The 72,089-nt window shown below is 34.4% G+C and overlaps 2 long non-coding RNA genes and 1 pseudogene across 2 annotated transcripts in view; all 3 read left to right on the top strand.

The window, feature by feature from the left end:
- The window catches only part of LOC119874030, a 2,821-nt gene extending 223 nt beyond the window's left edge, over positions 1–2,598 (top strand). Inside the window, exons 1-3 of the long non-coding RNA XR_005366358.1 lie at positions 1–497; positions 1,024–1,101; positions 2,325–2,598. The exon at positions 1–497 is cut by the window's left edge and continues 223 nt beyond it. This is a non-coding gene — a long non-coding RNA (uncharacterized LOC119874030). The remainder of the gene's footprint in view (positions 498–1,023; positions 1,102–2,324) is intronic.
- A 38,844-nt stretch (positions 2,599–41,442) lies between these two features.
- LOC111097926 lies at positions 41,443–61,127 on the top strand. Its single transcript, XR_005366357.1, has 3 exons — positions 41,443–41,610; positions 53,671–53,845; positions 61,062–61,127. It is a non-coding gene; the product is annotated as an uncharacterized LOC111097926 (long non-coding RNA).
- On the top strand, positions 61,924–63,072 carry LOC609022 (prothymosin alpha pseudogene; annotated as a pseudogene).

The following is a 72,089-nucleotide window of genomic DNA, read 5'->3' as shown; positions in this document are numbered from 1 at the left end:
ACACCTATTAGGCTCCAATGCCTACCTGTGAGGATAATCCTAATCATTAACTGCTTTACTAGAACATCCTAATCTTCCCCTATCTTTTGACAAACTCATATCCTTCTCACAAGACCCAGTTCACACATCATCTCTGGTTATTCCCTCTTCCATTCTTCCTTAGCACTTTGAACTCACTTCTATAGCATTTAGACCATTGCACTATGGTCCTGTGAAAGTTTTGTCAATGGTTAAACTGTGAGCTTATAATTAGTAAGAACCATAGTTTATTTGTATTTGTATCCTTAGTACCTGTATGTATGAAGTGAATCAATAAGTGAATTCTTGAATCCATGAAGGGCCTCATAGTGATTGTTATTTCTGTTATATTCTCCAGGAAACAAAATTCAGTGATAGAACACTACTTGGTGTATCTATCAGAGTAGAGGTGACATACATCTGGCAAGAAAAGGCAGAGCGGAGTAAACTTGGAAAGCTAACAAGCACTGTGGCCACTGGTCTGTAGCTGATTTCTTATTAACAGCTCTAGCAATAATACTGGATTTGTATTATAAAAATGGAATATTTATACATAATTTTGGACTGGATTTTTATGGGAGTTCTCTTCTATAGTCTTTTAAGATTAAACAATCATTTTTATGCAATGAATCATTTATATATTTGTATAACTTTTTTTTTCTGTAAACCAGGCATTCTGTTAGGTGCTACAGATACAAAAATGAACGAGACATAACACCAGTCTTTTGAAAAGCATAGTTTAGTCTTAGATTTTAAGGGAACAATAACGAAGTCAATCACAATATATAATATAAAGTGGGGCAAGAGTAGAACTGTAGGTTAAGTGTAATTTCATTCTCTTTTTTTTAGTAATGCCTATCAGACAGTCACATCTAGCCACATGCAAAAGCAGTAGCTCTGATGCCTAGAAGAGAAGCATTTTAATCTTTCTAATCTGGCTCTTTTCTTCCAGTTAAATTCAATTGAACTAATTTGGGCTTGAATTGTGGCCCCTTTTTTTTCCAGTTGTGATTGTGGACAAGTGTTCTGAGCCTTATTTGCCCAATTTATGAAATAAAGATAATGTGTCTACCTCAAATAAAGGTAAGGAAGAATAATTTTGAAAACATATATGTAAATCTCCTAGAATAAATCTAACAGACTCCAAACTAAGTACTATTTATTATACTTCATGTTATCTATAATGTCAAAATGTTAAAATTTAGAAATTGCAGAGTGATTGTGAAAAATATATTTCATCTTTTAAAATATATTTCATTTTTAAAATACCCAAATTTCCCAAGTTTCTACTCTATAAGAAAAGTGGCTGTTCTTTGAGTGAGTAGGAATATCAGGGTTCTTGTATTAAAAGTAAATACAGTTATATAATCCTGTGTTTAAAAGAACCCCTTTCTATTACTGTATTGCCATGGTTCTGACAATATGGAAAATAAGATTTTTGCTTTTCTGTCATCAGAATATTGTGCAAGGAGATGTTACTTACAAGTAATGCTTTATACCTTTCAGAGATCAGATGTCTATATAAACTTATCATATTTCACCTATTTAATTAGAGTACAAAGGTCTTGCTGTATAATTGAATTTATTTTAAAAAGTAGTCCTGCTTCATTTATGAACTAAAAGAAAACAGATACATCAGTTTTGTAGAGGTCAAAGAAAAAAAATGCCACATTAATGGAGATAGCTCAGTGAAAGCATATTTTAAATCCTCCATAACATGCATTTTACTGTTGGTACAGTTTACACAAGCAATATATCCTTAAAGGGAACTATATATGCATCCTATATTAAAACATTCAAAAAGCCTGGTTTTATGAAAAGTTTCTGTCATTGGTTTTTTAACCTAGTGAAATCCCAAGAATATTGGCTTTCCCAAGCCCAAGTTCCCATAATTATATAGTTATATAATATACTTTTCCATATTTATATATTCATTTTTGCAAGTAGAATAATATAATTTATATTTTAAATCAAATTAAATATTGCCTTAAAAGATACTGTGTTCTCTAATGCCAAAAAATCAAACATTGAATTCAATTAAGCAGACCCATTGTTTCAAGAATAGATACAATTTATTTGGAAGCCTTCCAAATAAATTTATTATTTTTGTTAAAATGTTCTAGCTGTACTTTTTATGAGTGCTAAAATACAATTCTGATGTTCACTGAGCTTAGTGGCATATGTCGTGACTAGTATTGTTTTTCAATGTGTGTTGCATAACATAAAGCTCTAGTTGATCCTTGCGTGCAGTGTGGTTTGTCTCTTTTGAGCTCACAGGCAACAATAACCTCTCATCATGATTACAGTCTCTTGCAGAAAGATGGGCCTAATCCCGGTGCTCCATCAACTCAGTAATCTATTCCAATCAGTAGGTGATGGATTTGACAAGGCATCTCTAGCCAAGTGAGACACACTCAAGCAGGTCAAGCAACTTAGCGGTCTGCTGCAAAACCTTGGAGAAAATCCTTGTGTTACATAAAAAATTATACATGCTAAAATCACTTCTGGTTTCTGTTGATAGAGAACAGATAGAAAAAAAATGTCCAGATCTATGGTTCAAAATACTCCTGTTATTCTTGTCATTGGACACATTCATTCAACTTTAAAAATTAGATAACCCCCCCAAAAAATTATAGATGAATAACTTTGTATTATATTGATAACAATAGCAATAGTTCAAGATTATTGAATAAGCTTAATGTTTCAATGTATGAGGTTTGCTTAAGATTTTGTATTTTTCTTACAAATCCCTGACTTCTGAAGATCATGAATCAGTTCTTAGAATTCAATTTTGAAAGGCATAAATAAATAAATAAATAAATAAATAAATAAATAAAGATACAATTTAATGTAAGATAGCAGGCATCATCTTTCTTCATATATTAAATGTAATAACAAGAAAAGAGTCATTTAGAAAAGAAATCATGGTAGACTTGAGATCTCACTCTTGCATAGTCATTTCCAATTCTGGAGTCTGAGAAGCATGGAAAGTAGCCCTTCTATGTAACATTTCACACTTGACATTTCATTTGAACTAGAGAATACTAGTCCCACTTACGTAATTTTTTTCCTTTTTATATTAGCACTTAGAAGACAAGAAAAGTATTTAGAAAACTCTAGTCTCTCAATATATATTTATTGCTGTAGCTAATCATGATAATAAAATACAAAATTTCTTCTATAAGGGGTCAAAACTTAAAATCCACAGATAATAAATAGTGTTTCATGTTTTTGTCCTAGGGACAAAATTGAGCTGTGAATTTAAAGTGTTTCTTAAGATAAAGTAGAAGTGAGGTATACTAGTTCAACATTACTTATCTTATTCAGAAGCCTTTTTTCTTTTTCAAATATGCACCCTGGCAACTTACTTTAAGTATGTTTGATTCAACTGCCATTTGAAAGGCTTCAGTATAGTCCAAATACTAGAATAAAAACAACTTAGTAAATGTACTTCAACTACTTTTGATGTCTTATAAAAGCAGGTTTAGGGAAATTTTTAAAGGGATATCAATTTAAAGTGCTTACTTTTCTTGCTCTACTGTCTCCTGACTTTCCCCCCAGAGCTCAGTTGGCTTCCATGATTTAACAGCAAGATTTGAATAAAAAAGAAACCCTAATCTTTCCATCCTTCTTTGCCTTAGGGCTAGACTGTACACAGTAGCTGTTAATCTAAAAGTTTTATCTAAGATTTTGAAAAGCAGCTTTGCATGTGATATGAAAATAGCATAACCTCAAAGCACTAAAACGGATTTCCATTTTCTCTATGAGAATGTAGCACACAGAAGCAGAATTCTTGTACAAATGTATCTTGAGTCTTTAGTGGCCACGTAAGTGTAAGTGTGTGCATCTTAATACTAGCATCTGTTCCTACCCCACTCCCCAGCACCAGGTGTGTGGATTTGCTTGAAGTTGCTGGTGGGAGAGGATTCGGTTAAAAATATGTTGCAAACAAACTGTTTTGTGACAGTACTGAAGTCATTCTTTTGTTGTCAAATAACCTGCATAACCTTTTAATTTGCTAACGTCCTTTACTGTTGGATCTGCCCATTTTCAACCAGTGGCGATTGGACACTCTTCTTTGGATTTGGCGGTTTAATCACTGGCATGTATAACCAAATTCCCTGTTGCCTATAATAAAGGAAGTAACTGGTTTTAAATGAAAGAACTATTCATATAATAAAGGTAAAGCAAGGAAGACACAGTAATATGTCTACTTTGGAAAACACCAAGTAGATTTTTCTATGATTGGTAGAGTAAGAATATGTTTAGCTGCTATTTAGTAAGATGTATCTGAGGCAAGTCTGAAAAACAGATAAAATGCTACAATAAGTTTTCTCAAAAGATTATGGCACATCCTTGTCCTTATCCCAGAAAAGAAAGAGAAAATGGCTTTAAAAAGAATTTTATTTTTAAATGACAAAAACTGTAAACATCATGAAAAAAAAAAAAACTGTAAACATCTTCTGCCCTGGACATTTCATCGATGTTTAACATGTTTAACATTCACTAATTTTCATCAGGTTTCACTGATACAAACTATAGAATTGTTTTGGAGCGTTCGTATTGGGTTAAAGTTAGAGGTAGCTACTAACTTAAACTTAACCACTTAACAGATTCCTTCCAAAGACTGAGAATATGTATACCTTAAGAGGAAAAACACAGCAAGGAAGCTGGTTAAGGTCTCTGAGCTGTGTAATTCCATTCTTGACCACTCGTGTCATCGTAGCCACACAGAACCTTGAACTGTGCATTCCAGAAATCTGCATTAAGGCACTGCCCTGACTCCCACTGCTTTTCAAGAGTCTCTGTGAGGGAGCAAAACTGAGATTAATATGCGTTGAAAAATAAAATGCCCTTAGCACATTTTTGTCTGACCTTTGCACAGTTAAACGAAAATATTTCCTCACTGGGAGTTTTTGGCTTCATGTCAGGTTTGCAGAAAGAGAAAAAAAAAAGTCCTCACAGTATAAAGAGGAAGGGATGCTCGTAAGTGCACCTTGACAGATATGAGTAGAGAGATGATTCCAGGCAGGCTTGTCTTCCCTTTCTTTCCTCTGCACTTGGTGTTCTACCCTGGGGCGGAATAACTGATGGAAAATTACATGTATAGAAGAGTTGAATACTGCTTTAAAATGCCAATAAGGCAAGCTTGGGAGCAGACAATAGAAGCTTTATTTCATTTCATTTTATTTTGCTCTGGAATGCTTTATATTCCAAAGCCTATGGCAGAGTTAGGTGAGTGGGAGGAAATCAGACTTGTAAAAAGTTAACCTTGAACAAAGGAAACACCAAAAGCTTCATGTCTGCTATAAGGAAAGCTTTTTCAGGGACAAAGCCAAATCAATTGCCATGAAATATGTGGATAACACAGATGCAAAAGATTTTCCTCACTTCCTCCCTTCCACAATGATTTTTTCATAGTCTATTTATTATTTCTCCTTCTTCTTCTTCTTCTTCTTCTTCTTCTTCTTCTTCTTCTTCTTCTTCTTCTTCTTCTTCTTCTTCTTCTTCCTCCTCCTCCTCCTCCTCCTCCTCCTCCTCCTCCTCCTCCTCCTTCTTCTTCCTTCTTCTTTTTGCCAAAGTGCCTAAGGGAAGTGACGCCTGCTGGTAACAAGTGACTCGCATTCTCTTTGTCTTGTGAACACTGCATGGGCTGTAAGGGCTAAGCTGGATCCTGCCTGTTCCATTTTCTTCTGTCCAATCTCTCAGCCATGGAATCTGGGGGGACTGTACTGTCACTTTCTTCTGAGGATGGGAAAAGAATAAGCAGTGAGTGAAGGTTGTTACTATGTGTCCAAATCAAGAGGAGAGACGAGTGAAGATATAAGAAAGAAAAGTCCTAGAAACAGGTTATGTTGATCTGGAAGAATGTAACTGGGAGAGGGGCCAGTTAGGGTGGTCTGGGGTTGTATGAAGCAATGGGGAATCCCATTGTATGGTTTGGTAGGAGTTTAGCCTCTGTCCAGCCTGGATTTGTTTGGGTTATTGCTTAAGCACTGCAAGCAGAAGCTGAGAGGTGGCCTAGAGTCAGTGTCCTGTAAAGAGAGGAGGGAAAAAAGGAGCAAGAAAGTCCCTCTCAGTGTTAGGATCAAAAGAACCTGACTTTGAACAGAAAAGCTTTCAACTTGTTTCGACTGTTGGAAGAAAACTACATAAGGAAAATTAATTTTAGTTCAGTTTTCTCTCTTTTTTCTTTCTTCTGTTTTCCTTTTCAACTAATAAAACAAAGTGTTTGGAGTTTGTTTTGTTTTTTGGTAGTGAAGGTAGTTGAATATATATATTTTTGATGGAGAAGGAAGTTGAATATACTTGATCATGAGAAACCAACTCATCATCCACTTATAAAGGGAATATATTCTTTCAAAACATGGAAGTTGTGGTGATCCATTATAGTTGGTTCTATGATACTTGTGTGGCAGTTGTTTTTGTCTCCCCAGTCAGACTCATCCCAAGGTGCTTTATTTAAAAATCCTTTTCCTTTATAAAAAATCACTGGAACCATTTGGTGAGGTCGAGAATAAAAGGTAATGCGATAAGATGAGCACTTCCTTGGCATTGACGTACATAAACAGTTCAATTAGCTGTCCTCGTAGGAGAAAAATGGAAACTGTGGTCACAAAACATTATTCCAGCAGCAGCCTGGAGGGTCTTTTGGTATATTAACATCATTAATAATAACATGCCCTGTGTTGCTTTTTGGGGTTGTTAGATACAGTGAGGATTATTTGATTTGATAAAACTTGTTTTCTAAGAGTGGTTGTTTATTGAATTAGAAATGGTATGTTTTGTGGAAGTATTGCTCCTCATCATTAAAGTAATTCACATTGTCAACACACCTTGAAAAGATTAAATTGAACATACTTTGGGCTAATTAACAGGGAGGAATTACTTCATAGACTAGAGACAGAGATTCTGTTATTTTCTTTTTTCTTTTCAAGCCTGATTGTCTTCTCACGAGGAATGAATCTGCCACCTTGAGCAGCAGGCTTTCCTTGTCCCCCCCCCCCCGCCCCCCCGCCCCTGCCGAGAGGAAACATTAATCAGATTCTGATTACCGTCTTAAGCTTGTCAGGAGGTGAATGCAAGTTTCAAGAAGAATCTAAGAGAATTGGCAAGCTCTTGCTTAGGGAATTGAGTGTACACATTAAATGTGGAAAGTTAGTCACCAAGGTGATAGGTTAAAAAGGGCATTTAACTACATTTTGCTAAGAATAACACATTTTTTTAGGGGCTCAAAGAAATGGTAGTGCTTTAACTAAACTACTTACACTTCTCTTTTCATCCAAATTTGGGTTTTTGATGTGTTCTGAGTACTACTGGTTTTACATAAAGTTCAGGAAAAAGCAAATTTTATCATAATTAAATAAAATAAAATGTAATCTTTAACAGTAATAAATCATTAAGAGGGATGAAATTATACGAAGCTTTCCCTGATGTATGTTTCTGCTTGATGATGGATTGCTTGATTCAGTCCCAAATCCAGATGTTGTTTTTTTCTTAAGTTATTCCTTTTTAGCTTAGAAAATTATAATTCATTTTCATAGGCCATTGAGATTGTCAGCAAATGCATCGTGACTCTGTAAAGGCATTTGTGCATATTTTTAGATTAAGCATTAATCTGAAATTATGAAGAGATTTCTCACTAAAGATATTAAGTTCAGCGTTCATACCACATTAAAAACATGGAAGGTTGAATATTATTAACTTGAGAAATAGCAGCAAATGGATTCTCAATTTACTTCTCAGTTATAGACCACTTAGAAACACATTCCTTCATGTGCTGACTATAGTTAGTATATTGCCCAAAACTATTATTGATTTCCATCACTGATAAGTGGAGAAAATTGTTCATATTGGGATTCAAACCTAGATGACTGAAACATATACATCACAGATTAATCTTCTTAAGAAACCTTATTATCTTACATATTAAATTAAAAGTTTTGCTCTTCTTATGCTTAACTTACAACTTGAAATCATGTGAGATACCTGCGTATTGCTGACGCATATCACTTGATCAAGCCAACTGGAATTATGGAAATGATGCTTACCAGAATGATCATGATCGTGAAGAAATGCTTTCATCTTCTATTGCTCATTTCCAATGGTCTTCAGTATCAACATCTTTGTTGTTATCCCACTGCTGTTTTGCATAGTCCTTAAGAAAAGGAACTTGAATGGCTTTGGTTTTATCACCTTCTTAATTTCATGATTGTTCAATACTGAACTAAATAATTAATGTCAGAAGGTATATATTGTTGCCTAAAACAATAAAATAGTGTAAGGATTGATGTTTGGACATAATCCTTTGTAATTCACCAGACAACACGAGGCTTTGTTAGCATGTCACCATTCCATTGGTACTGATTGCTGTGCACATTTCGTAGTCTGTATCATGACCCTCGATACAGGTACCTTAAAAAAAAGTCATCTTCCAGGGCATGGGCTTTTGGAGGTGTCTAAAATAATATTTACCAAATACTTCTTACCCATATCTATCACACTTAAAACAAGAGCTAATAATATGACTAATATGAACTAATATCCAGTTCCATCCAAATGTAATGTAGGGTATCTATTAGTATGATTTTCAATGTTCAAAAATAGTGATGTTATGTGACATCCCATAGTCATTTGTCATAGGAGTCTTTGCCAACATTACAATCTGCTTTCTCTCAGAGGAGGATATTTTTCATTTAATTAGTGGATGGATTTGCTTTTTTATATGCTTAAGAGCAGTACTTCACATGATGCCTCCATAGTCTTAATTTTTCTCTTTAGTGACAAAAGTCACATATTTCACATTAGAAAGCTATATTTAGGATTATTTTGTAAAAATTCAGTTGTTTACTAGACAGTATGCTTTGTTATGCTGGGAAAATTTGGAAGAAAGCCTACATGATTTCATTCCTTCGAATGGGTCTTAAAATGCTAAGTACTAATTGCTTGTGAGAGCAGTGAGGGATATTGATACAGTCCCTGTTCTTGGAGAAGATATAATAACAATAAACTCATTTATGATAAACCCATTTGCTGAAAAGTAAAATATACCAGAGGAGCCGGCATTGTTACTGTTTCCCTTTGCAGTTACTGACACATTGCATTTTTCTTAGTTTCTTCTGAGTGAGGCTGTCTGCAGTAACATGGCTGTTTTTCCCAGAATGGATGAAGGAGCTCCCAAATCTCTGTTTTAATTAAAACGAAGCAGCTGTTCTGACCTGGTCTGCAAGGAGTTTGGAACATGCCACCCCCAAAAGTGCCAGTCTGGCTTATTGATTATTTTGAGTTAAAGGCAGTGGAAAAAGAGCAAATAAAAGAAAAATAACTTCCTCCTTCTTCTTAAAAGCAGAAGATAAAGTTTCTATATGACAGATGTCTTCCATGTACCAGAAAGCAAATCATATTCTAATGATTAAGGACGAGAAGTTGAGACCGAGAGAATTTTATACAAACAGAACTTGTTAAAATAATTGTTATCTTCCTGTAGCTTATCCACATAGCTGAGTTGTGTTTCCATAACTGCCTCTCCCTGTTCAACCTAATAGAAAAGCAAATAAGTTTTGCTCTGTCTTTGGGTCTCAATTCCTTATGAAGGCTTTGATGTCAAGTAAAACTTCTATTAAATACATTTGTGTGCCTTTCTCCTGTTCACAGATGGTAAAGACCTAATGTCGATTTATTTTATTTTTTTGAAGATTTTATTTATTTATTCATGAGAGATACGCAGAGAGAGGCAGAGACACAGGCAAAGGGAAAAGCAGGTTCCTCGCAGGGATCCCGATGTGGGACTGGATCCCAGGACCCCAGGATCATGCCCTGAGCTGAAGACAGATGCTCAACCACTGAGCCACCCAGGCGTCCCTCTTATGTCAATTTAATTTCTCTCTAAAAGAATCCAGAGACAGTAAAGGTAAAAGTGTGGTTTCTCTGCAGCCCCAATTTTGTGGTAGAAAGGGTGTGTACAAAAATGACATCATCCAGGATTGACCTGAGTTAGTTCAAAACCCATTATGATTACTTACTAACTATGAACTTGGGTAAGTCTCATCTATCTTTAAAATGACTACAACCATACTTGTCTTGGAAGGTATTTGTAAGCATCAGCTACTGAAACACACTCCTGCCCCCCCCCCCAACCATCCCGACACATTCTAAGAGGCATGGTTTGCTGAGAAGAGCTAAATTGACATGGAATTGTAATTCATCCTGTGGATATATTTGCCTTTATGGTACCAAGAATTCCATGAGAAAGCTACAAAAATAAATTTTACACGATGGTTAATTTAGGTTTATGACGATGAAACATTAACAATGAAAAGATGTGGTGGCTTAAATAATTTGAACTCAGAGTAAAAACAAAGTTTTGAGGTTACAAGAGTGTTGTTTAAAGAAGGTTACATGGCTTTACCTCGATAGGATGTTTGAAAGAATAGTATTCACTCACTTACTTTATAAATAAGGAAACCAAAGCCAGAGATATTTATTGACTTCTCTTTTGGCATTATACCACAAGTTAGTGGGAGGCCAGTCCTAGAAAAGTCTCTCTTGCATGCCAGTTGAACTAACTTGGGTATTGTTCTTTGGAGCTGCTAAGGAAGGCCTATTTAGGGAAAAAGTTAGAGACGCTGTAACTTATATTCTCTTTGGGGATTAGAGAAATCAAAATTGCCAAGTGAACTCCTGAAGTGTACTTAGGAATTTAGTAAAATCTGTTTACTTTTCATGTAATTACACTCTTTGTGGAAGAGCTATTTAATTTAACTTTTATCACATATCCATGTGTTTTCTCATGCTTTCCTGCCCTCTTGCAGATGGGAAGGACCAAATAATTGGTTTGGCCAGGGCATTTGGAATGGAAGAGATGTGTATCACCTCTGGACAGAGGCAGTAAGAATCCCCAGAGAGCCCTCTAGCTTGCTTCCCGCACTGTGGTGCGCTGGAAGGCTCAGGAACCTTCATGATGTAGGTAGACTGTCATCATTGCTTGGCACATGCTTTTCTGGAAGGCCCTGTGATGCACGCAGACTCTGCAGAAATGAGAAATAAGCCCGTGGGCTTTGGGGGTTTGGATATTACTACTGCTATGCCTAGCCTGACCCGGCCTATGCAGTTTTATTTTGTTCTTATTATAAAGTTATGTTACTGAAGAAAAATCCAGGAATATACAAAATAACTATTTATAACCCCACTACTGAGAAACTGTCACTTGAAAAATTTTAATGGATGTTTCTCAATAAACATATTTGATTTACTGTATAAATATTGTATACATATAAATAGATAATATAAAATATGATAGAAAATGTACACATTATACAATAAGAATTATGATAATAAGTAACATTTACTGAATTCTTATAATACTCATAGATTGTGCTAAAAGCTTAATGTGGATTATCTCATGGAAGTCTTGCAAAAACCCTGCAAATTTGGATGTTTCTTACCTCCACTTTATATATGAGCAAACTGAATTTTAGAAAGGTTAAAATAACATCCCCCAAATTAGACAACTAGTAAATGTTCCAGCCAAAAGTGGAATTCATTTGTCTTATTCTAAAGTGGGGTTATAGCTACAAAAGCATATTCCTCCATACTAGTATCATATTATACAAAAACTTCAGTTTTCATTTTCACTTTACATACATATCATAAATGTTTCTAATGGCATTATTCTCTTACAACAGTTTTAAAATGGTTGTAATGCTATATTATTGGAAACTAATTGGAATGAAACTATTTGAACATAAAATTTTGCAAACATACAATTGTTTTCTTGGTATCAGTTCTAATATACAGCATTTCAGAATCAAAAAGGATACATGCTTTTATGTTTTTCTTTGAATTATTGTCAGACACCTCTGCATGAAAGTTCTTACCAATTTAAATTACATCAGTCTTGTGTAGGTTTGCATATATCCCTCAAATCTTAGCAACATGTTGGCCCTTTTATTTAGATTTGCATCTCTTTGATTATTTTGTGAGGTTGATGATTTTTCTAGTGCTAATAAGCTATTTGTATTTCTTCATTAATTGCTATATATATATATTCTTTACCCAAGTTTTAGTTTAGAGGTTAAAATATATTTTGAAAATAATTATTTATATGTTATGCGGTTATGGCATACTCTTGCAGGAAAAAAGAAAGATTTTGAAGTTATAATATGTATCAAGTTTCTTATGGTTGAATAACTTAGGTTTTGAATTTGTCGGATTATGATCTTTTAATTTATTTTAGTGTAAATTGCAAAACTAAGTTATATCTGACAATAGCTTACCCATGAAACACTCTCCAGTCTCATGACTTTGACCAAAAAATGTGTCTGCTGTAATTTACAGTATGCTCTGATTATAAAACACAGGTAATACCTTTGTGAAGTACCTTGAAGGGCTATTTAGAGCAATGGTAGAAATAACACCTATGAAAGTAGTACATACTGCTTGGACAATAAAATACAATTTAATCTATGATTTTCCTGTGGTATATTTCTCTTAGTTATAAGGAAAATGTCTAAACAATATAGTGAAATTGGACAATTTGTGATGGATGAAGCAAAAATCCAACTTTTGGGGAAAATTGAGTAGACAACATATATGACATTTACAGAGTTTTACCTTTCTCTCAATTGTACTGTTGTTTTTTTGCAGTCCTCCAATTATGTATGTCTGTGTGTTTACACAAACACACACACACACAAACACAAAGAACAGCAATAATTAATTAAAGAGTACCAAGCATGACTTCTCTTTTTGTGGCAAAAATACCTTTTTGTTATGATTATGTAAGAAGGACAGAGTTTTAAAATCAAGCATACCATTTTAAAGTCACCACAAATATATAAAAGAATGTAGGCTTTTAGCTATAATGAAATTTAGGTACGATTTTGAAAATGATGTTAATTTGTACTGATTAACTGCAGATCTGAGATCTACATAAAGAATGGCCTCACATAAAGAAAACAAAAATGTACACTTGGCTTTTAGAACACATTGATCTAAGTAAAATGCATGCTATTGCTATATCTCAAGGGAAAAATTATTCATTTTCTTTCCATCTTTATTGAGATATAACTGACATATAACAGTGTGTAAGTTTAAGGTATATAATATGATGATTTGGTATACTATTATATTGTAAAATGATTACTGCAGTAGGGTTAGTTAACACCTCCATCACCTTACATAATTACCATTTCTTTTGTGAAGTGAAAACATTTAAGATTGACTCTCTTAGCAGCTTTCAAGTACCTAATATAGTATGGTTAAACATAGTTACCATGCAGTACATTAGATCCCCAGAACTTATTTATCTTATAACTAGAAATTTGTACACCTTAACCAGCATCTCTCATTTCCCCTAACCACCAGTCTCTGGCAACCACCATTTTACTCTGTTTCTATGAGTTCAGTTTTTTTAGATTCCACATGTAAATGATATCTTAGAGTATTTGTCTTTCTTTGACTGGTTTATTACATTTAGAATAATGTCCTTAAGGTCTGCTCATGTTATTGCAAATGGCATTGAATCTGTGGATTGGTTAGTGTAGAAAGGACATTTTAACAATATTAATTCTCTGGATCCGTGAACACAGAATATATTTTTATTTGTTTCTTCTTCAGTATCTTTCATCCAAATCTTACAGTTTTCAGCATATAGATCTTTCAGTTCCTCGATTAAATTTATTCCTGAGTACTTTACTGATTTTTATGCTATTTGAATGGGATCATTTTCTTTATTTTTAAAAAATATTTTGTTGTTAGAATATATAAATGCAACTGATTTCTGTGTGTTGAGTTTATATCCTGCAATGTTACTGAATTTGTTGGTTAGTTCTAACAGTTTTTGGTGGAGTGTTTAGAATTTTCTGTATATAATATCGTATCAGCTGAAAACAAGAGCTTTCTTTCTGCTTTGAATGTCTTATATTCCTTTTTCTTGTGTGATTGCTTTGGCCAGGACTTCTGGTACCATGTTAAATGGTAGTGGTGAAAGGGGAATCCTTTCTTTGTTTCTCATCTTACAGGAAAAGCTTTCAGGGTTACAAAGTTGAGTATGAGCTAAGCTGTGAGTTAGTCCTGTTATTATTCTTTTATTATATTGATGTATGATTTTTCTTTACCTAATTTATTGAGAGTATCTATCATGAAAGAAAGGTAGTTTTTTTCTGCACTTACTGAGATGATACAATTTTTATATTTCATTCTATTAATATGGTATATTACACTTATTGATTGTATATGCTATAGTATTCTTGCATCACAGGGATAAATTTTGCTTGATCATGGTGTATATGAGACCAATTGATGTTCTTTTGTTGAATGAAAAAGAATTAATGATAGAATAATTAAAATGCAGAAACAGAAGAAGATCTCATGGATTTTAGTACGTAGCCAGAGAGGTAGGAAACTCAGTTTAGAAACTCAGAGGAGAACTTCCAGGAGGGGATGGATGATTAACATTTTCAAATGCTACAAATAAGGACTGTGAAGTGCTCCCTGGGCTTTTTAAATAAGAGTTCATTGTTAATCAGGGGAACAATGTTTTTAGTGACTGGTAGGGTCAAAAGCAAGGTTTTAGTACTTAATGAATGAATAAAATGAATAAGTAGGAAAAGCAGGGTGTTTACTTTCAAGACTCTTAGATATGAAATAAAAAAATAAAGGAAGTTTTGGGTTGAAGGAGGATTTTTTTTCTTATGATGATATACATTGAAACATAGACTGATGGAGATAAAAGACAATCTAGATAAAGGGAAAAGACAATTAGAGGTGTGAGATAACTTTAGAAGTGGAATATAGTAGGATCTGTAAGAAAGTTTGAGAAAGTTGTTATGGACCAAGGGAAGGGATACCTCCTCACTAGGGTAGGCAAGAATACATTTGAATGAAGTTATGTTAATAATTTGAAATGGGGCTAATGAAAATGGTAGAGGGTGGAAGTTGTTCTCTATTCAAGTGATTGATACCAGTCAAAGAGAAACAATGTCCCAGAAAGAGAAGGTCACTATTTCTTACTAAGAAGATGAAAAAAATAGAAACTTAACCTAATTGATAGAACTAGAGAGAAATAATAAGAACAGTTTCCCCCAAAATTAGAGCCCAGAGCTTGGCCTGAAAATTCAACATAGAAGTAACCAAAATTATTGTCTCATAAATGGAAAGGAGGCCATTTAACTAAACACTTTCTGTGTATCAGCCATTCTACTAAATGCTTTGCCAACATGGGTTTTTTTTTTTAGTCCTCTTAAAAACCCTACTTAATAGGTCTTTTTAACTATGTTTTCCTGATGAGAACATTGAGGCTCATTACATACAGTTAAATAAATGAGTTGCCCCAATTCACTATGAAGTATCATAGTCAACATTTCCAAAGCCTATACTTCTGATTAGTATTCTGTTTTATCTGGGAATGCCATGTTAGCATAAACTTTGTCCAAGCTAATTGGGTAGTATAACATCTATTTTAATTTTAAATTCTATAATTCTAATTTTTAAGATTTTTTTCATACTTCAGTAACAATGACCTGTGGCACTGAGTATGATAAACAGGTTGAGGAAAGAAGGCTAAGTGGAGGAAAAAATGTGAGGGAAAGCTATAAATCTGAGGATACATACTTAATAGAGAAATCTCCTCTTTTTTAAAACCCGAGGGAAGTCAGTGGAATTAAATACTGAGCCCAGGGGGGTTACTATTTGGCTGTTGCCCTTACATACTGCTCCAGTTTCTTAATGGGACTCTTTACTTGGAAGTCTTACAATTCTGACTTCTTTTTCCAGCAACATCTCTGTGTAATTTCCCAGAATATTTCATTTAGTTCGACACTGAGCTGTAATTTTTCCACACTTACTTTCTTTGCAAGCAAAGAATGATGTTCTTCAGTTAGTTGTCCAGGAGTCTTCTTGCAGTGACATATTTACAGAAAATAAGTGATAATTAAAAATTAGACAATAAGAATACATACATCCACATCTTTATAGATGTGCTACTGCTTGGGAGACTAGAGACAGTTTTCAAGTAAATTTCAATACTTATAAAATTAGATAAGCAAAATCACCCAATTACCTCAGAATTAGAATTCCTGATTGATCTTTGCTATCAGATTTAGTTAACATTTTTTCTTAATGGAGCCAGAAATTAGTTAAGTGGATGGCTATTATGAGGCTTACTAGTTTTTAACTTCTGAACAAAAAGGGTGTCTGATACTAGTTCCCCTTAAATTAAGCCTCAAAAATAAACCTCAAACACAAATTATTTTTAAAGGTAAAATAGGCAGATGGTTAAATAAATATGAGAAATATTAGAGCCCATATATTTCCCCCTTTTCATGACTCAACGGGAAATACAGTCAAAGCCTAGCATCTCACTTTCCAATCCAGAAGCTCAAAGACAACATGATTATTTTAATGACATTTTTAAGAACCACAATAAAAATGACAAATCCTCACATTATTTGATCATGTTTGCAAGTGATTGGGACATTCCTTGTTAACACCGGGAGGACACCATGTGTTCTAGGCATTGTTTGTGAAACTGTCCACCTGATTAGTTCATGTTCTCTGTAATAACCCTGATAGCACTGAACATATGTTGTGGGCAAAAGCTGTCAAGCAAAAAAAGGAGTTAATCCCATCTATCTCTGTCACCTTTAATACGCACACTTACTTAGTTACTGAATAAGGCGGTGAAAGATTTGGATTATTATACTTTTAGTATTTTCACATGTAATAAAAATAGTCTGATGAATTTGAAATGACGAGAAGGAAATCATAAAAAATGACCACTCATTTTACTCTATTTAAATTCATAGCCTAGAACACTATGGCTAATAATTAGCTGTAGCTAATGAAACAAGGCACATGTAATTGACAAGACTGTACCAGAGAGGCACATTCTATCATTTTCAGATACAGTACACTGCATATGCCAGAGTTTTCTAAAAAGGAGAAAGCTTGAATGAGGCAGAATCTATAACCTATAAGATGAAAGAGAGAAAAAAAACACCTTCTTCCTTTTTAGAAACACACAGTAGCTTTATACATCTCTGTGATTTTTAAATGTGTCTGACATTTTTATTAATGTATTTAAGTAAATGTTTACCTAAGCAAGGTCATTCTCCAGTAGTTTTTGCTGAAAGTTCTCCGTTAACCACATGTTTTATCTTTGGATTTTACAATCTGACAAATAAAAAGTTCCAGAATAGCATGTTGTACACACAGGTTTACCCAAGCACAACTGCTATAATCACTTGGGGTTACTGAGTTCTCAGTACAGCTGGTTTGTTGTAAATCAATTATAGTCATTTCCTAAGGATTATGACTCACACTTTAAGAATGTGCTCTTATGTGTCTTAATTTGACTTTGGTAAAATTCCCCTGAATTATAGAAACAACGTACGGTTTTATTATGAGCCTGAGATGAACCTTATTAAAGGGCTAGGATGTTTATTATTCAAGTCACGGCCACACTTCATTAGAAGCCATATTATGAATAACTTACTCGTACTCAACACTTATTTTTATAACATTTGAAACCAAACATCAATACCAAGCACAAGATGGGAGAAATAAATTTGTCTAATTCTGCAGAAACAAAACTATATAAATGGTGGATATGTTATTTTAAAGATGAGCTTGGATAGTAATGCAACAATACTTAACAACCCAAAATATAACTGTGCATTAATTGTGTTGATTTCCTTAAAGATATATTTTAAAATAACAAAGCTATATCTTGGCTATGGTATGTTTTAAAAAATTGGTATAATGTGGCTCATAATATTTCAGAAAGTATGAAAATGATAGCACAGATTTTTTCCTCTCAATCTTTAATATTGCAATACGTTAAGTAAACAGAAAAAGACAAGTTAAAACTGGATAGATTACAAAGAAATACTGGCACAGTATCCATGTATGAATAAGCATAGAAACTTATGTTCAGTGCAACCCTGGAGAACCTTTTGATTTTACAACCTGTCAAGGCTATAAGGGGCAGAATGTTGAACAAGGAAATTACAGAGTACTCTGGGTCAGTAGTCCTCTCCCGCCCAGAGTTAAGCACCAATATTTACAAAGAATCTTTGTTTCCCCTTTTCTTCTTTCATCTATTGTCTTTTTGTAGGAAATAATGTCTGAAAAGGATGCAAGTAGCCTTCTTGACCTGAATTTCTTTTTTTTTTTTTGGTTGACCTGAATTTCTTATCAAACCATCTTCATAAAGATGTCATTACTGTTCAGTGGTAATTTTAATCGCATATCTTATTCTAGTGCAAGATACAGCAGAACAATTCTTTTTTTAAGGCTTTGTTAGGATGTCTTTTAAAAATAACAACAGAAATGGATTATTTATTTATATACTTAATGATTACAGTAAATGAATACCACCACATGCCAAGAGAATTTCATAGGTCAACACTTATGAGGAATCATTTTGATGTGATTACATTTGTAAAAATAAAATGCCGTACACTTAGATTTTTTTATTCTAAGTGTGAAAAATAATATATTTAAACCAAATGCTGCATCTTTAAATGATTTTAAAGCATTTAAAATGACAGGCTCTGTAGATACATTTATGTCCTTTATCTAAGCTAAACTCTGTTCATATTCTGAGTTCATATATGAACTCTGTTCATATTCTGAATATATTTTAACCATAACAATGAGCATGTGATAATGACCTCAGGAGCCTGTTCAATCTCCTTTGACCCAAGGATAAAGGGTTTGAGAAACTTTAGTTCATGATTTTCCATGATCCATGGGAAGCCAAGGATCGCAGTTGAGCAATTTCATCATCTTTAGAAGCATGATATATCTATGGAAGCTATTCTCTAAGAGTAATTTAGGGACTTTTGTTAGGTCCATTTAATCTTTTGGATTATTAAGAAATCAATTGGTAAGTAGCCACTGTGGTATAATAAAATTTTCTTTTACAGCATTTTGTTAAATGTCAACATTTATATTAGTCTTCATCATTATGATCTTTCTCTTTCAGTATAAAACTGTCAGAGAATTAATTATCATGGAGCTCACTTTCATTCTTAGACCACAAATTCAGGAAAAGAGGGACATGGTAACAAGAATCCTTAGAAATGGGATATTTTCTAGGTCTTTCAGTATTGCTAAGATTTTTAAATTCTGGCCTAAACTGTTTAGCATTCTACGTAGTCTCGTGTATTGAAGACTATAATAAACATGTTCTAAATGTCAAGGCATTAAATGGCATACTATAACAAAGAAATTTTATTTTTCCATAATTAAGATTAAAATTATGCATATATAATTAAATCTATTAATGCATTTAGATTTGATAAACAATATTGAGTTTGTGTTTAGTGTTACCTATAATTCCTTGACTTATTGGATTGCCCTTTGCTAAAATCTACTCAAACCTGTCTTTGGCATCAGCACGTAAATCTTTCTATTACTATTGATTCCTCATCCCCAAATCCACATTTCTTTTTCCTTTGTAATAGTATTAACTTCTATTTCTGAATTTTAGACTTAATTTATACTTTAGTATTTATTACTGATTTTGTTTCTTTCTTTTTATGATTCTTTCTTTTGACTTGTCAAATCGTGCTCATTAGTTTTAGCCCATTATTTCATCATTGTCAGTGCTTGTCTTAACTCTTCTGTCCAGTTTGACCCCCTCTTGGCTTTACTTTTGTTATCTGTGAAGATAACATCATCCAACTCTGCAGACCTCTTTTTTTTTTTTTTAAATGCTTGTGGTTGTCAAGCCTTCTGTGTGTGTTTGTTTTTGCTCTGCCTCTTATTCTTTATAAGTTTGAGTGCTTTTCTTTCTCAGTTTTTTTCAAGTATTGCACTTAGGTGCTGAGCTTCTGAAGCTTCTTTCTAGAAGTCTGTGCGTTTCTGTTTGGCATTTCAATTTTCTTGTAAAATTACATACATAAAAAAATAAGAACAAACCTCAGTAGAATGCAAAAAGTAAGCCTATAAGGGCTGCAAGTGTCCTCTTCAAATAAATGCCATGGTTTAAAATGCACTTATTCAAGGACATTTATCATAACATTTTCAACCATCTCCCTCAAGTATCAGCTTCAGAGACAGTGCTATTGAGGAATGAGCTTTGGGAAATTACTAAAAAAGTTGATTATCTAGGAACTTATATTTGCTGTTAAGTAAATGCCTGTTTATGGCAAAACTGATGGTGACAACTGGAATCTGTCCCATTACTATTCATACAAAGCAGAGTTGCGGTTTTTCTTTTTCCAAAATATGTACTTCATGGATTCGTTTTTAATTCTATAAATCAATATATGTAGCAAAAAATATTTTAAAGAAAATAAAACAAAATGAAAAATAGTATATTCCCTGTTTCTGAAAACACTTCCCTTTAGGCAAATAGCACAACAGTTTCTCTTTTTAGTTGTCTGTACTTACCATTTTGTACTTTATGTAATTTGTGTATTCATTATGTATTATATATATTATAATGTTATAATTGTGGTATAATTATAGTATATATAATTTGTTCTACTTATATTATTTACATATTTTCTCTTTTTCTTGATTTATATACTCTGGAAAATATACATGACCTATTCTTTGGAAAACATGAGGAACTTAATACATGCAGCTTCCTGTATCTGCCCTCCTCCCATTCTCAAATTCTGGCTGGCTTATGATTTAAATTTTTACTTTCTTCTAGTGATTTATATTCCATTAAGTCACATACTAATACTTGATTTATTGACATTGTGCTTTCAGCCATGTAGAGCGTAAAATAATTCTATCCTATTTAAGTTTTGCCAGATGTCATCTACCAAGCATTCAATCCATTGGATATTCCTCTAGTTAATTCTAGCTTTCTTTACATTTTCTGAATTTTCCATTGTAGTCATAATTTGTATTCCATATTATCTCTTTTTTTTTATATTTTCATTTGCAGGAATATCTTCATTCTGGAAAGCAGATGACTGCAAACAAGAAAACAAATATCAAATTGTAGTTTAATGACATTAAGATATACTTATATTAAAAATTTTATAGCTGGGAGTGTCTGGCTGGCTCATCTGGGGGAGTATGCAACTCTTGGAGTTATAAGTTCAAGCTCTTCATTGGGTATAGGAATTACTTAAAAACAAAAAATCTTAGAAAATATTTTTACAGCTATAAACACTAGCCAGTACCTCAAGAATCTAGCCTTGCCTTGTCTTCCCATCCTGTCATCTTTACTATGTAGCATCTATGCTTATGCCACTAGGCTTTGTGTCTGTACTCCAAGAAGAGGGAGAGAAAGAGACTTCCACCTGAGTTTCATTGGTCACAATTGTGTAACATGATGCATTTTAGCTATAGGGGAAGCCAAAAAAAAAAAAATCGAGATTTCACAGCTTTTAGTACAGGAAAGATACTAAGGTGATTTCCATATCTTCTTCTAACAACATATTTTTCTCATAGAGTAAATGGATGATATGCTGTCCTAGTTTTCACATGTCTGAAAACTTCTCACTTTCGTTCTTTCTCTTGAACTTGGATTTTGCTGCAACTGAACTTCTACATTCCAAATAACTTCTCCTTAGCACTTAGTTTATATTGCTTAATTATATCCAAACATCTTATAATGAGAAGTCTGCTACTGAAGAAGCAGATCCTTATTGTGTTGTGGGAAACTGGTGGTGGTTGTAGCTGTTTATTTTTTCATCTCAATTCGATAATTTTTTAATCCTTCTAACATTTTGTTTCACCATATTGTGTCTAACTTACAATCATTTTTTCACTGATATAGCTTGTCATTAAGGATTGTTTTTTTAATACAAATTCTCTCATTTTTAACATTTATTGAGACATAATACATCTACAAAAAGCTCACCCATTTAATATGTCCAATTCAATCATTTTAAATAGAGTTGGACAACAATCATCATTATCTAAGTTTAGAATATTTTCATCTTCCCTTGTGCCTGTTAGTAATCACTCTTCATTTATACCCATGCCTGGACCCCAGCCTTAGGCAACTAATAACCTACTTTCTGTACCTATAGATTTGCCTATCTTGCACATTTCATATAAAAAAATGTCATGTACTACTTGATTTTTTGTAGCTGGTTGATTTCATTTATCACAATGTTTTTGAAGTTCATCCATGCTGTGGCTTTATTGGTACCTCATTTATTTTTATTGCTGAATAATATTCCATTGTAGGGATATACTACATTTTGTCTATTCATCTATACATCGATAGACATTTTGATTTTTTATACCTTTTGGCTGTCATGAATAGTGCTGCTATGAACATTTGTGTATAAGGTTGCATGGATATGTTTTCAGATCTCTTGGGTATTTACCTAGGATTACATTGCTATATTACACGGTAACTTTTTATTTAACTTCTCGAGGAACTTCAAACTGTTTTCCAAAGTGGATGAACAATACTACATATCACTAACAGTGTACGCGGGTTCAAATTTCCCCGCATCTTTGCCAACACTGTTTTTTATCTCTCTTTGATTATAGCCATCCTATAGACCCACCCATAAAGTGGTGGTCATTTATATGATTTTGACTTTAGTTTCTTTAATGACTGAATATCTTTTCATAAGTTTATTAATAATTCACATATCTTCTTGGAGAAGTATCTATTGAAATCTCTTGCCCATTTTATTGGATTATTTGTTTTCGTTTTGGAATTACAAGAATTCTTTATATATCTTGGAAGTAACTCCCTTATCAAATATATGGTTTGCAGTTATTTTCTCCTGTTCTGTGAACTGTCTTTCCACTTTTTAATGGTATCTTGACAAAATTTTTAATTTTGGTGAAATCTACTTTTTTAGTTTTCTTGTTTGTTACTTTTGCTTTTGGTGTTGTATATAAGAAATTGTTACGTAACTCAAGATCATAGAAGTACTCCTGTTTTTCATCTTAAACGCTGTATACATTTTGTGTGTGTGTGTGTGTGTGTGTGTATGTGTGTGATAAAATACACATAATATAAAATTGACCATTTAAACCATTTTAAAGTAAGGCAATGACAGCGTTCTGCAACTATCACCACTGTTTAGTTGCACAACATTTTTATCACTCCAAATGGCAACCCAATACTCATTAGAGTCACTACCCTAATCCTTTTTCCCATTGCAATGACATATGTACTTTCTGTCTCTATAGATTTTCATATTCTGGGTGTTTTATATAAGTGGAATCAGTACAACATGAGGCCTTTATGTCTAGCTTCTTTCATATAGAATAATATTTTCAAGATTCATCCATATTGTGGCATATGTCAGTATTTCATTTCTGTTTATGTGTGAATAATATTCATTGTATGGTATTATTTAATGAGCCAAATACATCCTCTATGTATTAGCTCCTAGGTTATTTATTTTTTTATAACAGTCTGAAATCTGTTAGGTTAGAAGCCTGTCAAAGCCAAATTTTCACATCTAATTATTTTTAAAATCATCTAAATAAGTAGATTTTTAGACATGTAGAGCCTACCTGCTTTATACTCTAGAACCTCACTGAAAACTGACACTCATTGATAAGATAAGGCCTTGTCATTATAAGGCCCAAGCTGCTATCCAGTTTATGATTCTCTGACCCAGACACTCCTTGCTATACTGTTTATTGACATCATATAGAAATATAAGTCCCCTCCCCCATTACCCTCTTCCCTGGAACTTCCCTTTCTCTCCTTCTGTTACCAATAGCTATCCCTATGCCATAGCTTCTGAACAGACTATTGCCATGAAAGACTTTTTTTCTATGAAAATCTGTTAAAGCATCACCTAATAGTACTTGTGTGTGCTACTCCCAACTTGTGGTCATATCTTTTTTATAGGTATACCTCCAAAACCCTTGAACCTCTACATATGGGTTTTACCACATTTTGTTTATCAATTAATCCATTGATATATTTGGGTTGTACCTGTCTTTGGCTATTATGAATAGTGCTGCTGAACATTTGTGTGAAAGTTTTTTGAATTTATTTTTTCTTTCTTTTTTGGTTATATATCTAGAAGTGGAATTGCTGAGTCATGTGATAATTCTATTTAGTGTTTTGAGGATACATCAAGATGATTTCCTCATTGGCTGTACTATTTTATATTCTCACTAGCTGTGCAGGAATGTTCTAATCTCCATATTCTTGACAATAAGGTTTATTTTCTAGTTTTTGCTTTTGTTTTATTATGACCACCTCAGTGGATGTGGACTAATATCTCACTGTGGCTTTGATTTTTTTTGTGCTTATTGACCAATTTTGTATCTTATAGGAGTAACATCTGTTTAAATCATTCGCACATTTTTAAATTTGATTGCGTTTTTTTTGTTATTGAGCTGGTTCTGTGGTTTTAACTCTTCTTTTTAGATTTGAAATTTGCATTGAATTATTTTCTGTGCCTTGTGTGAGGTAGGAATAGATAGTCATTGTTTTGCACGGAGATATCTAGCACCATTTGTTGAAAAGACTATTCTTTCCTCCATTGAACTGTCTTGACAGTCTAGGTGAAAATCAATGATCATAAATGTCAAGGTTTATTTCTAGAATTTTAATTCTGTTCCATTGATCTATATACCTATTCATATGCCAGTATCACACTGTCTTGATAAGTGTAACTTTGCAGTAAGTTTTCAAATCAAGAAGTGTGATACTCAAACTTGCCTCTTCTTTTTCAAATTATTCTGTGTCCCTTGCAATTTCACATGAATTTTAGGATTTCTTCATTTTGTTTAACCATTAAGTTTTGTTAGTATTTTATTTTATGATTTCTTTACTTTGTTTACTCAGTTTCTCTTTTTGGAATCCCTATTAAGTAGCTTCTGAATTTTCCATTTATTAGGGCTAGACATGAAAAACAAATTCATCTTCTGTGTCTACTTACATTTTTCTCTGTTCATACTCTATCCCTTTGCTTTTTTTTGTAGGACAAGAAATTATCTCCTTTTAGTGGCCCAGGTTTTTCATTTACTTCTCAGTTTTTTCTCATGTGCTATTAAATGCCATACTGTTTTAAAAAATACTGTGAGATTTTTAATTTCCAGGATTTATGATGGGCTCTCTAGCTTTTTACATATAAATTTCATATCCTTTATTGTCTCCTCAACTGGGAATTTCTCTGGAAGTGTAACTTAGTGGCTTTCTTTCATGGTGTTTTAAAAAATTTTCTCCAAAATTTGGTGAGTTTTTAAGGATAGTATGGTCAGGAAAACATGTTTTCAGAACGCCTACACTATTTGTGAATACAACTTCTAAGGAGAGGATCTACACTCTATTAATTTTGGAGGAAAAGTATACTGGTTGTATATAATGTTGTTTTCTTTGTTTTCTTCTTGGTTTTGGTCTTCCAGTATATTCTGGGGTGGGGGGGAGTCCAATAACTTCTTGGGGAAATGCTCAGCATGTCAAGATTTTTCTCACTCTCTTATCTAGGTTTTTGGTAATTAACATTGTGGTCATCTCCACAGCCTAAGTAGGGTAGGGAATAGGGAGTCAGTGGTTCTGACTTTGGGTTCTCTATCAGTTGTTCAGTGTTTTCTTCACTGGCCATTTCTTTTGTTTTGTTTTGTTTTGTTTTTTTTTAATTTTTTATTTATTTATGATAGTCACACACAGAGAGAGAGAGAGGCAGAGACACAGGCAGACGGAGAAGCAGGCTCCATGCACCGGGAGCCCGACGTGGGATTCGATCCCGGGTCTCCAGGATCGCGCCCTGGGCCAAAGGCAGGCGCCAAACCGCTGCGCCACCCAGGGATCCCTCACTGGCCATTTCTATTCATTTTATACATTACCTATAATCTTGAATCACTTCTACTGCTATTAGCAGCCTTTTGTACTCATATTTCAATTTGATTTTATCTACCTTTAGTCTTCGGGAATTTCTCATCATTTCTGGTCCCTTTGTGGCTATTTTTCTTTTGTCAACTCTCTTAGGTCCTAACTCTCTTAAAGGACTTATTAGATTTTAGTTGTGGTATTCTATAAATAAGACCTAAGTCTTTTTTAGTCCATCATTTTGTTATAAATATATGCATTATAAACAATTTTAAATATATTAGAGTTTAGTTTTCTAATAGAAAACTATTACACATCTGTCTGTGGGCTTGCATGAAGATTATGTTTTCGGCGTATATAAATCCCTATATCCTACCACAGGAATGAATATTATCTGTGTGCTTAAATGCATATTTATGTGTTTGTGCCTCTATGTGTGTGTGTGTGTGTGTGCGTGTGTGTATGTATGTATTTGAGAAGGGAAGCGAGAGAGAGGAGGATAGATTGTCACAATTAAGCTGTCATTCCTGGCTATAACTATTATACTTAAGATATTTATTTATAAAGCTAATAAAAAATAGGGAAGTACATACTACTTGCCTCCATTGATTTCAGATGCTATTCTGGTTAAATATGGATGTCTGTTTGGATATGGAAATGTTTTCATATCTTTCATGTGTGTAGATGATTTCCTTCCTGTATCTGTATGACTATATGTCTATAAGTTTGTACTATTTATGTATTCATTCTGAACTGTTAATTTAAAAAACCTGTGCTCTCAGAATTACCTTCACTTCAATTTTCTGGAACTCTTTCCATAGAAAAATGAACCTGTCCAATGAATTGCTTAGGTCTTCTATGATAAATAACATATAATTATAATTTAAAAACTAATATTGAAGTGTGTAAAATATCTTTAAAATGTTGAAGGAGAAAATAATTTTTAAGACATTTTTTATAAAAGGCCCAGTTATAAACAAAAACTGCTGGAAGGCTCATCCCAGTGAGGTTTTTCCAATCTAAATAATATAGTGATTGAAGAGGAAAATAAAAGATAGAGTGAAATGATAGTAAGTACAGTTGCCACAAGAATCATTTTTTATTGGATAGATATTATCATCAGACTTGATAAAAACTTCATTGATCACCCTCTGGCACTTTTTCTACTTTATTTCCCATGAAAGGAAGAGCTAATGAGAAAAACTAAAGAGCATTTCAGAAATAAGTCACACAATTCTTAGAAATCCACATATCAAAAAAGCCAGTTGAGTGTCTTGAGATAAATGATTAGAAGGTTTGGCAAAAATTGTGAGTTACATCAACAGAGTTCTCCAGAGCTAAGCCCTTCTTTTATAAATGGGAGACTGAAAACTGAGACTTTGGTTCTGATCTATAGGCTCAAAAAGACCAGAACATATCACATATCTATGGTTTAAGAGAAGTAGAAACAGAGCCATGGCTGTGGTATCTGGACTGTAAAGTTTAAAGGAAGAAATCTAAAGATGTCAGCTTATGGCAAAATATAAATTGACTAAAATAAGTAAAGTTTAATGTAAAAATCTTTATTGTAATTATATAGATCTTTATGTTATTTTGCTCTTGCTCTGTATTTTAGAGCTGAAATTATATTTATTGATTGAGATTAATTAAAATATCTATTATTCATATTTAATAAGTTCTTACTATATACCAAGTAGGTTCTGTGATAAATGTAAAGAACACACATGGTTAATTCATTTACGGAATTAGCAGTCCGTAGGCACTAGGCTATTAAGCAGCCAGTTAAAAAAGAGACTGGTAGGGCACCTGGGTAGCTCAGTGGTTGAGCCTCTGCCTTTGGCTCAGGTTGTGATCCTGGGGTCCTGGGATCGAGTCCTGCAACAGGCTCTCCGCAGGGAGCCTACTTCTCTCTCTGCCTGTGTCTCTGCCTCTCTCTATGTCTCTCATGAATAAATAAATAAAATCTTAAAAACATAAAAAAGTGACTGATAAATCCAGGGACATGTCATTGTGTCTGGGAATGTGGTGAGATTTAAGAGGAAATGATTAGTGTACAAATGAGTGAAAAAAAGAGCTAGATGAAAAAGTTGAGAGAGGTAGAAAGAGAAGGAATATTGTTTCAAGTAAGGAAAAGAGCATATACAAAGCCGATAAGAGAGAGCATTACACATTCAAGAAGGCTGAAAGTTGTTAACTAGTTGTTAATGGCTAGGTGAAAGTTGCAAGTTAGGGAAGAGTAGGAGCAAAAGCAGAAGCTGCTCCAGACCAGGTAATGAAGGGCTTCATAGCCACCTTAATGTATTTAAACTTGATCCTAAGGGGAATGGGAAGACACCAAATGGTTTTATCAGGTGTTGTCTTTACTAGGTTTGTGTATTGAAAATGTGCTGGAGAGAAGCCTGGGTGGCTCAGTGGCTGAGCATCTGCTTTTGATTCATGGCATGATCCTGGGGACCTGGGAGTGAGCCCCGCTTCAGGCTCCCCACAGGAAGCCTTTTTCTCCTCTGCCTATGTTTCTGCTTCTCTCCCTATGTCTCTCATGAATAAATAAATACAATTAAAAAAAATGTGCTGGAAAGAAGCAAGGCTATAGGGAGGTAAAACTCTGGAGGATTTGGTAGTTAATTACTTATGGGAGAGCTGAACAAGGAAAAATCAGCCAGTCACAGCACCTAGATTCCTGCCTGGGCATCTAAAAGAGTAGTGGTGTAAATCACGAAGTTTGGGCCCATTAGTTACCTTAGATCAATTTTACAATTCAGTGTTACCATGGATTGGCTTATGGGCTCCATTCCAGAAAGAAGGAAGCTGTACCTAAGAGAGTTTGGATGACTCGTGTGACATCCCTAGTTAGGAAGTGGCATGTCAAAGCTCAATCTAACATCCAGGTGTTTGGTAGATTTGACACTTTTCATTATTGGAATCAAACCATTATCTAAACTATTTAATTATCCATTCAAATGTTAGTATGTATTCATTGCATTTATAATGGATTGGCACTGAACATTCAAATCACAGGGTATAGTCCCTGTCCTTAAGGAGCTTGCAGTCTTGATTCCTGACTTGCAGCAAGTAGTGATGAGAAAGAAAATACACTGGTTGGGGCTTGCCTTACAACTGCATACTAATTTAGTGGCAAAATTAAGTTCTAATATATTATCTGAGAAGCAGTATTAAATTTAAGTCTTGACATGTTTTCCTTTTTCCATTCATTTGGGAATTTTTTAAAGGAAAAATTGATATTGTGGCAGAGTGAACTTGTTGACATTCAGTATTAGTTTTTCCCCAGTGGAATCTCAAAGTTTAGCTAGGCAAATTGACATAACATTTTAAAACTACATTTCCTAGCCCATCTTTAAAAAAAATTTTTTTTAAAGATTTTAAAAAGATTTTATTTATTCAAGAGGGGCAGAGACATAGTCAGAGGGAGAAGCAAGCTCCTTGTGGGGAGCTGATGCAGGACTTCATCCCAAGACCATGGGGTTCATGACCTGAGCCAAAGGCAGATGCTCAAACACTGAGCCACCCAGGCATCCCTCCTAGCCCATCTTACACCTAGATATGGCTGTGTGATAAGTTCTGGGCAGAAGCAAGGCGAGCTATTCTGTGGGACTTCTAGGATGTCTCCTTAAAAGGAGGTTATATGCATTTCCATACCTTTTCTTTTGTCCTGCTACCTGGAGTGCAGATGTAGCAGCTGGAGCTCAAGCAGCCATTTTGGACTGTGTAAATAAGAGTAATGCTTGAGTAGTGGCACAGCAGTGAGCTGGAGGGCACCTTGATGCCTTATGCATGCCATGGAGATCTTATGGAAGTCTGGGATCAGAAACATGAGGCTTCATTTATGTGAGAAAGAAAGAAATTTCTCTTTGGTTTAATCATACACATATATATTCTTGTAAGTAGCCAGACCAACTTCTAACTCATACTTTTACAAACAACAAACTAAAATTCTCTAATTGTTTGTTTAGGAACTCATTTAGAGTTAACTAAATCTCAGGTAAGAAATTGTCCCTGCACTCATTAAAAGGACAAGCCCAGGATAAACACTGTAAGAATTCTTGTATTTGGAAGGGGAGGAGGGTGGGGGGTGGGGGTGAATGCGTGACGGGCACTGAGGGGGGCACTTGACGGAATGAGCACTGGGTGTTATTCTGTATGTTGGCAAATTGAACACCAATAAAAAATAAATTTATTATTAAAAAAAAGAATTCTTGTATTTTTGTATGCTAGTGGAGAGTTAAGAATAGGAAGTTACTTTCCAGTCAGAAAATTCACAGGCTGTGGGGAAAGGTTGCATAATTCTGTCTCCCAATATACTCAGAAAAGCAAGTTAGTTATGATATGATACACTCATATGTTTATTCTCTGAGGAAACAGTAGCAGCAGTACTCCCCATGGACATTAAATCCCAGTATACACATAACAACAACAACAACAACAAAAAACAACCCTCGAGTCTTCTTCTCTGGTCTTTTTACATCAGCTGAAGATAGTATCTGTATTAGTCTAAAGCTAGGCATTGATCAGCTAGTTCTGGTAACAGTTTTTTTCTCTATAAACCCTGTCCCACCTGTTCCTTATCAGCTCATCTATAAAGGATGAGTTGGCAAATTTACTACGTATTTTGGGCTTTGTTTTGTCACCTTGAGTGCTACTGTGTCCAAATACCATCTCTATTTCCTCAAAAGAAGTTCTATATAAGGAAAAACTTTAATATTTATTTCAAAAGGTTAATAAGTGTTCATTTTAATAAGGTTGATTTGAACTTTCAAATAGGCTATGCATTTACTTAAACAATATTTCTGTCCCATATAGAATGAAAGGGAAAAACAAAAACAGTCTTTTCTCCAAGTCCTAGCATATTTTAACAAACCAAATTCAATAATAAGACAGGAATATAGCTACATTTTTTGGTACTGAAGATGTGTTACAAATGTTTCATTTTATATCTTAGGAGAAGAGTGAATGTGAAAACTGATTTATGATTGCCATAATAAATCCCTTATCAATTGTGATCACATGTGTATGGCATAAGAATTAACTTTACACCATTACTGAGGGAAAAATAAATTGTTGATAAAACAGGTAATCACTCAGTACTCAGGATATCCAACAGGTAATTGATCTGCAGCTTTATCTTCTTTATTCTTATAAGGGTAATTGTTTAGAAATGACGAACGTTGCCAACTATTTTTTTCTGAGACAATATGATTGTGAAATATCCAATTAGACTTGGAGTTTCAGATCAATATTGTGATAGTTCTTCAAGATGAAGCATTCTTTTGATAGTGGCCAAAATTAAGGGCTACATTAAGAAGACGATTTTCAATAAGTGATTTAGTGCTGTGTCTAGCACAGTGTAATTAATGATATGTCTATAACACTGCCAGAGCATTAAGTAGAATTTACTAACAAATGCTGTTAGATTTTCACTTCTGCTCTGATGATTTGCTTTACATTAATACAAATGAGGTAAAATTAACACCAGCTCATAGTATAGCAACCCATTTAATTTGGTTGAATATTTTTCAACCACTTTCAAGTAATGCATTTGGTTTCAGTGATAATAAAAGGAGAGAACTTATTATGTTTAATTTTAGAAAAAATAATTTTGTGTATACTTTTTAATTTCTTATAAATGTCTGCCAGTCTCTCAGATACCAAAAAAAAAACACTGTAAAATATTCATAAAATCAATTCTTAAATTTTTGCCTTAACAATAAAAGAAAGACATCTTGAGGAAAATTTTACTTTCTAGGGGAACTACCTAGAAAAAAATTTCTTTTGTAATGAAGTGTATGCCATTACATTTACTACTGAGCATTTCTACTTGCTTTCTATCAGAAAAATATATGTTGCTCATGTTTTCCTTCATGTGTTTGTGTAGAGAAGATTATATTTACTTTAAATGGGGCTGTTACTAAACATTAGGAGTCCCTTGAAAGAAAACATCTTTCTAAAAACTTTTTAGAAAGGACTGGAGCAAAAAATAGTTGTCAAAATGAGAAAGAGAACCAAAAATCTCTGAGATAGCTATTTTAAAGCTATGTGATAGAAAACATGTGGCTAAATTGATGAACAAAAAGGAATGTGTGATACTATCATTTAAAGGAGTGATAGTGGTCAAGATGATGAGGAGAAGTTCTGAGGGAAAAGCTGTGTATTATGGTAGTGGACAGGTGTTCTTATCTTGATCCCATCATTAGACAGATGTCATAGTAGAACAAATCACTCCTGTACTTAATTGTCAACATGTTTCTAAGTTACAATAACAAAGAATTAAGTACATATGTTGCATTTCTTCTGGGGAGCTGGACTCCAGGCAGCTTGATACAATTAGATGTGAAAGTATAGAGAAGCCTATTCTTTTTGTCTCCCTTCATTATTTATATGTCTATAGCACCAAATATCTAAATGTTTAATAAAAATTTATGAGCACTAATTTTGGAAGGAAAAATGAAGAGACAGTTGTTAGTATCATACTGAGTGGAGAGACATGCAATCTTTTTGGAGGAATGGATTTGCAACACTTCCTTTTCTTAGCATAAGGGTCAAGTCCCTAGTGTTTGGGTTGAAGGTATGTTTCATACAATAAAGAACCGAGAAGGTTGACATCCTTCTCAGGGAGGAAGGAGAATGTATGATATAAATAACAGGTGGATTCCAAAGGGAAGGTTTACATACTGCTCTCTCAGGTTGAGAACTTGCCCCTTGGAGGCATTCTCAGCTCGTTTCTTTTGCTGTGTGGACAGGTATGTGCAGTGTGCCATGCTTATATTTACTTCTAAGGGAGAAGCCAGGACATTCTCAGAAGAGAGGAAAAAGAATGTGACCGAGAGGGGACCTATTTGTTTTTTTGTTTTTTTGTGTTTTTTTTGGTTTGACTCTGGAACCTATAACTTTTAGACGACATCCCTAAGACTATGATTCTAACCCTGGGTTGACCCTGTTGGGTTGCTGGCAATGAGAAATATTGCTTTACCTAATCCAAAAAGAATATCTATGGTTCTAGTGTTGTCACCTTTGTGTGACCCTGGAAGTGTGTTGTAATACCTTTAACAGTTCCCTGGGGGATGGTGGGATATATATTTTAAATTCTGTTTTGTTTCCCTTAAATGGAAGAAAGGATTAGACCATGTTTCATACGTGGAAATTTGGACTTAATTTCTAGCTGTATCCTCTTATATGTGGAAGTGATACACAATCTAAAATCTCATGTTATGTTTCAAAGCCATGAAAGCACAATACTAAGAACAATAGCAGATATTTTGTGTAGAAGTTGCCATGGATTAAAAACACATGCAAGAAGTATCTCACCAAAGGTTTATTATTTTTTTTTTTGCACCAAAGATTTAAACTGCTTCACCCTACTGCTCACCACTCCTCGCACCATCCAGAGGGTGTTATCATACACTTGGAAATTGAAGTCCCTTTTCGCTGACCGGTGAGGCCTACTGAATGATGCCTTTCTGGGCATCACATTACCTTTTCTTTCATTCTTTTTTTAACCCTCTCCAAGACACTGACCCCAGCTGATGCTCTGATACTTCTCTTCTTATTTCAGGGAGTGAGGTAAATGGCAGGACACTATTAAAATAATGCCTGTGTTAGGATGATACGGATGTTGACTCTGGCACCGTGGGTAGAAATGAAGGATTTAAAAGGCTTTTCCGTGAAAAGGAATTGACAAACCTGTATAATTCTGGATGCAGGGAGAGGTGACTCAAGTCTTTTAAACATGGTTTCCTGATGACATTAAGGAAGTCAGAGGGGGAGCCAGGTGGAAGATGGAAGCAATGAGTTTTGTTTGTTTTTTAACATGGCCAAAGTCATGTTAAAATATCAAAGTCATTATTTCTAGATGGTAGTTGGGATTGTACCTTATGGTCAGAACTGTAGAAAATATATTTAAGAAGTGGTTGCATGGGCACAGATGTGAATGTCATGAAAGCTAACTGAGAAGAGAAGTGGACAGATATGTGGGAGGCTGGAGTCTGACCTTCTAAAACACATACATTTGCAGAACAGGAAGTGGAATTGGAAAAGCTAGCAAAAGAGTAGTGTGAGAGATAGAAGATCAGCAAGATTTCTCCTTGTCCCTGGAAGGAGGATGACAAACTAGAAGTACAAATATAAAAACAGATACTTCCCTCCACCCTGGTTTTTCTTAAGTATAAGACATATTTTTATGGATGTTGTTTTTCTTCAGAATGCAACTCAGCATGATAAAGTAATAGGAGGGAAGAAAATTTGTTTGAGATCTTTTTTTTTTTTTTTTCCTGAGTTATTTCACATGGCACTGTGTCCACATAATGTGGCAGCCACGGATGCTGCTCAGATCCCTTGCAAAAGAAACTGCCTCAAGAAACAGCCTCAGCTGCCACTACTAAAACCACCACTTCACTGAGACCAGTATCACCCAGGCCATTTCCCCTTGGTGACAAAGTACAGTGTGGATACTCTTGCAAACATTCCTGCTCTGTGCTCTCTACTAGGTAACTTTTGCTTGAGGACAGTTCATTGGCCTGCAGGAGATCTCAGAACTGTGCTGTTGTCTGATGCTCTTGAACCACCTTATCCCTCCATCCTTATTCCTTTCACATGTATTGATTCTGCTTTTACTGACTATTCCTCTGTCCTTTATGGAGATTTCTCCTAAAACATTTCTTGGTGTCTGCTTCTTAGGACCTAAACTGACACATATATCAGCCTAAGTTTAATAGATAACCAGGGCAGCTCTGATAACCCCATATCCTCAGAACTGACTTGAAAATAATTTGTTCACCACTCACCTCAAGATATTAGGATTTTTTTTTTGAGATGTCATGTAATATTCCTTTTCTGTAATTTTTTTTATTGGAGTTCAATTTGCCAACATATAGCATAACACCCAGTGCTCATCCTGCCAAGGATTTTAGGATTTAATTATATTCTATTTGAAGTAAGATTCATGTCAAAGAACCTAATCTAGACTGGGTTGAGTTATACATGTTCTTGACTCTACTATATGTGGCTTAATTGCATCATTGATTTTATCTCATAAACCATGACCATTTGGAAAAAATAGCTCACTTGCATATTTTAAAATTGCTTTTGATTCTTTTCAGATTTTTTTAGGGGAACCTAGGTGGCTCAGTGGTTGAACATCTGCCTTCAGCTCAGGTCGTGATCCCAGGGTTTTGGGATCGAGTCCTGCATCAGGCTCCCCACAGAGAGTCTGCTTCTCCCTCTGCCTATGTCTCTTCCTCTCTCTCTGTGTCTCTCATGAGGAAATAATAATTAAAAAAAAAGAATTAAAAAACCTCCAAAATTTGTATAGTAAGTTCTGAAGATGTTTTTTTCGAATGATTTTTTCAAATGATTAATAAATGGAAATCTTTATATTATTTAGAGACACTTTTTAAAAACTTAACAAAAAAAGCAGGTCAACAGAGTCTTAAAATTAGGAAAATAGGATCATTTTACAATGTAGATTAACAAAACCCTCTTACTCAAAATGAATATATTCTTAGGCAATAACTAGCTTCTGGGAATGAGACAGGCAATTTAAAAGTTATTTTATCAGATCCTCGTGGATGAGTGGATGAATGAATTGATTATGCAAAATTGAAAGAAACGCTTTATAATTAGCACATAGTTTTGGGATTAAGATAAGGATTTCCAAATAAATTGCCATGCCAGATAGTTAAATAACAACATAACTATGTAAGTGAATTAATGCAACCCCTCAATATTATCACATGTTCTATTTGAAAGAGGTAATTACTTGGCATTTAGGAAATCTGGCTTTAACTTGTACCTGGTTTGATAAAATTGGAATTCCTTTAATCTCTCTATTTCTCAGATTTCTCACCTGATATATGAGTCTCTCAAAATTTTTCAGTATATGATTTTATTCAGCTTATTTTCAGAAAGTAATGCACTAAAAATAACTAGTTCTATTCTGTAAAAGTTTGATGGAAATATATTCAGCATCAAACAGACACAAAAACAATATTATGATGTCTGAAAATTATATACATCTACTTATATGTGTACCTGAAATCAATTTCTCTTTATCTGCTCATACTATGGAATTCTTTTGAAGACAGTGGTCCTATTCTACTCATGTCTTATTTCCTACAGTATGTTATATGGTGGATGTTAAACATTGTGGGGTTGGATTGCATATTTTGTATCACAAGAAGGATTGGGAAGGGTTTCATGCCATGGTTGGCAGGAAAAATACTTTTGTAGTAGGTGTTAACTACTTGGGGAATCAGATTGAATATTATGTATAACTAGAAGGATTATGAGAGATTTTACATGTTGGTTGCTTGTGAAGATACTTACTGAAGGTGGGATTTCTGTGGTACTGGACATATATATGGACTCAGTCATAAAATAAATCACAAAGAGGGGAAACTAGAGGATGCATTTGATTAAGCCCTGGACTCTTACTTTTGGCTCAGGTGGCTCAGGTCATGATATCAAGGTTGTGAGATCAAGCCCCTCACTGGCTCCTCAGTCAGTGCAAAATCTGCTTAAGATTTGATCTGCTCCTTCCCTCAAGTCTCTCTCTCTCTCTCAAAAAAAAAAAAAAAAAAAAAAAAAAACTTAAAAAAAATCACAAGCTATGCTCATTCTCTAAAGTCATCATGAAACATGAAACATCATTTGATGACATGTAAACAGTAGCATATATAATTGCTGAACAGTTGTTTTAAATGGTATTCTTACCTTATGAAGAAAGAAAAATGAGAATAGCATTTAATCTTGTATATTATGTATCTGAAACTACATTAATAACTTTATCATCCTTTTATTTAATGAGAATTAAATGGTTCTATGTCTAGAATATAATGGTTCTATGTCTCAACCCTTTCAGTTTCAGCTGAAGAAATTCAGAGGTTAATAAATTGCCCACAGTCACACTGATATTGAGGCAGAGCCAGGGTGCAAATTAAATGGATCTGCCTCTAAAACTCAAAGATTTTACACCAAAACAGAACCATATGCGTATAGTAGTTTAGTTGGGTAAATCCCCAAATGTAGTTTCATTCATTCACCGGTTAGTGAGAACCTCTGTCCTTGGTGCTGAATTGTGAAAGTTAATAAAGGTAAGGTCCCTTTTCTCATGAAGCTTATAGTTTAAATGGAAAAAAAAAGGCAAATGAGATAATTTCATCTCCTTTTAAAGTTGAAAACAGAACACAAAACTCACAAAAACACAAAACATAACACAACACACACACAAATATCTTGGTATTTCCTCGACTCCTAGTAACAAAAAATAGAGTTTCTATTAACTTAATGAAGAGGAATCCGTAAAAGTCTAGAGAAAACATCATGTCTAATGGCAAAATATTAAAAACACTACCACTGAATATTAGAAAAAGACAAACATAAAGGAAGACCTGAATAAATAAAAAATGCATACAATTTTAGGAAACATACATTGTAAAGATGCCAGTCATCTAAAATTAATGCATAAATTTAATGACACATAATGAAAATCCCAGTGGGACTTTATGGAAGTTGGCATCTGAAAAGGAAAACATGAAGAGTAACCAATTAATTTTTGAAACTAGAAAAAAGGAACAAAAATACCTGACAGGCCTTGCTAGTTAAGACAGAAAACAAACTACAAAATGTATTTTAAGTTAAAAGAATATGATATTGGTGCAGAAACAAATCATTGAAATAGAAGACCCCCCAAAATAGTGCCACATATGTGTAACAATTTTGTTTGCAATAAAGGTGGCATCTCCAATTAATGGAAATGATATACTGTTTAAACAAAAGTATTGGGAGAGTTGAAAATGAAACAGTAGGAAAATAGGTATAGATTTCATCCCATGTACACACCCACACTCGTGCAAATACATAAACTCACATGAAGTTCAGATTGTTTTAACAGCTAAATAAGCAAAGAAGTTTATGAAGATTGTAGAAGGAAATATGGAGGAATAATCTAATGATATTAATGTTTTGTAATCTTGATCTAAAATTCATATACAGGAGGGCACCTGGGTGGCTCAGTTGTTGAGCATCTTCCTTTGGCTCAGGTCATGATCCTGGGGTCCTGGGATCAAGTCCCATTTCAGGCTTCCTGCGAGGAGCTTGCTTCTTCCTCTGCCTATGTCTCAGCCTCTCTCTATCTCAAAAAAATAAAAATAAAATGCATGTACATAGTATGGGATCTAACTGTTGGATTTAAGCCCAACAGTTAGAATGAATGACTGACAGATTTGACTATGGAGAAATTTAAATTTTCCATAGGATAAAAAATAAAATCACCATCCGCAAAATTGAAAACTTAGGACTGACAGATATATTTGCATCTTCAATATGAGGCAGAGGTTAAATTAAAAAAAAAAAAGCAAATCAACATTTAAAATGAGAAGCCATTGGGAAAAAAAGATCAGAAACTGAAAAAGAGGAAGAAGTGATTCACAAGAATAAAAAAAAAAAATGAAAATTTCCTTCACTAGTTGCGAAGGAAATGCAAATCAAAATGAAATCTTTCTTTTTGGTGACACATTAACAAAAGATTTTAAGATTTATGACCTACGATTTTGGCAAAGGAGAAAAAATATGTTCTTATAAACTATTGATGAGAGTGTAAGTTGATAAAAACTTTTGATTGGGATACTTGTCAGTACCTGTCAAAACTTAACATTCCTACTGTTAAAGTTAGTGATTATACTTTTATTATTTTACACCAAAAACATTACTGCTGTTTTTTAAAAGTGGTCTATGCAGTCAAGTATCAGCGTTCACTTTGCCTATAAAGTACAAGGAAGGAGGTTTGGTACTATTTCCTACATAAGAACTCAGGAACCAGGTAGTTCAGCCTTGGGTTAATATGAAAGAATCCTAATTATCTGAGAATAAATATCTACTAAGTATCTATTTCAAGTTAATCCATTTTTAAATGTGAACCAAATTTCATAGAAAATGAAAATGTAATTTATACAGGTATTTTTCTTGAGAAATAAAACTAAGTATTATAAAAATAAATGTATGTAATAAACTTTAGATTATAATTACTCTGTTGGCTATCTTAGGACAAGATGTGGGTCAAGACTTGACATTTTTCATGTAGCATTTTCAATAACATTTTATGATAACATGATACTGAGTCCCCCTTTTATGACTTTTGCAGCAAAAGAATTAAGAAAACCTAATTCATCTCCAAAAGCCTCTCTACTTACTTTAATAATAAGATAATTATTTTGCAACATCTATCATGCAATCATAATTGTCTCTTTCTTTTTTTGCCTATGCTATATCTCCATTGTAGTCACTTTTTGTGACTTTAGCATTTCCCCAGTCTCACAGCATGAAACACATTTTCTTCTGTGAAATTTGTGGCATCATGTTAAAAATCAATTTGCATTAATATTGCATACTATTCCTAAACAACAGATTCAAATGCAGCATCCAGTAATGAACAGGAGACAGACAATAAAGATGTAGTAGGAAGGGAAAGATGTCAGTACTGCCCAGTGACGAAAATCTGAGAGAGGACTATTTTTAGAAGTGATGATTTCATTAGCTAATATTTTTGTGTTTTACTTCCTTACACAGTGAAATTATGGAACTGCAGATACTATTAAGATTTTTCATTCAAGCACATGAATTACTGTATAGGTTGTAATAGTGTAAAATTGATGTACCTCAGTGTCCCTTAATAAGAGAAGAATTAAATACATCATGGAAATGGCATGGAATACTCTGCACTTGTTAATTTATTCATTTATTCATAGATTTGAAAAGCATTTATTGAGTACTATTAGGTACTAGGCCTAAGAAAAGACATGGAGCAAACTTAAATGCATATTTCTAAATGAAAGAAGCCAGTGTGAAAAGCCTACATAGTGTATGGTTCTAACTTTGTGACATTTTGGAAAGGGCAAAGTTACGGAAATAGTAAAAAAGATCAGTAGGTGTTGGAAGTTAATGGGGAAGAAGGAATAAATAGGTGAAGTGCAGGGAATTCTTAGGGCAGTAAAAGTATTCTGTATGATACTGAGTGGTGGATATACGACATGAATTTGTCAAAACCCATAGAATGTACAACACAGATTGAACCATATGTACAATATGAACTCTAGTTTAATTAATAATAACCCATCAATATTGGTTCATCATTTGTAACAATGTCCCATACTAACTCAGATGTTAATAGTAGAGGAAACTGGACTGGAAGAGAACAGATAAATGGGAAGTCTCTGTGCTCTCTGGTGAATTTTCTGAAAACCTAAAACTGCTCTTAAAAAATGATGTTCACTGGGGGTGCCTGAGTGGTTCAGTCAGTTAGGCATCTGACTCTTGATTTCAGCTCAAGGTCCTGAAATCAAATCTGAGATCTAGCTCCTTTCTCAGCGGGGAGTCTGTGGGAGATTCTCTCTCTCCCTTTCTCTCTCTCTGCCCCTCCCCCTGCTTGTGCGCATGTACTCCATCTCTCACTATCTCACATAAATGGATAGATATTTAAAAAATAATGTTGGTTAAAAAAATGTTAATTAATAATAAAAAACTAAACACAAAAACAGAAAAATCCCACTAAACAAATGAATATCTTACAGAAGTATATGATAGAGATATCCTTGAACCCAGATCAAGAAGTGAAACTTTGGGGCACCTGGGTGGCTCAGTCAGTTGAGTGTCTGCCTTTGGCTCAGGTCATGATCCCACGGTCTTGGGATTTAGCCTCACATTGGGCTCCCTGCTCACTGGGGAGTCTACTTTTCCCTCTCCCTCTGTCATTCCTCCCACTTGCGTGTGTACCTGCTCTCTCACTCACTTTTTCCGAAATAAATAAATGAAATCTTAAAAAAATATGAAACTTTGTCAACCACGGTAGAAGCCCTGCCACATATCCATCCCATTCTGCAAAAGTAAGCACTATCTTGGCTTTTACAGTGATTACTTTCTTGTGTTTTTCGTGGTTTCCCATAAACACCGTGGTTTAGTTTCCCATTTAAAATTTTTGATGTATTTAAGTCTTTCAAAATTTACAGTGGAAATATTTTTAAAACATTGCTATGTCTACCCAGAAAATGAACTATTTATAGTACAACAGGAGGCAGGAGGAATCATTTAGAGACTATTACATTGGTAGCTTAGGTAAGAGTGACAGAAGGGCAGGGTAGAGGAAATCTCTTTGCTTTTAAAAGATTGAACCCAAATTATATAGTGATGATGACAAATGGAGTATAAGGGAAAGAGAGGAATCAAAGATGATAGGAAGAAAAAGGTTGCCATTTGCAGAAGAAGGAAAAGTCTGGAACAGTTAACATTATTTAAAAAATCATAGGTAGATCCTAATGATTTGGAGGATAAATATTATTCCTTTAAACAACCAATTTTTATTATTGAAGGGTAATGATGTATTGAATAATATATATAATAGAATAATATATGTAAATAATATAAATATATAAAATACTAGAAAAAATGTACATAATCAGTTACCTAAGGAAGGAAGTTTTGCAGTGAGGTGTGAGAGACTACTAATGTTATTCTAGAAAAATCTGTACTCTTTGGTTGTTAAATGAATTATTTGAATTATTTCTGTATTTCAAGTAAATAAAATTATGCATATGTATATGTGAATGGGTATACATATTTAATTTTAAACATACCAGGTTTTTCCCCATAATTAGTGCATGCTTTATAAACTTGTAGCTATAAGATAATTTTTAACATCATGACTTTCAATTGTAGGCAGTTGAGTGTGCAAAATATGATTCAGTGGGGACTCAAGTGCAACCACACAAAATCCAAGTGAGGATGTGATTGCAGTGTGGGAGACAACTCTACATTTCCAAACCATGTAGAGGAATGCGGAAGAGCTCAGACGAATGGTGAGTTGCTTGGAGGAGGATGAAGAAGATGGCCTGTGACCCTAGCCTACTGTAGGATAGGGCAGGACTGGGGATGTCTGACATTATTGCTGGCTTATCCTGAAGAGGCACAGATGGCATGAAATATATTACAGAAGAGCGAAACTGGGTTAAATTGGATCTTTTCTCCCAAAATAATGATAATGGGAAACTCCCAAAAACTTAGACCAATTTCAGTTGGAAGGGAAAAAGGGGCAGGGGAGGAGACGATCTGGAATTGACTTAGTTTAAACTCTGAATGAAACACATGTAGTCAGGAAAGGTTTGGGGAAAAGGGTGTATACATACCTGTGCACTTGCATACACACACTTTAGTATGACAGGGAGAGAAGAAGCAGACAAAGGAAGAGGAGTCATTCTGGATGACAAAAATAATCATTTAGTAGTGAATGATAGTGATTTAGAATAGTTTATTGCAAATACAGATGGAAGAGTCTGATATTTATGGTTTGATATTAGATTTTCCTTCTTGTTTTTGTTTTTTGTAGTTTCTATGTGATTTTATTCCAAAGAATTATATCAGTTTTATTTGCGCAAATAAGTAAATAAGAATTCACTGCATTTTCACAGGAATTCCTGTTATATGAAATGCCCTGGTTAACTGAAAACCACTATTGGTCTTAAGTTCATTAAATTCTGACATGTTTATATTTTAGTGTAATTTTAGTCTGCTTGTAATATACATGAAGAAAATCTTGCAAATCCCTTTCATTTGTATGTATCAAAACACGAATGCTATTCTTCAGTGTTTTCTGGTTATTGGGTAGTATATACATAGAAACATTCATAGTAATGGGGGGAAAAGCAATTTTTTCTATAAATGATGGGATAAACTCAAAGGGAAATGATGAAAATGCATTGAAAAACATGCTCTAAGCTATGCTTGCTTTGCCGTCTATGCAGATTGACACTTCCAATTGTGACTAGAGAAAATAAGAAATAATTGCATTCAGTCTTTTACAGCTATATGTGTTGGTGTTCCATAGAATGACAGGCTGGGCGATGCATTAGTATGGACCCATGTAGATGGAGTCTTTTTTTCTGTTTTTAATGACATCAGTCAGCAGCAGTTTCAGATCTATCATCTAGAGTCCAGGCCCAGGGCAAGATCTTACTGTGGTGCAATGACCTTTTTTATTTCTTTCCTTGCATTTCCATTAGTCTTTTTAATCTGTTAATGCGACAAGTTTATGTCAGCTAGCATTGTCTTAAACTGACATTACTTTGCCAGAATTTTCCAAACAGTTTAACAATTTGCCAGCTGTTGCTTTTCATAAAAAATGAAAGGTTATATGTATTATTCAGCTGACTGTGTTTCAGGGGGAAAAAAAAGCATGCAATGGAAATTCCAACTTTCCTGTGCCCTAGTAATTTTTAACCTTTTCTGCATTTTCAGGGTTTTGATACAGGGTGAAATCATCAAGGTGAAATTGGAGGGTAACAGAGTGCTACCTTGGGGTATCTCCTGAGGTTGTTTAGCCATCATTTTCCTTTTGGAGTATTTCTATTTTATTACTTGAAATCAATTTTTATGCTAGAAACATATTCCTGCAGAATTGTCTTTTGTGAATATACATAAACACATGCACATATGAGACACACACAGCCCACTCCCACCAAAGCTTTTTTGTTGTTGTTGTTATTGTTCTCTGCTACTCCTTAATGTTCATCCTCTCCCAAGAACAGTATTAGAAGGAATTCAGTCATCATGGTGCTCCATGGTAATTAATAGCTGTGCTGAATAATGAGAGGAATCTATTAACTCAGACAGCAACTGGTCCTGTATTGGCTAATTCTCATGGAATCACACAATCATGTTATAATAGAATACAAAACAATAAAATGATGCCCAAATTCTGCAAGTTTAAATTCCATGGAGGTACAATGTTACTGTTTTATTATTTATTTATTTATTTATTTATTTATTTATTTATTTATTTAGATTTTATTTATTTATTCATGAGAGACAGAGAGAGAGAGAGAGAGAGAGAGAGAAAGAGAGGCAGAGACACTGCCAGAGGGAGAAGCAGGCCCCATGCAGGGAGCCTGATGTGGGACTGGATCCCGGGACTCCATGATCACACCCTGGGCCGAAGGCAGGTGCCAAACCTCTGAGCCACCCAGGGATTCCCCCAATGTTACTGTTTTAAAAACTGTTTAGATATGTGCTTTGAAATTTGGGAAGAAGTAGCAAAATACTTATTTTGAATAGAGACATACTTTCCATCAATTTGAAGTTTTTATGGCTGACACATAAAGATTGTACTCTCATCACTAGGCAGATGCTAAGTGTTCACATAAACAGAGTATCTGTTCTGAGAAACAATATGGCCTATCTGTATTCGTATATGGAAAGCCATGATGGAGCACTCATAAAATGCCAAGAATTCATGTTCAAATAGAAATCTATCAGATAAAAAAAAAATCTATCAGATATTAACACAATATCCCAAAGCTCTTCAAAAGCAGAGGGATAGAGGTTGTACAGATAGGGAAAATGGATTACACATTTTTATCAGATTATAAATAGAATCTTGTTTAGAGATTATTAAATCAGGTAAGTAGTACTTTGTAGAGGTCTTTAAGAACTAGAATTTTATTATCATTGAGTCAGGAATAAAAGAAATTGAGAGAATTTTCAAAAAAGAAAGTTAATAAATCTCTTATGTTCTAATAGCTTACACATGAAGCAGTACAGTGTATGTTTGTTTTAAATTTCTAAGCTAGTACTCTCCATTTCAGTGTTGATCCAGTGATTGACTTCATGGTTACTAGGATTTACATATGCCACAGAAGGAAAGGAATGAGAAGTTTGGCTGCCTGATAAAATTTCTTCACTTTCAGGGTCTTCTTGTTTTTCTGGCTCCTATTGCTTGAACTTCTGACTCCTATCCTTGCTTAAGCCTTGGGCTTCTTGCTATTTCAGGGTCCTCATTACCAATGTGGATATTTATACCACGCCATGTTTGTATACTTTCTGCTTGCTTTCTGGTTTTGGTTTACATCCTGATTATTTCTTCCAGCCTCACTTGTTCTTGGCATTCTTTTTGTCTGAACATCCTTTTTTTTTTTAAAGATATTTTTTAAAGATTTTTTATTTATTTTTTTATTCGTGAGAGAGAGAGAGAGAGAGAGGCTGAGATACAGGCAGAGGGAGAAGCAGGCTCCATGCACCGGGAGCCCGATGTGGGATTCGATCCCGGGTCTCCAGGATCGCGCCCTGGGCCAAAGGCAGGCACCAAACCGCTGCGCCACCCAGGGATCCCTTGTCTGAACATCCTTAAGAGAAAGATGTTGAAAAGAGGAAAAAATATTAGGATTAGGATGAAAATTGAGTTCAGGGGCCATCTTGTTCTTAGCTGTTTATAAACATCTAGAATAAAGCTTAGTGTGGTAGGCAGAATAATGGGCCTTAAGTATATTCTTATTTTAATCATTGGAACCTATGGAACTATGAACGTGTTATGCTATATGGCAATGGGACTTTATAGATGTGGTTAAATATCTTGAGATGGGAAAATTACCCTAGATTTTCCAAGTGAACCCTCAATGTAATCACAAGTATTCTCATAAGAATAGTGCAGAGGAGATTTGACTATAGTAAAGGATTAGGCGATGTGACTAAGAAGCTGAGATGGGAGTGTTAGGACCAGGAGCCAAAGAAGGGCATTAGGCTCTACAAGTGGAAGACGTAAAGAACAGACTCTTCCCTGAAGACTCTAGAAGGAACCACTCCTTACGACACCTTGATTTTTGCCCCATTAGATAATTTTGGACTTCTGTCCTGAAGAACTGAAAGAGAATAAATTTTTGTTTTTCAAGCCACTGCATTTTTGTTAATTTGTTACAGTTGCAGCAAGAAACTAACACAGATTTTGGTACCTATAGGTAGATTGTTGCTGTATCTAAAATATGGAAGTGACTTTGAAATTGGGAATTGAATAGAATGTGCAAGAATTATGGAGAACATGATAGAAAAAGCCTAGATTTCCTCAAGCAGATTGTTAGTAGAGATATGGCATTAAAATATTAGTAAAATGTTAGTAAAATATGCTGGCAAGGGCTCATAAGAAATGAGGAACGTCTTACTAGAAACTGAAGGAAAGAGGAACTTTGTTAATAGGGGCATAAAGCTTAGCTGAATTGTGTCCTATATTAGGTAGAAAGCAGGACTTGAAAGCAATGAACTTGGGTATTTAGCTGAGCATAGTTTCAAGAAAGTGTTGAAAGTGCAGCCTGGTTTTCAATTGCTACTAATAGTGAAATGTGAGAGGAAGAGATAAATAGAGGGAAGAATGGTTATTCAAATGGAAACTAAGATTTGATGATTTAGGTAGTTCCTAGCCTATCTGGATTGCCAAAGGTGCTAAAATTAGAAGATTCATTGTCAGGAATTTGTGCTCTGGAGAGAAGACTGAGAATGTATTTGGACAAACTTTTGCTAGTGCTAAATGGATTAGGTACATGACTCATTGATCCCTCAGCGTCTTAGCAGAAGTCAGGAATAGAAATGAGATTATCCAGGAAAGATCTGTGGAGGAGCTTCTTGTGTAATAGAGTGAATCCTTGAGACATACACAGGAGACCCACAAAGTTGTTGAGATTGTTTAATCAGCAAAAATACTGCTAGCCTGGACTAAAAAGGTCACAGACAACAAAATGAGAGAAAGTTCTCAGACTACCAAAACTCTACAACCATGAAACAAACTGACAAAACTGATAATATTACTGAGCTGAAAATAGGTACTACCCTTTAAGAAAAAAGGAAAGATGACTCTAAAGGAGTCAAAGGAAACCTTGAGCCACAAATTATTTCCAGGCTTGAAACCTATTGGAGTTTGCCTGGATGGATTTTGTTGTTGTTGTTAACTTCATTTTATTATTTATTTTTCATTTTTATTCAGTTTTTATTCCAGTGTAGTTAACATACAATGTTGGTTTCAGGTGTATAATACAGTAATTTAACAATTCCATATATTACTCAGTAATTTAACAATTCCATATATATTACATATATATTACTCAGTATTCTTAATTCCCCTCTCCTATTTCATTCAACCCCACTCATTCCCCCTATGGTAATTATCAGTTTGTTCTCCATAGTTAAGAGTCTATTTATTGATCTGTCTCTCATTTTCTTTTCCTTTGCTCATTTGTTTCTTAAGTTCCACACATCAGTAAAATAATATGATATTTGTCTTGCTCTGACTTATTTTGTTTAGCATAATTCTCTTTACCTCCATTCATGTTGTTGCAAATAGCAAAATGTCATTCTTTTTTATGGCTGAGTGATATTCCATTGTGTGTATATATACCACCGCTTTATTAATTTCTCTGTGGATGAACACTTGGGCTGCTTCCATAATTTGGCTATTGTAAATAATGCTGCAGTAAACATAAGGGGGCATATATCCTTTTGAATGAGTATTTTTGTATTCTTTGCATATATACCCAAGGGTGCAATTACTGATTGATGTAGTTCTATTTTTAGTTTTTGGAGGAAAACTCCACACTGTTTTCCATACTGACTGTACCAGTTTGCAATCCCACCAACAGTGCACTAGAGTTCCTTTTTTTTCTGTATTCTTGCTAACGCTTCTTGGTTTGCCTGTTTTAGATTTTAGCCATTCTGACAGATGTTAGGTGATATTTCATTGTGGTTTTGATTTGCATTTCCCTAAAGATGAGTGATGTTAAACATCTTTTTTGTGTGTCTATTGGCCATCTGTGTGTCTTTTTGGATAAATGTGTGTTCATGTCTTTTACCCATTTTTTAATAGGATTGTTTTTTGGGTATTGGGTTGTATAAGTTCTTTATTTATTTAGGATACTATCCCTTTACTGGATTTATCATTTGCAAATACCTTCTCCCATTCAGTAGGTTGTCTTTTAGTTTTGTTGATTTTTTCCTTTGCTGTGCATAAGCTTTTTATTTTGATGTAGTTTCAATAGTTTATTTTTGCTGTTGTTTCCTCTGCCTTAGGTGACATGTATAGAAAAATGTTGCTCTCTCTGATGCCAGAGAAATTACTGCTTATACTTTCTTATAGGATTTTTATGGTTTCAGTTATCATATTTAGGTCTTCAACCTATTTTGAGTTTATTTTTTTGTATACGGTGTGAGAAAGTGGTCCAGTTTCATTCATTTGCCTGTAGCTGTCCAGTTTTCCCAATACTGTTTGTTGAAGAGACTGTCTTTCCCAACACATATTCTCACTGAATCATCTTTTGTTGAAGATTAATTGACCATGTAATTGTGAGTTTTTTTCTGGGCTTTCCATCCTGTTCCATTGATCTATGTGTCTGTTTCTGTGCTATTATCTTACTATGTTGATTAATACAGGTTTGTAGTATAACTTGAAATCTGAAAGTGTGATACCTCTAGCTTCGTTTTTTTTTCAAGATTGTCTTGGCTATTTGAGGTCTTCTATGATTCCATACAAATTTTGGAATTATTTGTTTCAGTTATATGAAAAATACTGTTGGTATTTTGATAGGGATTGCATTAAATATGTAGATTTCTGTGGGCAGTATGGACATGTTAGCAATATTCGTTTTTTTAATCCCAGATGGATTTTGAAATTGTTTGGGACCAATGACTCCGTTCTTCCTTCTGTTTTCTCTGTCTTAGAATGCAGTTTTCTGTAACTGTATGTCTGCCCAAACATTGTGTTTGGGGACCAGATAATTTATTATCTATTTACAAAGTTCCACAGATTGGGAGAAATTTTGCCCAGGGATTTTTCATAACTCAAGTCTTAACCATATTTGATTTAGATGATGAGACATGGGACTTTTGAGCTGATCATTGTTAGACATTTTAGATGATTTTCATCTTGAGTTGATATTATAATGAGTTGATACAAATATTCTTATAAGAAGGGGTCAAAGGAGATTTGACTACAATAGAGAAGATGATGTGAAAAGTGAAGTGGAGATGGGAGTGATGTGACCTGGAGCCACAGAATGGGAACAGCTTTTAAAAGTGGAAGAGACAAGGAACATATTTCCCTCTGGATTCTTCAGAAGAAACCAAACTGCTGATACCTTGCTTTTCATTCCTTAAGACTCATTTTGGACTTTTGATATGTGGAAGTATAAGAATAAATTTCCGTGGTTTTAAGCCACTAAGTTTGTCATAATTCGTTTTACAATGAAAACAGGAAACTAATACACTGATGTATATAAGCATTCAGTAAGTATGTGGTGAGTGAATGAACAATTAAAAAATTTGCCTTTATTAAGGCTATGTAACTTCTATACAGTTACAGGATATAAGATGGAATGCCAGTTTGCTTAGGAAAAAACCATTAGTAAAAATCTATTTTGGCAAAGAAAATTCTTTTCATTAATGCCTAAAACTGAGGTAAATATAGACCTAATTATTGAGTTAAAAGCTGTAATATTGTGATTTATAATAAGAAATATATATTTGGTCTTTGCCTTCATTTTTGGCACAGAGCTCCTAAAACCCTTGAAATTTTCTAAGTAATGAGAACAATAAAGGTGTCTTTTGTTATGTTTATATTAACAAAGTGACTTTTGAACTCCACCTAAGGATGGTTGCTGGTTGCCAGGAGAATAAGCCATGTGAAACCAACTGAAATTTCCAAACCCCTGAACTGGAGTAAATAGAAGAGAGGATCTGAATGTTCAATCCATCACCAGTGGCCAATGATTTAGTCAACCATTCCTATCTTTTGCAACCTCCATAAAAATCTGAAAGGTCAGGCTTTGGAGAGTTTCTGGATGGTGAACATGTAGAGATATAAAGAAAATGGTACACCTGGAGAAGACATGGAAAGCATCATGCTCTTTCCCTATACCTTGACCTATATATCTCTCTTCCATCTGGCTGTTTCTGCATTATATCCTTTAAATAAATTGGTGATCTGGTAAATAAAATGTTGCTCTGAGAGTTCTGTGAGCCAGTCCAGCAAGTTAACTGAACCCAAGAAGGGGATTGATTGTTGGAGCCTCCAACCTATAGCCAATTGGTCAGAAGCACAGGTGGGCAATCTGGTCTTATAACTGGTACTTGAAGAGTATGTGTGAGGGGTAATCTATGATTGAGCCCTTAACCTGTGGGATCTGATGCTATCTCCATATAGATAGTATGAGAATTGAATTGATTGTAAAAGACCCAACTGGAGTCAGAGAATTGCTTGGTGATGTGGGGCAAACTCCCACTCTCAGGTATTGGAATTATCAGATCAGAATCATTTTAGTAACTGAACTAAAATTTCTGGCATCTTCAGTACTACTGTTATCCATTGATGTGGGTAATTAGTTACTTGTTACCACATTTTCCCTCAATTAATTATAATGATTAGTTTTAACCTTATCAATCAACTTTAGCATTTTAGAGTTTAATTTTGAATTTTAAAATGAATGTAGGCTTCTGACAGATGGAATAAATAAGTGTAATTTAACCAAAGATAATAGGAGACTGTTATCCTCACTGCTGAATGGGGGTGGCTATCAGTAAAATTTAGCAGTGCTTTGGTGCTTGTTACAAAAAAAATAACATTAAAGAATGTTATTCTTAGCTTAAACTTAAAGAGTTTTTCTTAGCTATACCTCCAGTGGGGTACCACACTGTCTTGCTTCCACACTCATTATACTTCTGAAATTATTGGGTTAATTTATCTATTAATCATCTAGCTTCTCTAAATGATTTGCATCTTTGTTTAAATCTTATTTTTGTTTCTGTGCAAATAACCTCAAAATCTTCACTAATATGCTGACATAAATAACTTAAAGCAGCTGGGAAGAAGTTTCACTCACTAAAGGATACTGAATCCTTCTGTAATGCCTTTTATTTTATAAACCTGTTTGAAAGTTTTATCATTTTACTTGGCTAAGGTGCTTTTCTAAACTTGCTTCCATGGCTATAGTAACCTGTTGTGGATGAAGATATGAACAATAATTAAATCTTGAAAGCCTTTTAAGAAAGTTATCTACCTTTAGACTTCTCTGCTCAAGGCAGAAATTGTGAAATCATGGTGCTATTAAATCACAATTCTTTTACTAACTTAGGGATAGAGAGTCCTGGGCTTTTACAAAACACAAAAAGCAAGAGTCATGATTTCTCAAGGAGTAGAGATTTAAAGTAAATGTTTTACAGATGTAATAATACTGTCTTAACCTTTATTGAAGGAGTACAAAATTCCTGGCACAACTTAATTTAGAATATTGGTCATAGCTTATTAAAACTTGTTTTTGTGAGAACAATGTTATTTTCATGTGATATCTGAATCTCAGACTTCCCCAAAATAATTTTTATACAGAAGTCTCTGATAACAGCCTGCAAATACAAACACACACATACATACAAACACATACACACAGTGTATTATTAAATGATTTTCAGACTTTTCCCTCATTGCCTATGACTTTTCCCTCATTGCATGTGAAGACAAGGTAGAGAAAATGCTGGGATAAGGCAAAGATATTAAAATATATTTTTATGGTGGTAGCAGTACTGATCAGTTGGTTTACTGTTTTTCCCCATATAATTATTCATACTCACAAAGTGATACAACTTTCTTATAGAGCTGTAGAAACAAACATACATTGGATATGGTAAGTTGTCATTGTGGGTAATTTCAGAAAGCTTTATTTTTTTTTTATTTTTTTATTTTTTTCAGAAAGCTTTAATATTAGTTTCAAGGAGCTGAAATGTTTTAGAGGAAGAGATTGATCCTAGTGGACAAAGATAACTGAGAATTTGTGAATTTGAACATTGTTTCTTCTTTTTTAAAAGATTTTATTTATTTATTCATGAGAAACAGAGAGAGGCAGAGACATAGGCAGAGGGAGAAGCCGGCTCCTAACAAGGAGCTCGATGTGGGACTCAATCCCAGGACCCCAGGATCACACCCTTAGCCAAAGACAGACACTCAACTGCTGAGCCACCCAGGCATCCCTGAACATTGTTTCTCTGTATTTCCCATAATTAGTATGGATGAGGCTTTTTGGGTACCTCATGCTGGGTAGAAATTATTTCTTAATTTGTTGGTGCCGTGAAAACTCCTCAAGAAGACATGATAAATGTTCTATCTTAGTAAAGTAATGAGATATTTATTTTAAAATGTTTGATAATAATTTTCACGTTTTTCTATGCATACAATTCTGTGAATTCATGCCTTCTCTAAGCTATTGTTACTTACCTTTATTCTTATCTCCTGAGATTATTTTTACAAATGACTCTGCTAGCTTCTATGGGAACAAAACCTTTTTCACTTGGTTTGAACTCTTGTCATTTGAGGCTGTCAGCAACTTGCATTTGGTGGAGAATTAACTCATTCTGTTTCATAGGTGCAGACTGAAACTAGCCCCAGTTAGCATTATACAAATAATCAAATGGAGAATGAGCAAAGATTTACAGAAATCATTATCAGTATTTAACAATAAGAATAGCTACTATTTTTTGAGCACCTATTTTAAGCCAGGCATTGTCATAGGTACATTATGTATACCACACAATTATTTATAAGTAGACATTACTCATATTTTATACATAAAACTCAGAGAAGTTGATTTACTTTCTCAAAGGCATAGTAGGCAAGTCTCCAAATCCTTTGTTTTTTCCTTTTAAACCAAACTGCAAATATCAACACTGATAGAGCATTATTGTTGAATCAGTAGCACATATTCATATGGGAAATTATATCTGTTACAGATACATGTTTAAATAATTGTCTGTTGAATAAATAAATGACATCAATATTGAAATAATATAAATGTAGTTTTGATATTTGGCCTTTTACCCTTTAGAAGCTATAATGAAATGAAAGGGGGCAAATAGTAGTGAACAATGAATTCAACAGTGTTTTGTTATATTTTATATGTGCATAGTACCTAAGTCAATCAAAAGAGGGTATGGTGCTTGTTCTTTTTTTTTTTTTTAATTTTTATTTATTTACTTATGATAGTCACAGAGAGAGAGAGAGGCAGAGACACAGGCAGAGGGAGAAGCAGGCTCCATGCACCGGGAGCCCGATATGGGATTCGATCCCGGGTCTCCAGGATCGCGCCCTGGGCCAAAGGCAGGCGCCAAACCGCTGCGCCACCCAGGGATCCCTGGTGCTTGTTCTTAATACAAGGCATAAGGACATGAAAGAAATGTATTATGATACAAGCCATAGTTTTATGTCAAAGTGAGTGATAAGTACACAGAAGAGTAGATAAGGTAAAAATACGGTGGACAGAAACCAACAGGAATGGACTTATGAAATCCTAAGTAGGAATTGAAAGGTGGGAGAATTTGGCAGTAAAAGCATTAGGAACACCATTCCAAGCTGCCAGAGTGTCAAAAAAATTACTAAAATAATGTTTGAGCATGACTATGATATATTTTATGATTTTTGTGAAATATTCCCCTACTTTTTGTGGTAGGATTATATTTTTCTGCCCTGCTGATGTCAGGCTTGCCTGTCTGATTTATTTTGGCTAATGGAATATGACATATGTGACATATGTTTCACCTGAGTAAAAAATTTAAATGTAACCAGTTCAGTTTGATCTTTGGGTCTTCCCTGAAAAAAATAAGTAAATTTCATTATCTGACCCCTGGCCCAGAGAAAAGCCTCAGTCAAGCTACAGCTTATATGTAACAAGCAAGAAATAAACACTTGTTGCTTTAAGCTACTAAGAATTTGAGATCATTCCTTATGTGGTATAGCCTAGTGAAAGCTGATAAATGCAGTGACATTTGAGGGTGGCTTATGAGGAATCCTGACTAGAGAAGGTTTATATTGGATTCTAAAGTTAAATAAAACAATGGAAACAAGTTAAAGATTTGGACTTTATATAGTACCTAGAATTGGTTGTCAATCTTGGTGTCAATTCTTACGATTTAGAAAAAAAAGTGTGGATTCCATCTGCTAGCATTGTCAATAAGAATTGTTTTTCCTCTGGTAGTGATCAAATGTGAGAGCTTCTCAGATATTTTTTGTTATGGTGAGAATTAATGGTTTAATGAATAGATTCTGATTTTGCTTTTACTTTCCTATTCAGCATCTCTCTCAGCACCTCTCATCTGGGCTGTCATTGGATTGCATGGAATCCAGTATTCTCCCATGAAGATAAAAGTGAATTGGACTAGCATGTCATTGGCCTGGAATTTTCATGGCTCTTACCTGCTTCCCCATTAAATGAGTACTAGGAGTTGGTGGACAAATTGAATCTTTAGGTATTTATCTTTCTGATTTAGAAGTTATTTCTCTGAAAAGTTATTCAAAGTCTTTAGCATACTGAATGAATGTCAAAATCTATAGAGTCTAGATAATTAACTTTATATACTCCAATATTAATGGAGCAACAGTGTAATTTTTTTTTTGCTTAAATAGGAACACTTTTGAGAACAAAATGGAACACTATTGATAATTGTGCTTTGACAACAGACATGAACTGAGACTATTTGGGCAAACTGAAATAAGTGGTCATCTATTGTATGAATGAACTGAGTTGTCATGTTTACACTGGTCTCTCCACACTTCTGGGAGGAGCGAGGGACGGGAAGGAGTGACACCACTGACTCTGCTTCTTTTCTGTCAATCATTTATCATGCACGGATACTGTCTGTCTGTCTTTGCCACTTCGAATCACTCAAGAAACTCTTAAAAGTGGGAGGAGGGTGAGCTACTGTTGTAGTGAAAACATTAAAAATTTAAATTATCTTTGGTATGAAAAGGAGAATGAAGATGAATATTCATTGATCTTATTTTCAAAAAAACATTGGAAATTTAGTTTCCTTATTTTAAAGAATTTAAGAGTTTTTTTGCTGATATTTTCTTCCCACTTTCTCTAATGTGAAATGTAACCAAAGCAGTGTTATTTGCAGTGCCAAGAAAACTGTCATTGTAAAATGTTGTAACTGACTTCAATTTGACATACATTTCAAAATGGGATTTTTGCAGTGAGGTTAAACTTATTTAAGAAACTCTATTTGAAAAAAAAAAAAGAAACTCTTATTTTATATGAGCTCTGCAAGACCAGTAACTATGTTATGTCTTATCTTGTTGTCCTCAAATCCTAGCACACAATTCTTAGCACAAAGTAAAAGTTCAAAAGTATTTGTTAAATCAGTGAAGAAATTAAAGAACAAAATCTAATTCTATGTAAGATATAACAATATAGATTACAAATCAAGACTATTTTAAAGTATAATTAGAGAAATAATTGAAAACTTTCTGGAGATAAAGAAATATGACCTAGAGTTTGAAAATGTAGAACATTGTCAATATGCATGGAAAGTCATAAGAGGTATAGAAATAAAGTGAGTAAATACTAAGAACTCTAAAGGAAAACATATATTTAGACCTCTCTGAAGAGGAAGTTAGAGTGGGTTGTTTGTTTTTAGGAAATATCAATGATCCAGTGTTCCATAAATAGAACTATCCATGTCATAAAAAGGGAAGTATTTGTATATTCTTGAATTTATGTTGTCATCATTAACTTTAATTTTAAAAAATGCTGTTGAATCATCTTGAATTTTATGGTCTTCTTATCCCTCAGAGTAAAAAATGTGTTACATTTGATTAGTCTAGGAGTGGATGTCAGAATCATGAAAAATGTTGATTCTAAGTTTATCCTTTACAGAACAAACATATACAAAGAATCCATAGGAAATTAATGTCATTTAGCAATAGACTGTTTCAATAAAAGAGAAGTATATAAGAAAATAAGTTGATAATTTTAAGATCAAATCTACTTTCTATATCAAGTAATTATAAATAAGCTAAAGTCTTCTATTAAAAGAAAAAAGGGAAAAAAAAATAAAAGAAAAGAAAAAAGGGTTGAAAAGATGTACACATATACATACATGTATACACACATACATATACTCAAAAACATATACACATCCATAAGTGACTGATCTCAAAGTAACTCAGAAATATATGCAACAATATGTGCAAAGACATTTAGGAATATTTAAAAAGGTAAGAATTACGTTTAAATACACAACAAATTTGGAAAGTTGAAGCAAATAACATTAAAATAGAAAAAGGAGGGGTGCCTGGATGGCTCATTCAGTTAAGCGTCTGCCTTTGGCTTGGGTCATGATCCCAGGGTCCTGAGATTGAGCCCTACAGGGGCTCCCTTCTCAGGGAGGAGCCTACTTCTCCTTCTTCCTCTGCTGTTCCCTCTGCCTGTGTTCTCTCACTCTCTATAAAGTAAATAAATGAAATCTTAGGAAAAAAAATAGAAAAAAGAAATTTTGTAATGATAAAAGGAAAGACAAAGTAAAGATTTCTGGTTATAAATATCTCTGCACCAAACAGCACTTTATGAAAGTTCATGAATCAAATGCAAAAGTAGAAACCCATATTGAGTGGCAGATTTTAACTTATTCCCTTCAATCCAATAAACTAAGTGGATAAAAAGATATACAAACATAGAAAAATACCTTAATATAATAAACATAGTATGGCTAGGCTAGTTGGCATACAGTGAGGTCTGAATCTTAAAAATGTTTTTTCAAATGTTTAAGGAAAAAATATGACTTTTATTATGTGCTTATCAAGACACAAAGGAAACATCAGAAAACTTCTATAAGTAGACAATGTGGATAGTAACTGGTAATTATAAATATTAAAACTGTAAATTGGGATCCCTGGGTGGCACAGCAGTTTAGCGCCTGCCTTTGGCCCAGGGCGCGATCCTGGAGACCCCGGATCGAATCCCACGTCGGACTCCCGGTGCATGGAGCCTGCTTCTCTCTCTGCCTATGTCTCTGCCTCTCTCTCTCTCTCTCTCTCTCTCTCTCTCTCTGTGGCTATCATAAATAAATAAAAATTAAAAAAAATTAAATAAAACTGTAAATTGGTCCTTAGTTATATGTTGCTGCATAAAAATATTCTTACAAATTTACTTGCTTGGAGCAAGCACATTTATTATCTCAGTTTTATCTAGGGCTTCTTCTGTGCTGCAGTGGTTCAGCCGGAGAATCAAAAACTTGTAAGTTCATATATTTGTTGGCAAATTCAGTTCCTTATGACATATTGCTAAACATCAAAACTGAAGCATTTCTGTGTAAGTTGTTTTTGTTTTTGCACCTGTTAAGCATTAATAAACAATATAGTAAAGTGACTGGCTATAAGATAAAGATAGAAAACTCAATATTTACTTTTTATTTTTGCAATAAGCATGTAGAAAATATAAATATAAATGTTTTATCTGTAATAATACCATGATATAAAATTGATTGTGACAAATTTGGTAAGAAGATCATGGAGGACTTTATGATTAAAATTATGACATGTGCTGAAGAACATAAAATAAGATCTGAACCCATGGAAATTCATAACCCAGTTTCTGATAAAAAGACAGTGTAAAATTTCAGTTTTCTAAAATTATTATATAAATTTAAGGTAATTCTTAGTAAAATTTTAATAGGGAATTTTTTGTAACTAGATACAATTATAGAATATATATGAAATTATACATAACCCAAATGAGACAAGTAATATAGGAAAAAGAACAGGAGGAAGCACTTGTCTTACTAAAAATTAGAATATATTTTAAGGTCTCTGATGCTAACATAAATGTGGTATAGAAAAATGAATAGATAATTTAGCTAAACAAAGTAGAAGGTTAAGGTTATATCCCAGTATAAATGAACTTATATATTACAAAGTTGTAATAAATAAAATTGTTTTAGCATCTAAAATATGTGAAGTAGTATAATTACCATTATGAAGGTAAAAATGTAAAAACAAAGTAAATGTTCAACAGTAGAGGAATAATAGAATAATTTATATTTATATCTTACATAACAAGCAAAAAATGTAAATTAAACCTAGATTAATTTTCTTGGAATTTACAATTGGGTAAAAAAACAAGACATAGAAATAAATAGTGTGATCACAATGTTATAAAACAAAAGTGACGGGATCCCTGGGTGGCGCAGCGGTTTGGCGCCTGCCTTTGGCCCAGGGCGCGATCCTGGGGACCCGGGATCGAGTCCCACGTCGGGCTCCCAGTGCATGGAGTCTGCTTCTCCCTCTGCCTATGTCTCTGCCTCTCTCTCTCTCTGTGTGACTATCATAAAAAAAAAAAAATTAAAAAAAAAACAAAAGTGACAAAAACATACATATATATGTACATATACTGACATATGTTTAGGTATACATATATATATTTCTATATAAGATTATATGAGGATGATGAAAAATAAGAAAGAACATGGAAATTGTTGGTAGAGTGTCTTTGAGGTTGAGGTTGGGTGGCTCATGTAAGTGGAGGGTAAAGGGAGCAGTCACTGGAAACTATGTTTACTTATATTTATTAATTATTATTTTTTAAAGATTTTATTTATTTATTTGACAGAGAAAGAGAGAGAGCACAAGCAAGGGGAATGGCAGGGAGAAGGATAGTGAGAAGTAGGCTCCCAGCTGAGCAGGAGCCCAGTGTGGCTCTTGATCCGAGGACTCTGGGATCATGACCTGTGCTGAAGGCAGACGTTTAACCTACTGAGCCATCGAGGTGGGTACTTATAAAAAAAATAAGTATATTTCACTTATATTTAAAATAAAAGTGATATTCAAGTTAAAACTAAAAGGATATATTTTCTTTTCCTTTTTTTTTTTTTTTAAGGATATATTTCCTTGGGATGCCTGGGTGGCTAAGCCATTGAGTGCCTCCCTTCTGCCCAGGGCATGATCCTGGAGTCCCAGGGTCTAGTCCTGCATTGGGCTTCCTGCGTGGAGCCTGCTTCTCCCTCTGCCTGTGTCTCTGCCTCTCTCTGTGTGTCTCTTATGAATAAATAAAAAAAATCTTTAAAAAAATTTATATATATTTTTTCTCACTTTTTAGATCAACAAAATTCAAGATATTTGAAAATAAATTCATGAGAGTTTGGGGGAAATAAGCACTTTCTTGCACTGATCTCAAGTCAAATTTGACACATCCTGTATATTTCTATGAAAGCCATTTCACAAGACCTATCAAATTTTGTAAAAAACTCTTTTATCCAGTTTTACTTGTAATTTATCTTACAAATATACTTGTAAATATGTGAAATGTAAATGAATATTAAAGTCAATAATTCCAGTACTAGCAAATGTTTAGAAATAATCTAAATGAAAAACAATTTAAACATACTAATTATATGAGTCATGACACAATCATAAAATAGTCTGTATCTGTTCAGCAGCATAAGGCATTTCCATTTGTTTTGGAACAATTGTTAAAATGTATTGTTAAATAGAAATTTTACAGAAAAATGTACATAGCTTTCTACCATTTGTGTTTACAAAGAAGTGTTTATGTATGCATGAACTATATATGCATAATTCACATCTGGAAGACATTAGTGATAGTGAGTTGTCTCTAAGAAGGTAGGTGAAATGACTATGAGGTTGAGTTGAACTGATTATCTTTCCCTTCTTTTGAATTTTGTATCTTGTGCTTGCATTATTTATTTAAAACCAAAATACTTTAAAAAATTTATTCTTAGTGATTTATACAGAAAGAACAAAGATAATGTAATCAAACATGATCCCTAAGTATCAAAGACATCGTATTATAATAGTAAACTGACATAACTTCTCTTTTTAAAGATTTTATTTATTTACTTGAGAGAAGGAGGGAGCATAAGTAGGTGGAGGGGAAGAGGGAGAGGGAGAAACAGACCTCCCACTGAGCAGAGAGCCCTAAATGGGGCTCTATCCCAGGACTCTGGGATCATGACCTGAGCCAAAGGCAGACACTTAACTGACTGAGCTACCCAGCTGCCCCTTGATGTGACTTTCTAATATTCCTAAGTAATATATATTTATAAAACTTAGTATTCGGTATAAAAGTTTCAACATTTTATAAAAAAAATTCTTGTACTTAAAAAATGATCTTGGAAACCATTTGAAATTTAAAGTATTCCTTTTTATCGAGGTGTAAATGACATAACATTGTATTAGTTTCAGGTATATAACATAATGACTTGATATTTGCATATATATAGATGTAATGATCACCACACAATAAGCCTACTTAACATCTACCACCATACATAGTTACAATATTTTTCTTCTTGTCATGAGGATTTTTAAGATTTATTCTCTTAGAGACTTGTAATTATATGATACAGTATTATCAGTTGTAGTTACTATGGTGTACATTATATCCCTATGACTTATTCTTTTCATAACTACAAGTTTATACCTTTTGACCTACTTCACTCATTTCACCCACAATGCTGCCCCCACCTCTGGCAAGCACCATCTGTTCTCTTTATTTATGGGGTTATTTTTTTTCTCTTAATTCTATATATAAGTGAGATCACATGGCCTTTGTCTTTCTCTGACTTATTTCACTAAACATAATGCCTTCAAAGTCCATCCATGTTGTTGCAAATGGCAAGATTGCATTCTTTTTTATGGCTGAATAATATCCCATTATATGTCTGTACCACACTTTATCCATTCATTCATTGATGGACATTTAGATTGTTCCAATCTCATGGCTGTTATAAGTAATGCTGCAATAACACAAGGGTACATATCTTTTCAAGTTAGTTATATTATATTGGGACAGAGGGTAAATACAGAAAAGTGGAATTGCTAGATCCTAAGGTAGTTTATTATTAACTTTATCAGGAATCTCCATACTTTTTTCCATAATGGGTGCTTCAGTTTACATTCACACCAACAGTGCATGAGGATTTTCTTCACATTCTCACCAGAATTTGTTATTTTTTGTATTTTTGATTATAGCCATTATAACAATTGTAAGATGATATCTCATTGTGCTTTTGGTTTGTATTTCTCTGACCATTAGTGATGTTAATAATCTTTTCATGTATCTGTTGGCCATCTGTAGTATTCTTCAGAAAAATATGTTAAGATCATCTGCTCATTTTTAAATCAGATTATTTGCTTGTGTGCTATTGAGTTGTATGCATCCTTTATATATTTTGGATATTAATTCTTAATTAGATATATGTTTTGCAAATATTTTCTCATATTCAGTAGGCTGCCTTTTCTTTGATGATTTGCTTTGCAGTGCAGGAGCTTGCTGTGCAGAAGCTTTTTAGTTTGATGGAGTCCTGCTTATTCATTTTTCTTTTCTTATCTTTGCTTTTGGAGTCAGTTCCAAAAAATTATTTCCAAGACCCATGTTAAGGAGCTTACTATGTTTTCTTCTAGGAATTTTATGGTTTTAGGACTTACATTCAAGTCTTGAATTTTTTTTTGAGTTAATTTTTCTACGTTATGTAAGATAGTGGTTGAGTTTCTTTTGCATGTGGTTGTCTAGTTTTCCCATCATCATTTATTGAACAGATTGTCCTTTTCCGTAACATAGTCTTAGTTCCTTTGCCATAAAATAGTTGACCAGGTATGCGGGTTTATTTATGGGCTGTCTGTTCTGATCCACTGATTTGTATGTCTGTTTGTTTTTTTTTTTTTAAGATTTTATCTATTTGTTCATGAAAGACACAGAGAGAAGGCAGAGATATAAGCGGAGGGAGAAGCAGGTTCCCTGAAGGAAGCCCAATGTGGACTCCATCCTGGAACTCCGAGATCACGCCCTGAGTCGAAGGCAGATGCTCAACCCCTGAGCCATCCAGGTAATCTCTGATTTCTTTATGATTAAAACTACGTCAATACTTCCAAGATAAACAAACTTTGTTATACTTATAACATTATTATTCTTTACACTTTTTACTAAAAAGATAGTTTAAAATATATGAAATATCAGATTTTTAAAATGATTTCTTCACTTGAACATTATCCAAAAGCAGCAAGGTGAGCACAATACCAGAAACCTGGACTCCATTTTCAATGAAGTTAGAAGATGCCAGTTACCTCAGAGCACAAGATGTGAGGAGTAGTTACCAAATAATAGTGAAGTATACCAAATAGGTCAAGTATAGGTTAGTAAGCATATTGAAATAGGATGCTCCTGGCTGTAGAATTTAGACAATGCCCACATAGTAAGTGACACTTTGGTGCAAAATTAGCCTTCAATTATTTAAACCAATAAGAATGTTTTCATGGGCTGATGGTGAAAGCTATTTTCAACCAGAGTTGTCACAAAATCTTAAGGGGCAAATACTGAAGGAAAAAACACACCTGCAGACATATTTGCAGGAAGTAACTTTCAGTGAGGGAGTGCAGAGACAGAAGAGGCAATTTTCTATACAAAATAAGAGACCAAAGCCCCAAAACAATATTCAAGGAAAATGAAATGAAATCTTGGTTCATAGAAACCAGACTTTTAAAACGGAAGCAAAATTGGAAGAATGAAGGCTAATTTGAAAGTAGCTAGAAGCCCCACTGGCTGCTCTGAAAATCCATCTTTGCACTGTTCCTGTGCCCGGCTCCCCGTTCGCCGCAACCTCCTCCGCCACCGCGACTCCCGCAGCTCCCTCGCCGGAGGCCTCGAACGCTGCATCGCATCACCCGCGTGCCCCATCGTGTCAGACGCGGCCGTGGACACCAGCTCCGAGATGGCCACCAAGGACTTCAAGGAGAAGAAGGAGGTTGTGGAGGAGGCAGAGAATGGAAGAGACGCGCCTGCTAATGGGAACGCTAATGAGGAAAATGGGGAGCAGGAGGCTGACAATGAGGTAGATGAGGAAGAGGAGGAAGGAGGCAAGGAAGAGGAGGAGGAGGAGGAAGGCGATGGAGAGGAAGAGGATGGAGATGGAGATGAGGAGGCCGAGGCAGCTGCGGGCAAACGGGCAGCTGAAGACGATGAGGATGACGACGTCGACCCCAAGAAGCAGAAGACTGATGAGGATGACTAGACAGCAAAAAAAAAAAAAAAAAAGGAAAAGGAAAAGGAAAAGTTAAACTTAACCAAAAAAGGCCACCGTGACCTATGCACCCTCCAGGTCACCCACAGGTGACTCGCGCTCTCGGCCTCCCAACCAGAACCCCAACGTGAATTTGCAACAGGGGAGGAAAAAAGAACCAAAACTTCCTAGGCCCTGCTTTTTTTCTTAAAAGTACTTTAAAAAGGAAAATTTGTTTGTATTTTTAATTTACGTTTTATATTTTTGTACATATTGTTAGGGGTCAACCATTTTTAATGGTCTAGGATGACCAAACCAGCCTTCGGAGCGTTCCCTGTCCTACTTCTGACTTCACTTGTGGTGTGACCATGTTCATTATAATCTCAAAGGAGAAAAAAAAAAAAACCTTTGAAAAAAAAGCAAAAACAACAAGAAAACAATCTTATTCCGAGCATTCCAGTAACTTTTTTTGTGTATGTACTTAGCTGTACTATAAGTGGTTGGTTTGTATGAGATGGTTAAAAAGGCCAAAGATAAAAGGTTTCTTTTTTTCCTTTTTTGTCTATGAAGTTTCTGTTTATTTATTTATTTTTTTTGGCCTGTTTGATGTATGTGTGAAACAATGTTGTCCAACAATAAACCGGAATTTTATTTTGCTGAGTTGTTCTAAAAAAAAAAAAAAAAGAAAGAAAGAAAGTAGCTAGAAGATAATAGGTTCTGAGAAAAGGCACAGAGACTTGGTGGACAGGATAGAAAAATGTAAGGAAAATTAAGTGAGGAGATCACGTAGTTTTTAAATGGTTGCAGTTTATATCAAGTCTCTCATTTCTCTGTGTTTCAAGCTTTTATTTAAATTCTAGTTAGTTAACATACAGTGTAATATTAGTTTCAAGAGTATCAACTCTCATTTTTGATGCTGATAATTAGTGTCTTATACTCTGTCTCTCTCTCTTCCTAGGCCAATCTGGCACAAGGCTTATCAGTTGTGTTTTCTCAATGAACCAACTTTTGGTTTCAATGAATTCCCTATTGTCTTTTGTTTTCTAGTTCATTTCTCTGATTTTTATTATTTCTTTCTTCTGCTTATTTTGAGATTCATTTTTTAAAAAGTCTTTTGAGGTTGAAGCTGAGGTCATTGATATAAAAACTTTCTTTTTATTCTAATGTAGACAATTAGGACTGTACTTTTATTCCTCAGTGCAGGCGTATCACCTTCTCATACATTTTGATATTTTGTGTTTTTATATTTATTAAACTATTAATTACTATTATTATTTTCAAATATTTGGTAATTTTCCAGAAATATATGTTATTGATTTTTAATTAATTCCGTTACAGTGAACATAGTCAGTGAACATGTATGATTCGAATCCTTTTTAATTTATTGAGATTTCTGTCTCCCTTTCTGATACTTCCTATTCATTTCTTCTCCCTTCCCTTAAATTCCTTTTCACTATTATTTATATTCCCCAAATGAATGAGACTATATAATGTTTGTCCTTCTCCAATTGACTTATTTCACTCAGCATAATACCCTCCTGTTCCATCTGCGTTGAAGCAAATGGTGGGTATTTGTCATTTCTAATGGCTGAGTAATATTCCATTGTATACATAAACCACATCTTCTATATCCATTCATCTTTTGATGGACACTGAGACTCCTTCCACGGTTTGGCTATTGTGGACATTGCTGCTAGAAACATCGGGGTGCAGGTGTCCCGGCATTTCATTGCATCTGTATCTTTGGGGTAAATCCCCAGCAGTGCAATTGCTGGGTCGCAGGTCTATTTTTAACTCTTTGAGGAACCTCCACACAGTTTTCCAGAGTGGCTGCACCAGTTCACATTCCCACCAACACTGCAAGAGGGTTCCCTTTTCTCCGCATCCTCTCCAACATTTGTGGTTTCCTGCCTTGTTAATTTTCCCCATTCTCACTGGTGTGAGGTGGTATCTCATTGTGGTTTTGATTTGTATTTCCCTGATGGCAAGTGATGCAGAGCATTTTCTCATGTGCATGTTGGCCATGTCTATGTCTTCCTCTGTGAGATTTCTCTTCATGTCTTTTGCCCATTTCATGATTGGATTGTTTGTTTCTTTGGTGTTGAGTTTAAGTTCTTTATAGATCTTGGAAACTAGCCCTTTATCTGATATGTCATTTGCAAATATCTTCTCCCATTCTGTAGGTTGTCTTTTAGTTTTGTTGACTGTATCCTTTGCTGTGCAAAAGCTTCTTATCTTGATGAAGTCCCAATAGTTCATGAAGACTCCTAACTCTGGGAAACGAACTAGGGGTGGTGGAGGGAAGGAGGGCGGGGGGGATGTGGGTGAATGTGTGACAGGCACTGAGGGGGGCACTTGACGGGATGAGCACTGGGTGTTATTCTGTATGTTGGCAAATTGAACAGCAATAAAAAATAAATTTATTATTAAAAAAATAAAAAATAAAAATAAATAAAAATAAAATAATTTATTGAGATTTGCTTTCTCGTCCAGAATATGGTCTATATTGGCAAATGTTATGATGCATTTGAATAGAATGTGTATTTGGCTGTTGTTGGATGGAATATTCTGTAAATATTAGTTCAGTCAAGTTGGTTGATTGTGTATTTTCTCATATTTACTGATTTTCTGTCTACTTGTTCTATCAGTTATTGGAAGATGAGTACTTAAATCTCTGAGTATATCATGGACTTGTCTATTGCAAAATTCATTCTATTTTTAAAAAATATTTTATTTATTTATTTGAGAGAAAGAGCAAGAGAGAAAATGAGAGATAGAATGAGTGGGATGAGGGGCAAAGGGAGAAGCAGACTCCCTGCTGAGCAAGGAGCCCGATGTGGGGCTGTATCCCAGGACTTCAAGAGGATATCCTGAGCTGAGGGCAGCCATTTAACCCTCTGAGCCACCCAGGCATCCCACAAAATTCATTTTTACTGGTGAGAAAATAAGGTTGAAAGCCAAGATCATGTTGATGGCATCAATAATGTATACAAAATAATATTCATAATTCTTTCTTTTTAAATCCACTTTGGCATCTTTCTCTCTCCCTCTCTCTCCCTCAATCTCTTTCTCTCCCCCATTCCTTCCCTCTTCTTTCTCTATCACTATCACTCTTTTATCTTTATAGTTTTCCTGATGACATTTCAAAGGAATAAAGGAATGTGTCAGTTCCTATTTTCATTCTGGGGTAAAAATACATTTAATTCAAATTGGCTAAAAAATGTCCAACAGTCTATGAATCCGTATCAGCAATACTTAGCAACCTGGTTGCCATGCAAACCATTTATTTTATCTGGTCAAAGGGCAATTTGAAAGCCGGTTGACATGGTGATAATATTTCTGTTATGCAATTGACATGTTGTCTAAAAATAGAATTGTAATGAACAAAGCTCTTTTACTCATCTTTCTAATGCTCTTTTCACTGAAAAATCACTAATGCATTTGTGTCTGCCTATTTCACATTTTACTTTGTAATAATCATATAGAAGAAATCTACAGGGCCTTTTTGTCTCTTTGAGATAAAGATACACTGTTAATACTATCACTTTTCTAACTATTGAGGTTTACTGGGATACTGACAAAAAATAAGACCCCCTTTTATCATTAAAGGAACATGGTTTTATTTGTTAAGTAAATTAGTTATACTTAAGAACAGAGAAGTAGATCTATAAATGAAGATGAGATATTAGGCTTTTAACCTTTGAGGCTGCTAAAGACTTCTAAGGATTAGCTATAGATATTCAGGTCAAAGAGCAAAGATTTACCAAAGCATTTTTGGCCGAAGTAATGATATATGGAGTTAGACTTGAACTTTCTAAATTATGATTACCAGCAAGGGGATTACATTGCAACTATGAAACATAGATTTTCAATAAATGTAGTTAAAATTAAAATAACTTCTTCTTACCTATAAATTTATGAGTGACAATATTCATCACAGTTGTATATGATAAGTAATGAAATAATAGATTACATAATAGTCTTTAGTTAAAACTTTTGGTTTTTTATTCTCATAAATTAAATCAAATAAATAAGTGTTCATGGGAATCAAACTCTAAAGTAAATATCTGAAAACTCTAAAGGGAAAGAACAGGAAATAATAGGTATTCTATGAAGATAAATTTATTCTGAATTCATTTTATGGGATTATAGAGAGTTTTTTGGCTAAATGTAGCATGTTTTAGTATATCTGAAAAGTTTTTAGACAGCTTTGTATTATGACCATACCATGCAAAGACAGTAGAAAAGACAGTTTCATTTGCTGCACATTAATAATGGACTGAGATATTTATCTCATAGTAGAGTTCTTCATCCAGGTAGAAATGTAGGGTGCTGGAGACAGCTTACTTTAATGGTGTACCTTATACATACAGTGTTCCTACATTTCAGGTTTCCAACAGTCTGTGGCATTCCTACCCAAACCCCATAGTGCAATGTGGGTTTCCTGAACTCAGTGTTGCATTCTGAATATTCATTCTGAATATTTGTGTTCATGAAATCTCTGTAAATATTTCAGCAAACAGGCCTGATAAGAACACACTGAAGGAATGAAACATACTTAAATGTAACAAATAATTTCACCAAAGGCTTACTTTAAAAAGCAGTGCTCTCAACCTTAGTACCTTTTAAATATTAATTGACTCAAATTACATAGTCTATATTTCAACTCGATTTTCTAGAAATGTGCTTGTTACTCAAACATGATACAATTCATAATAATTTCCACATGCTTATACAGTGAATCTTGAGATAAAATGAACACCACTTGTCCGTTGCAGAGCTTTGAACAGTTTGAAAGATGAAGCAAAGGAGGTCAGTAAGGCCAAAACATCACTGTTGTTAGGAGAGGCCCAATGGAGGACAGGGCTTGAAGTCGGCTCTGTGAGCTTATTAGAACTGTTTGTCAGGGGATCCCTGGGTGGCGCAGCGGTTTAGCGCCTGCCTTTGGCCCAGGGCGCGATCCTGGAGACCCGGGATCGAGTCCCACGTCGGGCTCCCGGTGCATGGAGCCTGCTTCTCCCTCTGCCTGTGTCTCTGCCTCTCTCTCTCTCTCTCTGTGACTATCATAAATAAAAAAAAAAAAAAAAAAAAAAAAAAAAACTGTTTGTCAGAATTCAGCTAGACTGGGGTAGACATCTCCACCGGTCCCACTGCCCACTCCCTGCCTATTGGCAGATGCCCAGAAAAAGTAGAAACTGACACTCTATCTGATCAGTTACTCTCAAGAGGAAGAAAGGAAGCTGAGGCCACTTTCACAAATTTTTCTTACCTAGTTCACAAATCGGAAAAGGCATTCCACCTTGAAAAGGGGGATGTACAGAGAGAAAATCTTTCCTTGTGGAAATTAAGAGTGAACCCTCTAACAATACTATTTTTAAACTTTATAAAAGGGCAAAAGAGAAGGTAAGTAGTATGTACAAAAAAGCCATCCAAAAAGAGACTGATAAAAGTTGTTTTCTTTTCTCTTCTGGTGGGTCACTTTATAGATTAAATGACCAGGGTTCCTTGATAGATAAATGCAAGAAAAAAAAGTATTGGTTTCAAGATGAACTTGTAAGTTAAAAGAAAATTGAGTAATATAAACTAAAAAGAAGAAATGGGTAAAATTTAACTTCAGAATTTGGGGTGCACACTTCGGTGATACACTTAAAAAGAAAAGCAAGGAAATGATTCCTCTTCTTTTTGGAAAGTAGTTTTCCTTTGCTGGAGAGAGGGGGTTGTGACTGGATAGTATACACGCACGGTCTTTCGAGATGCCTGGAAAAGGCTTATTCTCACTTCTTAAAGACCTGTGTCCTTATGAGGGTTTTTTTATTTTTTTAAGATTTATTTATTTGAGAGAGAGAGAGAACACAAGCAGGAGGGGCAGAGGCAGAGGGAGAGAATCTTAAGCAAATTCTCTGCTGAGCTGGGAGCCTGGCATGGGGCTCAATCCTATGACACTGAGATCACAGCCTGAGCTAAAACCAAGAGTCAAATGCTTAACTGAGTATGCCACCCAGGCGCCACCCCCTTGTGAGCTTTTAAGTTCAGCCTGTCACCTTCCCCACAAGATCCTCCCTGACCATCCTATTTAAAATAGATTTTTGTCTCCTTTCTTTGTTTTGTCATTGGTGTTCTCTAGAATTTCTGCTACATGAAAATGAAGATTGTTGTTGTATTACTAATGTTTATCACAGAACTAGATATATAATTGGAACTTGGTAATTAATGATTGAATGAGTGACCAACATTCAGAACCTCGTGATTCCAAAATCCTTGCTTTTAACTGCTCTTCTGTGCTATTTTTTTTAGCCTCATCTCTTACCACTCTTTGCCTCAGTCCCTAGACTCATAATTCTAACACACATGGCTTGCCATTTCTATTGGTCTGTTTGCTTTTCTGTTCTTTATATCTCCACATTATATCTTTCTTTCATCTGGCAAGCCCCTGATCATTGTTCAAGATTCAGCTCAGGCATAATGTTTTCCAGAAAACCTTTCCTGATACTTCCTCTGTTTTCAGGCTAGATTAGGTACTTGTCTTTCATGTTCCTAGAATATCCTGGGGATAAAGTCTGTCACCGTACTTGTCAAATTGTGTGTGTCTGCCTTTCTTACTATGCAGTGAGTAAATGTTTATTGAAAGTACATAAGGAGAACCATTGCTTAAGACCAACTGATTAATAGAATGATTTGAAATTATCTCAAATTTGGAAACCTTTAAGAGATAAAAACAGACTTTTTAGAAATATTGAACTCTAGAATGAATCCAAAAATCAGGACTACTTATAATTTCTCTGAGTAAAAATTAATTCAGTTATTTGTGATCAGGTTTATTAGGCATTTTAATTCCATTGATGAGACAGTTACAGACTATTGTCTCTTCGTATCAAAGAAGAATATGAAAACAACTAATCTTTAGTTTCTAATGATGACTGACAGCATCAGTTAGGGTGGTTTTGATTGCAGCAAAGAACTGTTCCTCAAACTGGCTTAAAATAGGATATCTACCTTAAATAAAAATAACCTAAAGGTAAGGTGATCTCCAGACTTATTTGAAGATATTTCATGAAGTAATCAAGTTCTTTTATCTCTTTGCTCTTCAACTTTTGCAAATCAGCTAGTCTGACTTCCGTCAGAGTTGCAAGATGTCTGAAGCACTTCTCTGAATCATGAGATAAAATTTTGAGGAGGAAGAATGGCATTCTTTATTGTGGGTCTTCTTTTGCAGAAGTAAGAGTCTTTTCCAAAAGCTCCTAACTGACTTAACCTAGAGTATCATTGACCAGCAATGGTGACTTGTCCATTCCTAAACAATTCAGTGACATGGGAAAAGGAGTGCCAATATTCAGTCTGCTTTAGTTGTTAGGGATGGAAATGATTAGAAGATTCAAACACTGTGGTCAGCGTATACCTAAAAGTAATGATCAAGATGGGGAAAACATATTGGGTATATATTGGACTCCCTAGTCCTATACTTTCAAGAAATGTGATTGACTAACTTTCCTGACAATTAGTTTTCATTCATTTTCTCTTTTAACCCCAATTCTGGAATATTTCTACTGCTTAGATGAAGGATAAATTAAAAAAGTCTCTCTAAGCTCAGAAGGTTTTTCACTTAACTGTGGGTGAAAGATACATTATGAATACTATTGATTTTTTTTGACCTCAGTCAAGTGACATGAAAGCTTAACCTAGATTCATCTTCTCCTCACATTTGTCATAAATCTCTGACATGTCGATATTCTATATTTGAATGCTTTGTGCACATTAGCAATATTGTAAAATCATATTGTATTGTGACAAGGCACTAAATTTATTTCAGAGAGGGTCCATTTTAGCACTATATGCACTATGAATAATAAAGCAGTTATTGATTCTAATGACAGATTATTACAACATTAATAATTTAGTTGAAGCAAGACCTTTTTTCATTTGAAATTGGAGAGTTGCTAAAGAAAAAAAAAGGCAGCACCCCAGTTAGCTTTCCTTGTATTATAATGATATTGTTCCTCATAATTATGTGGTGTCAGTACATACACATATATAGGTCATATTGAGTTCAGAAACATAGGAACATAGTCTGTACTTTAGTCATGGCTATTTAAATCTTTAATTTTCATTGACGATAATAGGGGCAAAGCTTATGAATGATCTCTTTATGCTCAGATAAAAATGATTATGCATTCCTTTTCACCCTTGGTAAGACCTACTTTCACAAATGATAATGGTGATATCACAGTAAAAACAAAATCAAATGACCTGTCTAAAGAATTAGATTTATTTAAATGAAATGAAAATGTAGTTTAAGGCAGCAGCTTATTCTTAATTGAATTTATTTGAAGCCTTAAGTAACTGTGAAATTTTGGCCACAGGACTCTATGTATGAATAGCTAAGTCACTAAATGATCTTTGGGGTATTAGAGTATAATGCCTAATAAATTTTCTACAGAAATTCTAGATTCATCTTCTCCTCATATTTGTCATAAATCTCTGATATGTCAATATTCTATATTTGAATGCTTTTTGCACAAGAGCAATATTGTAAAATCATATCGTATTGTGACAAGGCATTAAATTTATTTCAGAGAAATAATTTCAGGATTTCCTCGCATGAAAAAATAATCTCTTTTCCATGTTGAACTGTTTGTCATTATTTTGTCAAATTAGATCACGATTTACCTTTATACTTAAGCACACAATGTCCCTTACTTCCTTCCTCACTTTTTTTTTTTTTTTAACTGCTGATGTGATATACCTATAGATAGCTAAATGAATATGCTGCTGCCAAGGAAAATTTTGACTCTTTTATTTTTATGCTCACTGTGGCAGGTCCCTGTTAAGGAAGAAATATTTAGGGCTTACAGTCTAAGATAGCAAGGTACAATTATCTTTGATCCAATCACCCTTCTTTCTGAAGCCAAACCCAATTATAAAATGTGGGGAAACAAAAAAGGTGAATCAATCTCCCAGGGAAATAGAAACTTCCTATAACTCCAACAACAATATATCAAGAAAATGCTTTAGTAATTGGACCAGGATGATAGATAACATAGGGTGGATAGCTGTCTATGTAGACGTTCTGCAGAACAAAGAGTTCTCCAAATTGGGGGGCATACCCTGCAAGGAAAGATGTACAGCCCTATGCTTAGAACAATGTTTAGGTATGGGGAGTAGAAGTTGGAGGTTTCCTAAAACCTGGGGAGCCAGATAGAATGTTAAGAAAGTTGGGGCAAAAAAAAAAAAAAAAAAGAAAGTTGGGACTGAGCAAAGAGCCATGCATGCTACAAGTGTTAGAAGGAGGAAAAAGTGGTGACAAGCAGCACTGAAGCTACTGATCTTGGTCAGCCTGAAGGATGAGTAATGACTAAGTCCAGACACTCTCATACATACACACAAACTCAACACATCTTGCTAGAGATCTCTCTAGTGTGAAAGAAATTTGTACCTATAGAAAAATGTTGATGAGAAAATTGCTGAAAGCAAGAAGCACCAACTGCTTACTATTCAAAGTGGTTTCTTGCTCAGGTCAAAAATTAATTGGACACCCAGCAAAATGCTGCAAGAAAAAGAGAGGAACAAAGTAAGAACACAATTATGCCATTATGCAGGTAACTTGGAACAAAGAATTCTCCAAGAAATAAAAGAAATTGAAGAAAATGTGAACTCTGGAACCAAAAATTGAAAAATAAATGTCTAGAGATTCAAAGAAGATATG

The sequence above is a fragment of the Canis lupus genome, chromosome 11 (assembly GCF_011100685.1).
Source record: "Canis lupus familiaris isolate Mischka breed German Shepherd chromosome 11, alternate assembly UU_Cfam_GSD_1.0, whole genome shotgun sequence".
In the NCBI taxonomy this organism is placed as follows: Eukaryota; Metazoa; Chordata; class Mammalia; order Carnivora; family Canidae; genus Canis; species Canis lupus.
Note: the sequence above shows the minus strand (reverse complement) of the source record. Positions and strands in the feature narration are given on the sequence as shown.